Source organism: Scomber japonicus, chromosome 18 (genome assembly GCF_027409825.1).
Source record: "Scomber japonicus isolate fScoJap1 chromosome 18, fScoJap1.pri, whole genome shotgun sequence".
In the NCBI taxonomy this organism is placed as follows: Eukaryota; Metazoa; Chordata; class Actinopteri; order Scombriformes; family Scombridae; genus Scomber; species Scomber japonicus.
Window position 1 is genome coordinate 14,388,565 of NC_070595.1, and position 72,089 is coordinate 14,460,653.

The following is a 72,089-nucleotide window of genomic DNA, read 5'->3' on the forward strand; positions in this document are numbered from 1 at the left end:
CCCCTTGGATGAGAAGCAAGGTTTCTACAGTCAAGTCCAATTGCCCTCAATTTTCCCCTCCTTACCCTGGATAATCATACCCTGGATGACTAAGAATCTTAACAGACATTATACAAAAAATTGATTTATGTAATTGTGTAAGATCTTTGTACAATACAAAAAAACAGTCATGAAACTTATTTTAAAATGCGCTTCTCAAATCGCTTCTTTTTTTTTTTTTTACCTCAACTGCAAAATGATCCAGGTTTTTAATTTCAAATGGGCTTTTACTGGAAACAGTTGTTTTAATTTGCTGCCTATGTTGCTTGGTATTAATGCAAACTAAACCCTTCCTCTATGTTTACCTGTTGTCTTGATAAATTCAGTATAAAGTGTACTTCACAGCTCTAAGAGTCATCTGTGTGGATTGTACGGAACTTAACATATACACTAGCTTAACACCAAATTTTTAAAAAGCAGTGTAGAAATGACTGGAATAATTAACTGACTGACAGTATATCTGTTAAAGGAATAGTTTTAGACACTTATTAACTTTTAGACAACATAAACAGAAGTGTAAAAACAACAATGTAATGGTTATGCGCAAAACTAGTTCTTGGTTGGGACTAACTTCCTGGAGTCTAGACTGGTTGTCTGGAAGCCAAGAAACAGTCTGGCACATAACCCAACATAAAACAGCTAATTGTTGTTTTGCTATTTGGTTATTATATGGATGAACTAAAGACATATAATATATTAATTAGCAGGTTGTAGAGTTGCTGGTAGGAGGATTTTGCTACCAATTGACAGAGCCGGTCTAGTTTTTTTCCTGTTTGTAGTCTAAACTAAATTAAGCTAACCGGCTGCTGGCTAGCATGATAACTCAGAGAAATAAAGTGATGGAATTGGTTGTATGGAAGTGGACATTATGCTGAATTTACCATGTGAGCCATTATAGTACAGGTAATCTTTATGACCCCAGCTACTATTTAACACTCAGCATTGTTCTTTCTTTGATAATCTACAGTATTTAGATTGTGCTATAACTAGAGTGAACACTACTCTATTGGTCACTGTAAAACTGAAATAAATGTTTGTGATAGTTATAACAATTAGATTTATATTGTCTTACTAGTTTTTAAAGGCTTTTTGTGACATTCAATGTTACAAGGCTGTGAAAAATGTTGTAAAATAGCACAGTCAAAGTATTGTCCTGTAGTGGATTTATCAATGTTCTCTTACATTCCTGACACAATGAAGTGAAGTAGCATATCATTCACCAACCTCAGCAACATACCTTTGTATATCACCATTGAGCTGCTGGACTATGACCTTTGACATTTGGTACCAACATTGCAAGGTGCTGGACAACACTGTTGCAGGAGACATGGGATTTATGTGTGCTAGAAACACTGTGAATTTTAAAATAATGGGTAATTCTGAAGCCTTGAGTTCCCTGAAATACTTACAGATATAATGAACATGCTTGTCATTCATGCTAGCCAACATGTATATTAATAAATGATCAAGTCTGGTATTCATGTTCACCCTGCATTAATCCAATACAGTACATTGGAGGGTGGCTGAAATGTGCCTGTGTGTAACAAAGCTTTTTTTATGTGGACACCCATCCCATAAATGGACAATTGATGTTTATTGTCACTGTGATTTATCAATATTATGGCAGGTTTATGTCTCAGACTTAAGCACTTTATCGTTATATCCAGTCTAAAGAGAACAGTGGCAGCTTTATGCTTGAATGTTAATGTCTCAGAACATAAACCAATTTTGTTTTTGGTTTTATGAAGTTATAGTAGTTTTACTGTAAAAGTAACAGGAACAAGAAGGAGAAACACATTTTTTCCCAGGACAGGTTACTGGAACAGATCTGGATGTATAATGTTATATGGCTCCAGAACAAAGTCTTGCCACAAACAGAAAATTCACACGAAGATCCAAAAATTTGATGTCAGTTGCATTTAGGGAAGCAGTTCAACATTTCCCAGCTGAGTTTTTACTTGTTGTTGGTGGTGGTGATGAGTTTGTTTGTTTGTTTGTTTGCTTGTTCGTTTTGGTCATTCATTCTCTGGATTATGGATCAAGCAACCATTTCACTGTTACTTTAATAAATGCAACGGTATCAAAACACAGTGTGGAGTGCAAATTGTTTGAGATAGTCAAGTCTATGTTAATACAGTGTTGATCACTGTAATCTTTACTCCTCTCCATACTGGCTGTTAAGTGATGCTTTTCTAATGTATTTAAATAAAAAATATTGGACATCTTTTACTGACATCTAAAGTTTAACCAAAGCTAGTCTTCATGTGCTGAACAAGGATTTTTTAGATTGTGTGTCCATTTACATCACAGGAGTCAGATTAAAAAGGGGTCACTTCACAAAAGGTAAAGAGAGGAGAAATGATTACAGCATTGAATGATTCAGTGTTAATAAACATCCATCATCTCCTCCCCAGAAGGTTTTCCTCCTCTGCAGCTATTTTCTCCCTCTGTGCTTTCCTTCTGTCATTTCTCTATACTGCACTGCTCTACCATATACTGTACTTTCCTTATTAGCCCTTATTCATAATGTGTTTACTGACAACCTGCCTTTGTAGCTGGTTATGGGGGTAGAAAAACACTCTGAGTCTTATGCAGTTTTTGGTTACCTTGGTGTTTGTGGTTGTATTGCTTTTGTCCCATCTCAATGTCAAGGGAAAGTATCATCATTAAAGGTATATTACGCTGGATTTTCCCTAAACACAGCAAATAGACTCATCCAACGACAACGACTTATTTTCCCGCAACAAGAAATATTATTTTCTGATTGGCTGGTAGGTCACTAACTTGGGACAGCTATGAACAACTAGCTGTTCATTTCTGTATAATTAATGTAATATATTAATTTCTGTGCGGTGGGATCTATCACTTCTCAGGGTGAGAAATGACAGGTGTGGTGTGTGAGCGAGTAAACAGCTTGAAATGCGTGTATCTCACGGTCAATGCGTCATGCAACTAATAATGTCTTCATTTTCACACCTGACAACAATATAAAGCAACAGATGTTCACTCTCACAGTCCAGCAGTAAGTTTTCTCTGCTGTTAAAAAACTAGCGCTCATTCTCTACTTCAATGTAAAAATACAACAAAAGGTTTGAGTTTTTCTTCTTCTCCTTCGCTTCACAATTACTTTTTCCTGACTCAACAGCATAACCTGGTGGTGGAAGCTATATAGTGCTTGACTCAAACACTGCATAAAATACAAAATAACAAATATTGTATCCTGGAAAACATTTTAGATCATAGACATAAGTATTTATGCAGTTGCACGTTAAATAAAATTAACTACACAACAAAATAAATTATGGGGGGGGGGGGGGGGGGGGGTGGTCTCTGAATTAACAGTAAGGAATGCCAGTGATAATAAACAAATGGTCTCTCATGGCATGGCTCCCATTAATAAGACATGAGCTCCCCTGAAAACAAGATTTTTGAAATTTTGGGGCATCTCTGAAATATTGACAATATGCAATTTTTCCCATGCATTTATATTTTTCTGCATCTTCGTCATCATGAATCATGCATAAAATTAGGCTATTACTAATGTATGATTCACTTTAACTCAAAGTCCAGAAAAAAAAAACTTTCTTAATCCCACTCAAATCAGCATTATTGATAAAAGTGCCAGTGGCCGCCTGTCAGCTGGCTCTCTTCCCTCGCCAGCGTCCGCACCTTTTTGGTTCCTTTGGCATTTCATTCATTTCTACTTCACAACACCCCATCTTACATGATCAATACACCCACATTTACATGACTGATGCCACTCACGTACACACCTCATACCTGCGTTACTTTAGTTTGTGTTACTTTATTTAAATAAATATATTTTACATATATATATATATATATATAATATTTTTTATATATATCTCCCATTTTGTCATCTCCTTCGGGCCGGGTCATGACAACTAAAAGAATAAACAAGCAAAACAAACTATCCCATGTACTGCACGTGCCAGCTGTACAGTGTTTTAAAAAAGTTTGCTTTTTAGACAACAGAGTGAGCAAATTTCACCTCACATGATCCCACATGAGTGAGTCACTCCATTAATTTCTGGCTACAGGAGCAACAGGAATGGCTCTGTGGATGGAATTGTCAGCCAGTTGGTGAAAATCTGGAAATACAGTACTGGATGTTCTGGTGTAAAATTTGGTACAAGCATTCATGGTCCCCCGAAGATAAAAACCCAGTAAACCATGGATACATAAAAACAGTACTCTAGTCCAGTTCTCAGTTCATAACAGGGCACCTCAACAACTAATGACAATCAGCCTCTCTTAATTAATGCTAACATAACATGCATATTAGCATGTTACCATGACAATATTTTCCTCCTGCACCACCCATACACCAAAATTCACCGTTTTTTGTTTAATCATCCACAGTGTTTTAAAATCAAACTTCAGTTATGGAGAGAAATCCTGGGCAAACAGGTTATTTATTCCTGGGAAGTTATTTCTTAAACCATTGGAAAACATCCTGCTCTACTCTAAACATCTATTGAAAGACGAGACCAACATCCTCATTAGTGGTACAACCATAACTCATGGGAGATGGACCAGATTGGCTCTCACTGATGCTGGCACATTTGGTGCTCTAGGCAAGAGTTTGTCCCCAGTGTCCTTCCACAACCCCTGATTTATTTTAACAGCGGTTTACTCAGACTCTGAATGGAATATCAATCCATATGAGGACAAGTGGAGAGGACAAGAGGTCAGCTTTTAAAGTTAAGCTCAGAGATAATATTTAACATTATGTAGAATGATTTTGCAGGAATTTTTTCATCCACAGTCAGTCCACTTCTATTTACACACAAATAAACAGTGTGCTCAAGGCAACACAATAGATTGAAAGGTTTCCTTAATGAGGATGAAAAGTCATCTGAATTATAGATGATGACTGGATTTATTTCCTGTCTTTTAGCACTAAACAATGTGTACTGCAGACCTGTGACCTCTCAGGTTTCAAGTGAAGATAAATAAACACTGTAAGCTTCCAAGCTTCCTAAAACTTCATCCCCAATCACAACACACTGTCCATTTTACATGATATGGTTAATTTGATGCATAATGTATCAATACTCATGTTAATACCCAACAAATTACATCCAACCAAATTTAGTCTTGTGAGTTAATAGTGGCACCAACATTTGGTTTCCATGATACTCATCCCTATAGCAGCAGTTTTGCCTTTCTGATGAGCCTATTGAAACTACTACATATACCGTATAATTTCTTCTTATAATAACCATTCAACACTGTAAAAGAAAATTCTACATGAGTGACTTATGACATATGATGCAGTGTTCTCATAAAAAGAGATAATGCTGGAAGTTCTAATATCTCTTATGTCTCCAGTGGTGTTTTGTTTTCTTTTGTTATGAGATAAGTTAACATTATATACAGTATTACTTTTCAATATCTTTTTTATGTGTCTCCACTGTGAAACTAGCACTTCAATTATCGTTATAGAGTGCGAGGAGTAAACAGTCAAAGAGGGATAGATGAATACAAGCAGCATGGTGATCATTTGAAAAAAATTCAGAACCTTATGAAGTTGCATTACTTTAAATATATAACAGTATGAAACTTTTATGAATACTGATTTTATGATGCAGGCAGCTTTCGTCAGGTGTTCATGTTCATGCAATGTGATTTTCAGGCTCTAAGCTCAGTATCATTTCCAGGAACTCAATTTAATTCATTTTAAGTGGAAGATAATATTGAGCGTGGGACACATCCTATCCTATCATCAATATTCCTGTGCTCTCTGTGAAGATAAATCATACACCATGAAACTAAACACACCTGGCTTTATGGACATGCACGTTGTGTTTGTTGATACAATTGAGTCATTGAGAGGACGAGGAGGAGGGTGAGCATTTTGCCTCATTAAATAAACAATATGTCACTCTATGTAGTGAGTGACAATGAAGTAAAAAGTGTAAGCACTTACTTTGGCAAGTTAAGAGAAACACCATATGTCATTGATATCTAAGAAGTACTACAAATTGTATTTCCTTATTCAAAAAATAAATAAAAACATTGTTGATTATTTGAGGCATATTTTGTGATGAGTTATTAAAAAGGAAAATAATTAGCATCCTTGCTTAATCCATGCAAAGCTGCTGGTTAATGTTGAACTATTCATTCTCAAATCCATACTGAGTACATTGGATGTTGTGATTGTCAGATATGTTGATCTCAGGTTTACAGTGATGCAAAAGCTTATCTTGCTGTGATCTCAACGTTTTTTTAAACATTAAACTTGACATGAATTCAAAACCTGTTTAATGGAAATTGTACGGTGGCCGAGACCCGCCATAGCTGCAAATAAAAGTAACGCTGCAAACAAAAAGAAACGCTGCTGCAAATAAAAAGAAACGCTGCTGCATATAAAAGAAACGCTGCAAATAAAAAGACACACCGCAACAAACAAAAAAACGCTGCAAATAAAAACAAACGTCGCTGCAAATAAAAGAAACACCGCAGCATATAATAAAAAAAACGATGCAAATAAAAAAAGACACAACGGAAGTGGATTACCGGGGACTGTTTTTGCCGAAACACCGGAAGAAGAAACAACAACAACAACAGGACAACGAATTGGAAAACGAACTTGAAAGAAAGTGAAAATGGTAGCGTTTAATGTCGCTACATGTACTTTTTAATGTGTTATTTGGTCAGGCGATGTAGCCCCAGGTTTGAAGTTGAACTGGAGAATGCCGGTGTATTGTTAGCTTCGGCTAACACGGAGAGACCACTAACGAGAGTGGAAACAACTGACGGCTACATAGTTCCGGCAGCTTATTACTGTCGTTGTTGTTGTTGCTTGTACGTGTAGGTCAGGAAAAGACGTAAAAGGGACCGTATATGGTGTGTTATTTGTTACGTGTTGGACTAAATACATGGACATATTGAGGAAAGTATTTCGATGTTATGGAAACGGATTTCATATTTCACAAGAATGGATACTTGGCGAGCTGTACAGAAAGTCCCGAGTCATAAGATGATCGTTGTGGATAAAGGGAAGACTTTGAAGGTATGTAGAGATTATAGCTGTTTTTACTTTAGCTGAGTGGCTGAATACTATTACGGCTGTGAGCAACCAATATAATTCGTGAGTGGTCTTGAATGAATCAGGGCAACCTATGCTTTCTAACAATGTACGGCATGAATGTATATGTTTAAGGGTTGGTGTTTAAAACATTCAGAAGGACTTGTGGCTACCTCCCAACCTACGACCCGTCCCGTAGGCGGAACAGCGTGTTTTAAGTGTCTGCAGTTCCGATCCTCATCCCCATGTTGGCTGAAACAGACAAGTCACCCTCAAACATTACCATTTTCACTTACTTTCTAGTTCGTTTTCCAATTCGTAGTCCTGTTGTTGTTGTTTCTTCTTCCGGTGTTTCGGCAAAAACAGTCCCCGGTAATCCACTTCCGTTATGTCTTTTTTTATTTGCATCGTTTTTTTTATATGCAGCAACGTTTCTTTTTATTTGCAGCAGCGTTTATTTTGTTTGCAGCGTTATTTTTATTTGCAGCTATGGCGGGTCTCGGCCACCGTAGGGTATTGAGGTGAGGAATCATAGCACATATAAAACCTTCAGGTGCTCATGAAATTAAACTAACCATCACAAACTGTTTATTATTAATATGTGATACCTTAATTTTCAAGACAACTAGGTTCTAATAATTTAGTCTCAACTACATGTACCTGAATTTTTATTTTTATTTTATGTGTTAGGAATGATGCAATTAAACATATTTCTAATTCAGAGCATGACACTGATGTACAGCTATTGCTAATTTTCAACTCTTGTCCCTAATTGGGCTTTACATGTACAGTGTAATTAAAAGATGTTAATATTAATATTATATTAATAAAGTTTTAATAATGATAAAAAAACAGTATTTTAAATGTATATTTTAAAGCAATTTATGTTTTGCAGCTCCTAATCATATGTCAATGAAGGCACAGCAATAACTTTCATGAAACTTTTACTAAAGTTTAGTAAAAACATTGCTCATTTTTGTGATAAACAGTTAATACTATTTCTCCTCACTCAGCCTGTGACTCAGACACTGTCTTCACATCAATTTGAGCTTTATTTCGAATCAAGAGGGTCCACAGCATATAAAAAACAAGACATACAAGATAAAACAAACAACAATTCATCATTGAATTTAAAAGACAGATTATATGTAGGCTCACCAGTGTTTTCTGAGCCTGGATGAGCCCAGAGAGCAGCTCTTCCTAGGGCTGGTTAAAGTCTCTATGATGCTGCTCTGACTCATCCAAGTGACACATAAAATTGTATATGAGATGTCTTAGAAGTGACTGACATGTAGGAAAACCAGAGAACAAAAACAGTTGACTGGCACTATGCCATCTGGGAAGCTGAAGCAGCAACCTCATAGCAACATTGTAAGCCACTATAAGCCTCCACATGCTATGTTATCCTTTGTGGAGGTTTTTAACATTCTTAATGGCTGTAAAGCTTCCAGAAATATATTTTTAATTAACTAATCAAGGACAAATGACTGAGCCAAACGTGCATGTGTGTTTGTGTGTGTCTAAATCATGGTTATTAGTACTAATTATACACATTTAGTGCTGAGGCATAAGCTACAGCATCATTACGGTTAATTAAAACACATTTTTAACAAATGGATGATAGAAGTTGTCTGGAGTGTGTTGCAACAAATCACATTTTCCCTTGAAATCCTCAGCTGCATTCCAAGAGACAACTAGTCCAAAAGACTCAGTTTTAACAAGGTGATTAATGGAAAAGTAAACATAGTAGATAGTAAAATACAGTGGAAAATGTCAAAATGTTTTATGATTTTAGAGGTTTTTTTTATGCCAGAATAAAGACTAATCATTAGGTGCAGAGATTTAGGGCTGAAATGCATTACAAATTCCAGTCATAGACCAACCTACCACAAAATGATAAATTGCTTTTGGCTTTCCAATAAATGTCAAGATGGGTGTATGTAAACTATATGCATCAGTTTGCAGTGTGTTTTCTGTAGCTGACTATCTGCATGCAGAAGAGTTGGGAGCATGGAGGGGATCAGAAGGAAGAGAAGGAGGAGTGGATTGCCCTATGTGGCTAATTAAAGCTGAGAGCTGTGCCCTTCTCCAACCCACGGTGTCTTCTTCTCCCCCTACCAGGGGAAGACGCAGAATGCCTTTTTCCATTTCAATAACGCTTAAGCAATAAACCAAGCTTAAGTATATGCATGCTGCCACTCAGTCACAACAAACTCAAATTTGCAGTCTCTATCACTGCACCACTCTCTCTGTTTCCATTTCTCTTTTTAAAGGAAATAGACAGAAGTCGAAATGAGTCAAACTTGATATAAAAATAGAGATATAGTGACCCAGAGACTTTGGACTGTGACTGTGAGAGTAATTATGGTGATGACAACAGTTTTATGACTTTAAACTATCATATTAACACACTGTAGCGTCAGTCCACATCCTAGCATGATGCACGCTTGAGCCTTGTAGACCAAGTGGCATTTTCCTCACACAGGTTTCTTTCTCACCTACGCCCATTTGATATTTGGGTGACTCTCTGTAAAACTGAATATGCCAAAGCAGGAGGAAAGGCACAGTAGGGAGTACTTCAGTGTGTCAGTTGCAATTAAACCAGGTTAAAAGTGTGTGGCAGAAAGCCTGTTTGTGCTTCTTCTATACTTTTAACAAATTATTTTCTATTGATATAGATTTTTCTGTTTTAATGTTATGCCTATCTATCTATTTTGCATGTACAAAACAGATGGATCCAGTTCAAGCATTTAGAATCTGTTTTTGTAAATGATGCATTGGATAATTTTGAGTTTGATATTGCTCCAACAGCTATCATCATTGAATCTACCCATGTCACTGTTGTTCGAGCGTTCATCCTGTGGCACGCAGAACAGTTGCATCCTCTACAGGTGTCAGGGATCGGTGGATAACTACAGACGTGCAGATGAGACTTAGTTTTATAATCCACATTTTTCAAGGTAAATAAATAAAATTCTAATTATAGTTTGCATCGAGGAACAGCTAAATGGAGCAGCCTGCTGCGGAGCTTTGACTATGATTTATTGTGCCCGAAAAACCTGAAGCAGCTCTACAAATAACCTACCTATGTAGAAAAGCAATTTGCAGATATCACTTATGCATAACATTTTCTTGGACGCGGTGTGTGTCTATGTTTGTTGACTCATGGAGCAATTTGGGTGAAGCTGTGACAGCTGTGACAAAGGCTAAACTTGGACCTCCCCCCTGGGTTTCTACCCTGATGACATCCACTGTCTTCTTCAATAAAAACACAGGGGCAACTGAGCCAAATACCCAGTGGGTGCTTTAAACAAGCCTTAAAATGTGTGTGGGTATGTGTATGTATGTAGGAGTAAGATGCTGACAGATGACTGACAAACCCATCCATTACCTACAACAGAAAAAGGTTGCAGTGTCAGCAAAAGCTCAGACTTACCCGTATGTTTTTCTTTACATTTTCAGGCATTCCTTACACTAAACTCCTATTCCACGTCTCAGAGCTGCCAAGCAATGAACCCCAGCTCCTCCACAAACTCCCTCTTCCCCAGAATAGATTCATTTGAAGAGTGCAGAATCTGTAAATGTCTATAGGAGAGTATGATGATTATGGTGCGCTCTACAGTACCTTTTCATAGCTTGTTTGCTCTCTCTTAGTATAAGAGCGAGAGTAAGAAATTGTGAGCTATTTACCACATAATAACGCCTTGGCAAACATGATTAATGTGTTGCTTGAAATAACTGACATTTGATTTATCTTTTCATCTATATGGAAGCTTGTGTAAATGTGTATGCACATGTGCAATCGATATAAACCTCTAAATGTCAGGCTGCCACATTTAAACTCCATTCATACACACAAACATATAGGCCAAAGCAACTTATACATTCTCAACAACTTTTTTTGCTTAATTCAGTCAAAAATATAGGATTTTTCATGAGTGGAAGAGGTTGTCAGCTAGTGTATATAAAATGGCTGTTGGCATGACTGAGAAAAATTCTTGCAAGACTGGAAAACATCTGTCAGAATGTTGGCAGGTCAGAAACTTGGGAAGAAGACACCATTTGGCAGGGAAATGTTTTTTGCTAAATTCAAGAGCAGGCAAGTCAAGTGTATTTACATAACACCCTGTCATACACAGAGGTCATTCAAAGTGCTTTACATGCAAAATGTAAAGATTTAAAAACTGAAACTATTAAACAAGATAAATAAAAGTGCAGACAAGGTGAGACAACTAAATAAAATAAATAAAAGTCTTCTAAAAATGTATAAAAGTATAAAAGCTATGGAGAACGGTCTTTAGCTTCGTTTTTTTTAAAACAGCAACAATTGGGGAGTAAAGGCCCATTTATGCTCAACGTACGTATGAAAATGTATACATCCTTTTCAAACGATGTTACCGCCACTGCTCCCATTTTCATGCGTCCTTTACGTTGGCATGGATGTTAACCAATACATCCACCAGGAGGCAGCACCGAGTCAAAAGTTTATGACAGCAACAAACTCAAAAACAAACATGGCGACTGTGGAGGAGATATTGATAATGTACCTCTTGCATAAAAGACAAAAACGATATGTTTAAAGTATCTAACTAATTTGTTATTTCTTCTTCGTGTATCACTAGAGCTACGTATCAGTAGTGACAGCAATACTGCCCCTACGGTTTCCAGTGGTACTGCTTAGTTTGGTCCGTATCCGTAAACTTTATGGAAGCGTGCAGAAATACAGATGAAATGAACACAGAGCTCCGTCCGTAACCGGATCCGTATTTCATGTTGAGCATAAATGGGCCTTTAGGGGAGCTGATTACAGTAGTGGGTAGCACAATTGCTAAAAACTGTTACACCGCATTTGGTTTGAACTCTAACCACTAACTGACCAGTCCCTGCAGATTTGAGAGACCTATCCACCTACTCAGCAAACAAATCTGTGATATATTTTGGGCCCAGACCATTGAGTGAGACCAAGTAAGGCCTCAACATCAATTCTATATTTAACTGGTAGGCAGTAAGGGGATCTAAGAATTGGAGGTTTTTTTTTTTTAATTGGAGATCTCTCTTCCTGGTGTTTCATAGTATTTTACCAATGGCATTTTGAATGATTTTCAACTGTCTAATGGTTTTACTGGGAGGCCAATAAGGTATGCATTACTGTTGTCCACCCGACAAGAAATAAAGGCATGAATGATCTTTTCTAAATATTGCTTCGACACCAGGTTTCTCATTTTAGCTATACTTTTAAGATGCCAGAATATTGATTTTGTTACAGCGTTGACACACAGCAGGAGATTGTTCATGTCAGACTATGAATACTCTTGTTTAGGTGAGAGGTGCAGAAAACAGTCCATGCAAAACGTATGCTGCAGTACCGTAACAAATTCTTGTGGGACTCCATACATCATTGTGGTCATTTCAGATTCATAATTGCTGATACTATGTATCCCCTGCCTTCTTATTACTTCAAGCACCTGAGGACCACTCCTGAAAGCCAAATCCAATTTTCCAGTTTATCTAGAGGTATTTTATGATCCGCAGTGTCAAGTGCTGCTCTGAGATCCAATAACACCAGGACTGTTAGACTCATCATTATTCAGGCGAATGCCATTTAAAATCTTTATGAGAGCAGTTTCAGTGCTATGATGTGGGTGGAAACCCAATTGAAAGCTGTCAAGGATGTTATTTATATGCAAGAAGTTACTGACTTAATTAGAATCCTTTTTCTCAATAATCATGTTTGAGGGAAGATTTAAAGCGATGGTTCAGCACCACTACGTCTATCTTAACACCGCCTCAGCCCTTCTTTTTAATTTGGTCGCAAATTGGTGGCAAAAGTGTATCTCGTAAATTCCCCCACTAATAATGCCTGGATTATTATCAAACTGCTACAGTAGTACAAATAGGGTCTTTACTCATAAATTGATGCATTGGAAAGTTTATAAGTACACCAGGAGTATATTAAAATAACACTTACCTGATGACTTTTACTCTGCTGCTACTGCTAAAGCTGTAAACATTATCGAAATCTCACGTGATCACTGAAATACCGTGTGGTCGCGCGAGATCCCACACAGAGCACAGATAGACGTAATGGTGCATATGACGCTAGGTCAAAATTACACCGAACCATCACTTTAACCCTCCTGTCGTCCTCCCGGGTCAAATTGACCCCGTCTGTTTTGACTGTTCCTTCTTTCCTTCCTTCCTTCCTTCCTTCTTTCTATCAGTCCTTCCTTCCCTCCTTCCTTCATTCCTTCCTTCCTTCCTTTCCTCCCTCCCTCCTTTCCTTTTTTCTTCCTGCCTTCCTTCATTCTTCCTCCCTCCCTTCCTTCTTCCTTCCTCCCTTCCTTCTGCCTTCCTCCCTTCCTTCTTTCCTGCCTTCCTTCCTTCTTCCTGCCTTCCTTCCTTATACCTCCCTTCCTTCTTTCTTCCTCCCTTCCTCCCTTCCTCCCTCCCTTGACTTGAGGACAACAGGAGGGTTAAGCAAGGCCTGTGGCTGTTTAGTATTGAAGCATCCAGGTTTCTCTTTTTACTGCAGTTTTTAGTAATGCTGGAAAGATGCCTCAGAACCGTGAGCCATTTACAATCTGCAACACTGCCAAAGAGCTAAAAACCCTGTTTAAAAGTTTGTATAGGCAGAATACCTCGTGAGCATATGGTTTAAGATGATGCACTATTTCAGATGCTGAAAATAATTCTGATATGAATTTCAGTGAATTAAGACATAAGGATCATTCTTTTTGCAGAGGGTGATAAGATCATAATGTCTCTGTTTGGCTGAGTGGAAAAATACAGAAAGTCAGGGGTTGACTGCAGTGGGGGATTTGTTAACCTATCAACAATGGCAAATCAAACATTATTGGTATTTCTCTTAATAATTCTAGAGTAATGGGACTGCCTCGTCCTGCATAACTCAAAGTTGTAGAGACTGAGTTTCTCTTTGTAGATGTCAATCTGAAGGTTTTCTCAATCTTTTTTCCTGCCTTCCTGCTTTCTCTGTTCTGACATTCTACTGTTGTAGCTATAGTTGTACCATAGAGAAATGTGGTTGAATTTTTCCATGGTGCTTTCTGTTTGTCAGAAATTATTTGAGTCTTAAACAGGTGCTATTGCATCAGTATTGCCAGAGTATGTTGTAATTAAAATGATCAAGAAAATCATCTACAGACCCTGCTTTTCAGATTGATGAATTTGATAGAGCTTTCATAAATGAAATTAAATAAAAGTCTAAATAACTGGAGAAACTAATGCATCAAAGAAAATGCAGTAGTGATCAGACAGAGTGAGATCCCTAACATTTAAAGCACAAATACTAACCATAATAACCAAATGTATAGTGTATGACCTGTAATTTGAGTCAGCCAGTTATGTGCTGTGGCAGCTGTATAGTATCAATTAGGCTTGTCATTGGGATTGTGCACAGTCGATAGTAGCTAATGAAATTATTGGTGGAGTGTGCACCACAAGACACATATATTCAAAGGAATTAAACTCACCAAATGAACCCTGGCCAACTCTAAAACAGTTAAAAAGTCAGCACTACACTGCAGGTATTATCCAACCATCTCTGTTAAAAGCATAAAATCTAGCATGTATAAAGTGATAAAAATCATTAATTAAAAAGTGTTTGATAGTCAAAGAACGGACATTTAGGACAGGCAACCTTTTAAAAAAGAAGCAGAATGACCTAAAACACCATGGGGTTCGTATGATACTGGGCAAAGGTTGGCCAAATTGACTTTGAAAGTTGTGTGCACCCTGTTCTTTCTGTTACAAGTGAAAACAGGAATAGGAAAGACACTGAGCCCCAGCCTGGCTTCAGAACAATCATGTGTAAGAATGCCATTAGTGCAGAGACCCTGCTAGACCCTTTGAGACCCTGCTGGTATCAATAAGTGCCGTTTATTGCACTATGACAGCTAATGTTGTTACCTGAATGTGATGATCTACTCTGTGCCACAAAGGGGGGTTATGATTGCTGTTGATGAAGTCGCTGTGTAAAGTGGGTGAAGTGGACTATTGTAATGTGCTACATGGAGAGAGAAGAAGGAGAATAACACATCTGTAGAGAAAAACATTACAACATCTATCTCTATGGCTATTGTTCATATCTTAACTTATAATTTCTAATTTGAGTTTTATTTTGAATTTCTGAGGTTTTAAGCTACTTATGTGATATAATCTATTGCATTCCCATGTGGTTTCAATATAAAATGTGTTAGAAATGCATCATGCCACTGATTTTATACCCACTGGTGGTTCATCTGGGGACCCACCTTTTTAAAAAAAAAAAGAAAGAAAGAAAAAAATGACCAACCGTGTCTGTCACATTTTCTTTGTCTGCTTGTTTGCTCATCAGGATACACTAACAGCAATCTAAAAATACAATAAACCTTCCAGCAGGAACAATAACAACATAAAGTACTGCTGCTGTCTTTGTGTTGTGCTCTGCTGAAATTGAATTCACTTAAGTGCCCAAATGGAAAAGATGATCCCTCGTAGGTTTGAGTGACGGGAAACTGATATATTAAATGGACTGATCATCAAGATTAGACTATCTATCAGTGAGTGGGCGTACGGGTAAAAAGATACTGACTGAGACCATACTCAAAAAAGACAAACAGTGATTTGCTTGTGTGTGTTTTCCGGAGGAGCTAAGAGAGGAAACGACTGTTCTGAATCAACATAGTCATAGCTGTGGACAGGAAGATCTGTATGATGACACAGTGGCAATAAACTGAGATTGTTTGTTTTTTTATTGCCTCAAGGTTGTGAGCTCTAACTGGATCCAACTGCAGTGATATTTGTGGTTTATCACCAATGAAGGGCTGAGGATCACTGTTACAAAAGTGCATGTATGATGCTCAGTAACAAACTGAATTTAATCACAAATATAGCTGGTATAAGTGCATTAATAATGAACCGCGTCAGTGCCATGGAGACCAGTCTTACTATTTAAACATGTTCATCTGAGCATCAAGGTAGAAAACAGCAAACACACAGTCCTGGAGAAAACATCAAGAGTAAACATAAATGATTAAAATAAAAGCCAGAAAGAAACAGAAAGAAATAACCATTTTCATTGTTCCTTAGTGGACGTAGTTAGAAACTACTAGTTAGATTCTTCAGTGGGAATAATATGATTATATTTCATTTTTGGTGATAAATATCTGGGGGGGGGGGGGGGGGGGTTGTAAATACTGTGTTATCAAACCCTGACACCATATAATAAATTCAAAAAGAAAATTACTTATATGAAAGTTTTCTTGTTTATTTTTAAATAAAATTATTAAAAACAAGTGTATTTAGATTCCTGAGTGTTCATCGCCTTCCAGTGGTCACTGTGAGGAACTGCAACAACACCATAAATGAATCACTCAGTCTGTACATACTGTATATCATTACTGGTCATTATTAATGCAATTATTTCAAACAACAACAGTAACATCAGTACTGCTAATAAATTGGTGAATATAGAGCTACTCATACTGTTAGTAGCTCCTAATGACAACAGTACAAACAAAATGAAGATGACTTCAGCCTGAACAGCATCATGTAATGCTTTCGAGTCCAGCAATAAATTCAGTCTCTGTGAATGTTCTGTTTATATTCATTTGAACACGTGTGACATCAAAGTCACAAGCGTCACTTGTGACATCAAAGTCAGAGTTGTCGCGGAAGAGTTCTACGTGAAGGTTGTTGATGGTTTAGTTTGGGCTTTTAGTGCATTGGAGCCAGATGGAGTGCACTATTCACATATCATGAGTATTTATTGCCCTCCCCTGGTCACAATAAGGAACTGTAAAAGTAGTAACAGCATTAAAGGGAAAATTGGCTTTGGCTGTGTCTGACACTGCTCCCTATTTACTACCCAGCACACTACATTTACCCTCCAACATCTTATGACTGTCCAAATGCTGAGTGTGCAAATATATCCACTAGTGCCTTCAAATACAATGGAACAAAAGAAAGTAGTGTCCATGGCATGTACACTACCTTCTACCAACAATCCCACAATGCAATGCTCCACATTTTAATAACGTGAAAACTACTCATGTGACTCTACAGCTGAATCCCTATTTATTCATCAATCATTTGCCAATCAATTCATCCAGTCACTCTCCCCTTTTAGTTATTATTAAATATTGTAAATGTTACAATATGGTATTAGATTATTATTACTGCACTAATGTAAAAAATAGTATTTTACTGTTGCGGGCTGACCGTTGGGACAAAGTTGCTGTTGTTTCATCCTAAAATAATCTCCCATCTTTTCATGGACCTCATGGTGGTGATGGAGAAGATGGGTTGCACATTAGTAGGCCTGAAACACATAGGATTGCAGAATTACAATGATATTTTTTAAAAACAGCACTAAGAGTCTGACTGGCCAGAAGAACAGTGCAACAAAGGTTGTTGTCAGCTGTGACATCTTACTTGAGAATGAAGGTATTTTGGAAAACATGATTAAGTAGAAGTGACACAAATACAACAGAAGGATATAGCAATGTTCACCTATTACATTTAAAGGCATGCTGGGATGATAGAGATCTTAATTAACTTAAGCCAATGCTTGATTTCAATAAGAAGAGATCTAGTAAATGTGAATAAACATGTTCAGTGTGATAAGCAACACCAAGATTTCAACACCGACCTTGCATCTTTTCACAGTGCCCAGTGGAGTGTGCTGGTGTGATTCTGCTCTCAGGCCTTTCTGACTGAGATAACTGCTGATTTTAGATGACAAAGAAAAAGGGAGGTGGTGGGTGATGGTGGTATTAAAGGTTATGGGTCAGCCTGCTTGTTTTCTGAATTAAAAAATATGAAGTTTCAGTATTTTGTAACTATTGTAAATACAGAGACTACCATTGTCCAAAGTGATACCCAACATAGGACTGCAGTATATATGCAGTTTTTTTAAATCAACAACGTATTTCTCATGTTTTGACTGTCACAAAATGTCATGTTTTGTTAAGATGAAAAAAAGACTCAGACATTATCTAAGCTGTTATCCTGCAGTCTTTTGGACCACAATATATGGAGGCATGGATATATATTATATGTTACATAAGTTATATTGAGTTATAAGTGTTATAATAGTTATATTGCATGTATTGTATGTTTTTCACATGTAACGCAGGTGGGAACAAAGTAGGAAAAAAACATGACCTGATGATACACAGGCTGCTCTTCATAATGGTTCTACAGTGTGGACACTTAAAAAGGTTCAATGAGTAATTCACAGACCCATTACTCTGAAGTATAGTCAGTTAGAGAAGGTAAAGAATAAGATATGAATAATAATTACCAAAGAACACAATTCAAGGAACACAAGAGTGAAGGAGGGAATAATGGGAATAATGAGGGGGACAAAGGAGGATGAGTGAAAATGAAATATGAATGAAGGAGACTTTTTTTTAAAACAATATGAGATCACAAACCGCAAACATGTTTAATTTATAAAATTGTATCAATTTCCACTGCTGCAAACACAAGTTATTGGTTCTTAATGAAATGATGCTGGAGACACAAAACGGATTAATATTCAAACTATGCAGGATTCGGTGTGCCACCTGCTGCTGATAGCATATGGATAAGAGCAGGTGTTCTGGCTGTGTGATTGCCTGTGATAAGCAGATACATTGCAGGTCACATAAATCACAAGCATTTCCTTTTCTTTGTGTTTGAAACCCAAAGAAAATAATCACAACTAACACTTGAGTCAAACTGTTAACCATGGAGTTGCATTATGGGTAATATTGGTAATGATGGGTGTAGTGTATGTGGTGTTCTCTTAATAGGTTTCATTCATGAGTGTCCACCATGCCCCCTCTTTTCCATCTCATCTGAATGTCTCACAACTTGATAGATGAAGGACACATGGATGTCTTCTTCTGAAGAGTTGAGTTCATGACAAAAACAGCTTGTGAGGACAGAGGGTGGGAAACTCTTGGACAGGGGTACATTTATTGTTTTTCAGTGTTTTCAAATGCACCTTAAATAATTAGTGTGCAGAAGTGTTAGGTAAGGTGGTAGGAGGCAGACTTGGGCTATAATTAGATCTACACAGAGCAACCAAAATTAGATGTGTATGATCACAAAGATAAAAAGAAAAAGAAACTAAAATAGACTTTGCTTACCTGTGGAAAAGTTCACTAACAAAACCTGCTCATGTAGACACATGTACACAGACATCACTTTCTCTCCCAAATGACAAATATCAGTTTAGTCAAAACCATATCTCTCTCAGGTGTAAAACAAGTAAATAGCAAAGTTACTTGTATCAGTTGGCATAATATCTGCACAAACATAACTTCAAATATTCTTCTCCAACTTGCCAAGATACCACAAATATACAAATCATAATCAACAAAACAATCAACCCACAACAATCCTCCCCATCTCCTCCTTCATACTTTGTTTAACCCATTGCATCACTGATGATGTCATCAAGCACATAAAAGCATGAAGTGTTTGATTGCCACTCCTGTTGAAACATGGTGAGTTTGGTAACTATACTTGACTGACTTGATTCAAGCAGGAAATGTAATGTGATGTAACTATTACAAAACAATGTTAAACACAAACAAACTCTTGATAGTATGCACTAGCAATGCTACAGATAAAGATTTTATTCTGGCTTAACATGAAGATTACATGCATCGTCAGAAATACATCAAATTGTAAATGAGGTCAATTATATGCCCTTTCTACCATGAAAACCATTCGATTCATCATTGGTTGCTTATGAAATTACTGACAACCTTATTGTCCTCGGCCAAAGGTAATGGCTGGGCCAGAGGGGGGAAAACACATTCTTCTCATGTTTTTACTGATAGAACATGGTGGAATTAATAAAATGAGAAGAGGCCTCTATGTACCACACAATGAAATGGATTGGATTCAGCTAACTTCACTGTATGTCTGAAGTTCAGAAAGAGACACTGGTCACAGAACCAAATTCTCAGTTTGTCTCAACACGTGGGGTTTGTCACCAAAGCTGCTTTCTGTCTCTCAAACATATAACCAAAATGCAACCATTTAACTCTCTGAGCTATGAAAAGAGATAAATACACACTTTAATATCCAGCAGGCTGGACTAATACTGTCTTGCCTGGTGTTCTCAAGAAAGTTAGAAATCAGTCATAATTAAGTCAGAACTCTGCTGCCCGGCTGCTGACTGGGACCAGAAGTAGAGAAAACATTCCTTTTTTTCAGTCCTTACATTGGTTACCTGTTCTGTATGATTGATTTAATTGTTTCACTTGTTTTTAAAGCTCTTCATGGTCTTGCACCAGCCCACTTGTCTGACATTCTCACAAAACCAGTACAGTCCCTCTTGTCCTGTGGCACAAGTCTTTTACTTGTTCCAAAGTGCATTACAAAAAGCTTTGGCTCTATTTCAATACATTTTAATAACACAGTTGTGTTGCTTGTAGATGCATCAGTAGGCTACGGGGCCTTGCTGGACATGTTTACCTCTGACAAGGTGTGCAGAGCACATAGAATTGCATTGTGCAGCAATGCTGGACTAGCTCCAGAAAATACATTTCAACACAATCAAAATGTCGATAAAATGATCAGAGACGTGAGTAACAGTTCAAAAAATAATCTTCTGCCGCACAGGGGCGGTGTTGCATTATGTTGAATCCTCTGGTGTCTGTCAGCTCCCTCAAAAGGAACAAACAGGTAACCGGGAGAGAAGGAGGTGGTGCTGTTGCGCACAAGGCACTGACCCTGCGCAGGCTACAGTATAACTGTATGCGTATTCTCCGACCGGTTGTTATAGATAAATATTGAGGGAGAGGTGAGCGCCTGGTAATCTATTCGACTTTAACAAGTCTGCACTAACATTAATGATGCTCTGTCGGAGGCTCTGAAGACTCTGCACGCTGCATCGCATCTGTTTTGGAGTGGCCAGCAGTGCGCTTCAGCTTCTGCAAGACACACGATCCGGTGGACTGGTCGCATTGTTTTCATAAAGTTTACCATCACCGTCTTTTTGCATGCATTTCCTACAGTGGGATTTCTGCTTTTCAAGTGCATTTGGATTTGTTTGACTTGTATTTTTCTGCTCCTCGGATATGGTATATGCGTATCGGGCAGATATGTTTTCTCTCCGTGGAAGTTTAGCCCTGCGCCTTCTCCCCTGAACTCCTATATTTGCATTTGAATTATTATACTTCAGCTGGACACTACAGAGGGTTTAAACTATAAGGGGAAATGGCCAGCGAGCGGAAACCACGGCTTTGTATCATGACAAAAGGGGACAACGGGTATGGATTTCACTTGCATGGAGAGAAAGGAAAGAGCGGACAATTAATCCGCAAAGTGGAGCAGGGCTCCCCTGCAGAAGCGTCAGGGCTGCAAGCCGGGGACCGTGTGATTGCAGTGAATGGTGTAAACGTGGAGAAAGAGACACACCACCAGGCAAGTAGTCCATTACTACTCATATAGTTTACAGGACTGACTGCAGGGGTACATCCATCAGTCCTGACACTGTGTGGGATGGTTTGTATAACTATCAGGCCTGCAACAACGGCAATCCCCTCTTGATGTGAATCAACAGTGTGCTGTGCAAGTTATTGCTGTGAAACAGTTGAAACTTCTTTGTCTGTTCTTTCCCTGACAGTTTGATCACATGCAGCCACCTGTGGCTTTTATTTCAAACCTATGTCCAGGTGCTCACTTCTCTAACTGGCATGTCTGGTGAAAATAAGCAAGCCACTGGTGAATGTTCACACATGAAGTACTTTAAAATGCTTACACATATCTAGGCTTAGTCAGTTGCTGTAAAATGCATTACTAAGTGTATTCACCTCTGTTTGCATGAAGTCTTGTTTCACTTCCAAGGACGCCTGTCTGAGATGCTCCATGTCTTGGCTCAAGTTTAGATTGAGACAGCAGGCTCAGATAATCATTTTCCCAAGCTCATAGACACAGAGGAACTTCAGCACCACCTACCTTTTGTTTACTTTGTGTACTAGGGTGCTCTGTAACCTTGCTGCAGCAGAGATTAAAACAAAACCTGTCTAATTGTGCTTAGCTGCTTGTGGTCAGAAAATGTCAGAATCTGTCCATCTATAGCTTAATTGTCAGGACGTCTTTCTTAAAGAAGTCTCTAGATGTTTCCAGAAAATTGTTAACATCATCTTGGATATACAGCCGGATATTTCTATCAGTGTTTCTAGACAATCACTGATGTGATGTCATGGTTTTATTATTTTCTTACTTTTCTAAGGAAATGACCACAAAATTACAACAAAGTGTCATTCTATCTTATCCCATCCCACAGGTGGTGCAGCGGATCAAGGCAGTGGACAATGAGACCAGGTTGCTGGTGGTGGACCCTGAGACACATGAAAGTCTACGCAGCCTGCGTCTCACAGCCACAGAGGAGATGGCTGTCATCAGTACTGGGCTTCCTTCCTCCTCTTCTCCCCAACCATCCCCCTCCCCTACCCCGCCTTCAATCCCATCCTCCCCCAGCAAGAAGCGGGAGAACGGCTCAGTGTCCAAGCAGCCGGTGACACTGAGCGGCCAGGTGCAGAAGCCCACCAGGAGGTCACCGTCAAAGGCTGCAAAGAAGGTAAACTGACCCTCCACCAAGGCAGGACATGTGGCATTAAGAATAATAAAATTTGTTTCCTATTTGCCACCATTATGTGCACTCTTGCACACTTCCAACAGTCTCACATTTGGTTCTCTGTAATGATTTTGTTGTTAGAAATTTGCACATAAAAGCATGTGATCCGATCCGAAGATGGATTCAACATGTGGATTTAAGCAATTGTTTGACATTTAGAGACTTACATATACTTTCACCCCAGACTTGTTTTCTTGCTGCTTTGTCAGTTTAAAGCCTTCCAGATGTTGTATTCGAGGTCAAAGACGACTAGAAAGGTCAGAGGGCAGGACCAGTAAGAAGTTAGAAATCTAGCAATGGACAACACAGTGACTCTTCTTCTGCAGAACAGGAAATCCACAGAAATCGTAAAAACAAATCTATGAATGAGGACTACAGGCTGTGACATTTTTTAAATGCCTTAGTCTCATAGATCATGTAGTGTGAAATGATATTCAGGAGGGAATGGTTTTACCGGCCATTCACATCTCATCTTCCTGTGTTTATTTATCCATATTGTAATAGCTGGGGCTCTGTGCTGAATTGCGTAACGCAAAATAGACATTTGATACATTTTTGTTAAATTTTTTTTAATTCACTGTTTGATTATTCTATGTTGACATGGAAAACAGGATGTGTTTCCGCTCTGTCTCTGTCTCCCCTGGAACCCAGAGATCGGATCATCTTTGGTTTCACATGGTCCCTATCAGTGAGACGAGGCCGCTAAACTTCTGCTTTCTGCATTTACACAACATGTGTTTTCACTTAGGGTCGCCCTGCCAATATGAGAGCGGCATTCAGGCACTATTTCTACAAGAGCAGTGACAAGGCCAATCAGTTAAATCTCAGGAGTGTGTGTGTATGTATGTGTGTGTGTGTGTGTGTGTGTGTGTGTGTGTGTGTGTGTGTGTGTGTGTGTGTGTGTGTGTGTGTATATGTGTGTGTGCGTGTGTGTGTGTGTGTGTGTGTGTGTTCAGATCTGGCTTTGTGACCTGTGGGGAGAACTCACAGTGGTTGGTGGGGTCGTATTGGCCCTAGCTTGGCTCAGGAAATGCTTGGAGGTTTCTTGTTTCTCTCTTTCTCGCAGACTTTAATGACTCTAATGAAAGAATGGAAAGAAAGGATGAGCCAAAAAGGCTTTAGCAGTACAAAATGAAAAGCAGGGGGGAAAAAATGGAGGAGAATGTGTGAGCTGCTGTTCTAGATGAGACAGACTTTTCAGTTCAGTTGCTCTCTGCTGATGGACACTTAACATAATAGAGTTGGTAGATTCATACTTTGTTCATCACCATAATCGCTGTGGAGGAAAGAGCGAACATTGCTTCTCCAATGGGGTCACAGCATTTAAAACCCTCCTCTGTTACTCGGTTAGTTGAATGGCGATGTGATTCTATTGCTTGACCTCCCTTTTTTTTAGTCTATAAATGATTGGAAGTTTCTCTTTCCTTTCCCATCTCAAAGGAAGCCGTTCCACCACAGATATGCAGAGTCAGTGTTGACATTGCGCACTGATACAGCATGTTATGCCTTGTGTGTAGTAGTCAGTAGTCCATGTGTTTGGCAAGGAGCTCTGGCAATCAACGCTGTGTAATTGCCACAACAAAAGCAGACTGAAAAACAGACTGATCAACAAACACTGAACAATTTGAGCTAAAACATATACTGATTAATTGCTTGTCTTTTACAGCTGTTGTAGTCGCCTTAGTAGGTTATGAGTTGTGTTGTTTTGTTCATTCTGATCAGCAGCAGAGTGAAACTGCTGACAGAGGCACATTTCTTTTCATATTGTAAAGCAGGAGAAAAAGAAGGAGGGAAAGAGAGCGAGCAGCAGTTGCAATGAGGGAACCCAAAACTGAGCAGCCAATAATAAACTAGTAGATTTGTTGGAAGGGGTTTCAGGAAGTGGGCCCCCCTCAGTGGGGCTAAGGAGGGGGTGGGGTGGGGGGGGGGGGGGGGGAAGCTATGGATGATACAAGGCTTGACGCTGCCTGTATATGCCAGTACATTAGTTACGGTGGGTGTTTTATGTGCAAATGATTTTTTTTTACTGTATGTTTTCAGCACTAAAGATGCCAAAGATAATAGTCTGTAAACATTTTGACAACCAGGTTGACATGTAACTGAACAGAGTGGGCTGCATGGCACGTTTTATACTATTGTTATTTTGAGTGTTTTTGCTTCCATTTTATATCACTTTGAGCTGATTACATTTTAAGATTGAATATTAGTATAGTGGGAAGATGTTTTAAGTGTTTCAACAGTAGAAATATAGTACTGGATTCAAAAGCCTAAGCTCAACAACCACTGGAGTTCATTACTGTTCTTCTCTCCGCACCTCTCCTCTTTATATTTTGGTAACTGTAGTTGGTTAAAACTGTCAAAGCAACAGTATTATTTGCAGCTAAAGATGACCGTCTGATCCCTCCTAGGACACAAAACACAGAGTCTGCACTCATATACAGTATGCTCATGGTCACAGCAGAAACATGGATAACATAAACCTTTTCTGTAACTATAATCACTTGCACATTTACCCAGTAAATATCCCCACTAGGTTCTGTGTGTGTTTGTGTGTGTGTGTGTGTGTGTTCCCCAGGTTACATGACACTGCCTGTATTTTTCCTCTGTTTTATGGCCACTCATCCCCCAGGTTTCTTTTTTGTTGCATTCCTCTCATGTTTACTTTCCTCTTGATTTGTGACACAGCAGAGAGAGTCTGCTAAGGGACAGATTCTCAGAGTTGCTTCTGTTTGTCCATGCATGTGTCCATATATACAGTATACAGTATGTATAGATACATTGGTTGTGTATGTCCACCCTCCATTCTCAATCTCTGTCATACATTCTTAACTCAATATAATACACTATACTGTAAACCATGAACAAAAAAATCTATTTTTTATTTTCGCCCACAAACTCTATGGCTGCATGTATATTAACAATAGTCAGTTCATTATTTTTCCTTTTTTGACCTTATCAAAACCCAACTTGTAGGAAAGTGTTGAAGTGGTAACATTACTATTTGTAACAAACTAGGCTGGTTTGCACATTTGCTGAAGATGGTGTTACTTTGGGGACATTAGACTCAAGAGACATCTAACTCCCAGTCTGAGCTCTCATTAACAAGCTTCTAAAACTGTTATAAAAACTCCAATAACCGAAATCCAAATAAAGTTACTTATCACAGTACAGTCACAGATATAGAGCAAAGGAAAATCCATGGTACATGTGCATTACAACTTTTACAGCTGGTCGTCTCTCAGGTGCCAAACTAAAGTAATCTGCCATTTGCTGTAGAGTACTTCTAAAACATGTCAAATATAATCAAAGCCATGTTTATAAGTCATTCTCATCTCAATTTTTTTGAAGAATCAAGCTGAGAATCAAAGCATTTATAGACTCCCTGGATAGTGTGCCCCAGTAGCCTGCTGGTTAAAATGGACACATAGTTGCAACATCTGCAGCTGAATTGTAGTTGATAGTCCCCATCAAACCAAATGTATTATCCTTCAAAAATAAGTGTAAAAATACTATAAACAAATGACTTTCTGGAGGGTACAGCTTGTAAATCACTTTAAACTTGACAGTTATAACTGAGTGTAATATTAATTCTGTGTATTCTTACTTCAGAGTACATTGAAGATAAGTGCATCATTTTATAGTATATTTAAATGGTAAGCCAAGTACAGTGAACTGGGCCATATAAAACCCACCTGAACTGAGCCACAGAGTGTAAAACACACTTTAAAGACATCTCATCTTGCTCACACTCCATTTCATATCAGAGGAAATTGTATTAAATTTAGACATGAGATTAAATCAAGCACTTCTCCAAAACAATTTTCATTCTCTTTTTTCAATCATTCGCTCAAAGGCACAAAGGTGGCCAGCAGACTACATCAAACACATCTAACAGGACTGATGATTGACGCTAGAGTCTGCCCGTGCCAGTTTGAGGGAGAAAGGGAGAGACGCTTCAAAGACAAGAACGTTATTACTCTGGGTTGAGATGTATCATCTTACCTCAGCACACACCTGAGGTGTCAGTGCTCTTCCTCTGTGCTTGTCTTTCTCCCTTTTGCACACACGCATCAAGGTGTGTCATGGGGGTGTGTCATTGTCACTAAAGCCGTTGATAAAGTGTCAGGTGTCACTTTCTCACCAGGAGCTTTTTTTAGCATGCAAACACATAAACATGCAAAAACCTGCTTGGAAATGAAATTAGAGTCATGACTAGATATTCTATAAGCTTCCTACAGAATACTCTCTATTTTCAATGCGTGTTTGTATGAATTCATGTCTATGTTGGTAGTTTTGGTAGTTTTGGTGCACACATCCTCACACAAACTGAACTCTGTGCATCATTCATAAGCGGTACCATTATATGCATCTGAATCGGGCATCTTTTCTAAATGTGAAGAAGCAGAAGACACGATATAAATGAATGTGCAACATTTTCCAGAATTTGAACCACAGGCTTAATTGAAATTAGGAGTAAAAGAACAAATAATCCCCACTTTCCTCAAATAATCAAGCCACTTAGTCATACAGTAATTCTGATTCATCACTATGCCAACCAGACAGAGACATAAGTAGTCAGCATATATTTCTCCACAGAGAGTCAGACATGTTCCTGCCACAAAGGTGCTTTTTTTCAGGGGGGATGTTGTTTCTGGTGCACTCCTGCAGCTTTCCCACCTCTCCCTGGTCTGATTTTTCCCCTTTCAGTTTGTGGCGAGGCCTCCACCACACACAAACATATTGTGGCCTTCAGTTGTTGTTCTTTCCAGTCCTGTTGCACTCACATTGGTAACACCCGACTTGTTAGGACATACTCAGAAAGTCGTTGCTATGGTAATAATGGTCAGCATCTGAATTACTGCGCTGGAAAGATACTGTTGCATATTTTGGTTAAGAAATAAGGACTAATGAATAGAGTGAGAGGAAGAGATGGTGAGACAAAGAGAAATGGGAAGAGATGGAGTTTTCGAGAAACATGAATAGAAATCTCAGGGCACAACACAAACTGTCTTTTTCTCAAGGTTATTTTAAATTGTGTTGGTGCTTAGAAACTCAATCAGGCACAAATCAATATGAAACAGTTGTTGTTGTCCAGACTTGGGGGGTCAGATGATTGACCCAACTAATAGCATACAGACTTGTGAATGGCACCTTGTTGTAATAAACTTCATTGCAACATGTGTAGGGTTTGGAGAGGCTTACAGAGGCTCACTATAGAGCGTGCGCACACACACACACACACACACACATGCACACATATCTGGTTAAACAGTTAAAGAGGTGGAGTGTGTATGTGGTGGAGGCCTGTGCATGCATGTGCATCTATGCATGGTCAAAAGCTTTGTGTGACTTATGAAGATTCATAACATATTATGTTTTTTAGTTTAGTTTAGTTTAGTTTATGTTTAAGGATATGTGTGCATATTTGTGTATGTGTGTCACAGGTGGTGAAGCCTCTAACTTCCATCTAAACAGCAGCAAAGACCAAACAAGCCAAATATGGAGAAGCACACATGGGATTCCTAACAACATCCTCCTACAGAGAACTTCTATACATACTTAGACCTGTGCATCTCTGTGCATCTTTAGACTCCATTCATTTTATGGGATGTGACTGTGGTATCGCAGTGAAAGCGCGAGAAAAGCATGGACAGAGAGCACAGTGTTTGGGCACAGGGTCAGGGGTTGAGGTTATGGGGTCAGGATTGAATAAACACAAACAGTAACTTTTTTCTGACCTGTTTCTAGTTTCCCTCCATCTATTTGCAAATGTTGTAAAACTATCCTAACAAGAAAAATAACTCTCATTTATTGTGGGGCATATGATTCTTCAAATACTTTGCTTTGCTTTGTGGTCTAATATGCCCCTGCTACCAAAACAGGATCCTCTCTGGCCATTAGTTTATAACAGTACAAAATGAAAGCTCCAGCTCCCTGACTCAGGGCCACGTCTCTGTCCCATTTCCCTGGCTCAGTTTCTCATTTTACCCATAATAACAGGCAAAGAGATGTTGTCTGTCGGCTCTAATGTAACAGCACACAGCACAGAAGTTGTCTGGAGGTAGTCAGCACTTCAGCTCATGTGATCATCTCTGTACAATTTCTGAATGCCACCCAGATTTAAGAGGTGAACAAATGTGAGGTTGTTTCTTGTCGCGGGGCATTTGAGGTTGTGTATGATACTGTACTCGGAGGGCCGAACAGTAGCAGTGCAGTCAACATTGATGTGGGAGCATGGAAACAATGTTAGAAATCCTCCACAGTGTGCTCTTTCTGGCAAAGCAGATACATTTAATTTGTTTAAGCTTTATTTAACCTGGCATATCACACAATATTCACCCAATATTCACTTTAACAGCACATTAGAGTGGTTGAAGTGAATATTTAGGCTTTCTTTTTTTAAAAGAACAAAACAATCCTGTAAGACATCATATGAGTATACAGTATGAGTTTTCACACATATGAATTTTAAATGACACTACACACTGTTGAGAGCGAGTGAGTGTGTTAGTCTTTTTACTAACATCTGGAGCTGGTGTTCAAGACCCCCCGCCCCCCTCCTTTGAATACCAACTGTGTTACATCAAGATGCAAAGGTCTGGATTCTGTGTGTGTGTGTGTGTGTGTGTGTGTGTGTGTGTGTGTGTGTGTGTGTGTGTGTGTGTGTGTGTGCGTGTGTGTGTGTGTGTGTGTGTGTGTGTGTGTGTGTGTGTGAAACAAATTCCTGGAGTGAAAACATGGCCTTTAGGATGTGGAAGGGTCACTAGTGGGGAATGGGTGTGTGTATGTATAGGGAATTAAATAACAGAAAGGGTGGAATTTAGTAAGGTGGGTAACGCAGGAAAGACACACAACTGAGTGTATTGTATGAAATGTGTGTGGGTGTGAGAGTGTGAGAGTGAACACAGCTGTATGACTCTGTGTACTATATCTCCCCATGCAGAGCTGATAATAAAGTCAATAAAGATGCTTACCTTGTTAACTTAGAAAATGTCATGGATTAAGTTGCAACGCTTGAATAAATAGATGTAAAATAATAAAGACCTCTTTTTCTATGAGCTCAATTGCTCACCCACCCAAACCTTAATTTTATGGAATATAAAGCTGAACTCATCATATCCACAAATTGTATTTATAGCAATTGAGAAGCTTGACCCAAATCTTCAGCATTATTTATAGATTGCACTACTTTTGTACAGTCTTTACTGGGTCAGAACGTGGTAAAACAAGCCTGCCACCTCCTGCCGACTAATCTCTAAAGTACGTTTTTGAATCATGGACACTGGTATTTTGTCAGTTTCTCGAACTTTCTGATTTCTCAATAAATAATTTATCTTGCAGAAACATAGAGTTACTCTGCTTCTCTGTCTCCTGTTTCTTAATCTTCTCTTTTGACTATCAGTTGTTGGATGTGGGAATATCAGTGGAGCGTAGGTCGGCTGTGACCAGGCCGAGGATCGATCCGTGCGCTGCCCACACACAGCACTGCCAACAAAGAGAGAGAGAGAAACAAAGAGACACAAATATTGTAAAGACAGAGAACTCAGCAGGAGGGCAGTGATAAATTCTCCATTGCTCTGCCTCATTACTGCTGTATGAAAAGTCCAAAACAATGAAGAGAGCTTTGTACTGAATGTCTTGCTATTATTATCTGTGATCTATAATTTGGTGAACTGCAGCACACATACACTCCACATCAGCCTCGCTGTCAAAACTGTGGTTTTTTTACAGGTTTGTCCACAGTGGTGCTGGGATGTTATTCCAACCACGTTCACTCCCGTCACATATTCAGTTTGTATCTTCCCACCACTGCACACACAGCTGTGAGCCAGCAAATATTCCCACACATTGATCCACGCAGTCAGGCATTTGTTTTCTAATATCTCACTGGCCCTCCTTTTGGATTGGATTCTCTTCTCACAAAATGTCCCCTTGGATCCATTTTTTCTGCTCTGTTTGTGGGTGTCAATGCAATGTAAGAGAGGATTCGGAGGACTTATGGATAAACTGAGAACTCGATGAGTAACATTTGACAAACAAGAAGGGGAGGTTTAGTTTCTATGTGTGTATGAGGTGAATATGCCTTCAAGTATGAGTAAGGATGTGATGTAGCAGACAGGAATCTCCATGGATTGATTCATTATGCTTTGGAAAGTTGGCGAGTTGGCGACAGAAATCTTATCGTTTATCTATCTTGCTATTTTTATACATATCTCCTGTCTCTTGCAGACAAACACAAACGCACAGAGGACTACATTAATCTTTGGACTTGTGTCATCCACAGTATGAGGCACCCTCCCAGAGAATGTTTGTGTCTCTGTGCTGTCACATATATAGTGGGGCCCAGCCTGAGTAAATACACATAAGCTTGCAACTAATCATAATTATCAACTCATCTGCTGATTATTTTATGGATTAATGGGTTGATTATTCAGTCTACGCAATGTTAGCAACTGTCAAAACTCATTCCACAATGTAGTCTTCAAATATCTTGTTTTGTCAAACCAACAATCCAAAACCTTAATGTCCTCAATATATATATATAAACTGTTAACAATGTATCTGCATTATGCTCGTATATGCCAATTTATCAGTCTAGCTTTCATTTCTCAAACACACACTGACAAATATATACAGACACACACAACCACCACCTAATACTCTCCAGATTCTCTGCCTCTATTGCATTCCTCTCTGTCTCGCTGTCTTACGTCCAAACTAAGTGACGAGTAATATCTGTCACACACTGATAACAGGGGTGTGGACACATACACACACACACAGAGAGACACACACAGACACACACACAGACACATACATTACATCACCAAAATCAACTTTAGTCCCATTGCAAACATAAAAAACAAAGACAGAGAGAGAAACTGACAAGAATGATAAATAAATAATCTATATATCTAAAAATAGATTGAAACATCCAAAGACAAGATGAGAGGAGAAAATTATTCAATTCACCTTTAAATACAAACTCCTTTAATCCGTAACACACACACACAAACACACACATAGCAGCAGATAACTACTGAATATATCAGCATTGCCAGTAGCAGCCCACACAATTTAAATTGACATTTAAATGCAAATTGGCATAAATGTTAAATTGTGCAGCCACTTCACTCGAAGATAAGAGGGAGAGAAAGTATGAAAGAGTGCAGGGGTTAAGGAGTTTGGGCTCAGGAGGACATGAAATACCATGACGTGGAGGGTGGATGGGTGAAGCAGTAAAATAGGGGATTAAGGAAGAATGAAGTGTAGAAAGAGAGTAAGAGACAGATGGAGCAAATGCATGAGAGGTGATTACGCCACCTGTGGGTTTGCCTTCTTTTCTCTCTCAGTCTCCCTGTCTCTGTATACTTTCACTAACACACCGTTATCATACAGCAGGCTGAAATAATAGCTGATAAATTGTGGTGAGAGTCATTTTAGATATAGAGGAGGTGAATGATGTGGAAGCAGATATTGAGTATCGTTTTGGACAGCTTATTTGTCCTCATCAGTGCTTGTTGATGCATTTTCCAGAGGCTTCTGTAGCATGAAATAGGTTTGTGAAATTTGAATCAACTTCATACTTCAGGTTTTCATGGAAACTATAGCTCTCTCACTTAGTGGCTGTAGTTACATGACATGTAAGTACAGTTGTGTTGCATGTTTCTCAAGCACTCATAGACTAAAATGAGAATAAATAACCCATATGTTACATGTAAAGTAGCATATACTGTAATTCAAAGACAGGATCATACACAGACTGTAGATTCAGCTCAGTGGAAAAGAAGTTAACCATGAGTTACAATCTGAAAACGACCTTAATTAGTGTCCAATTTAGTGTTAGTTATAGTTCCTTCAGGTTTAAACTAATTACAAAAAGTCAGCTACAGCTAATGACAGGTTTTCTCATTTGCAGCCTGCAAAATCAGGCAAAAAATCACTGTTTGGTGCAAAATACCATGTTGAATAAACATGCCAATTTCCCCAAATGTGTGTGGTCTATAGAGAAGATTGGGCTCATTTGGTTGAGTCATTATGTTGTGCAGATCCCTTGATAATAATGCAACAGTGCCTTTTTTCTCTCTCACAATTTTCAAACATGTCCTGTTTGGAGCCACAGCTGACCTGCCAGAGCCCAGAGATGCGATTAATGCAGTGGTACCATTAAGGAATCACACCTCTTTGCACATATTATTTACATTACTCTTGTTCAAAGGAGAGCATTCAGTCCATGTAACTAATGGGATAATACAATGAAAAACACGAGTAGTGGGTGACGTCGTACTTTAGCTCTGCATGCATTGATTGGGGAAAATGTACAGTATGTTTTTACAAGTCTCAATGTGTTTTATTGGTGTTTTATCAAGTAATTCTTCAAAGGACAGTAGTTTCAATATCCATATTCCATCACTTTATCAGCTAGTCAGCAACCATATAGCAAGTGTGTGCTTGTGTCACTCAGTGGAGTTTGTGAGTTTTTTCTTATTTTGTATTATTATTTCAGCTGTAATGTTAATTTTTGAAACCCCAAGGGACACATAAGCAATGACATTTGGTTTGTGGAGTATGAGTGTTGCAATGTCTGTTGTGACATTCATAATCTTCTGAAAGGATAGAAACATAATAATTTGGGATCACCAAGGTTTATTGTTTTTAGCTCTCAATTGTTAAGCAACTGGGAGAAAAAATATTATTTCCTGTACAAGATAGACTATTTTTATTGCTAATTATTCACACAAAAAAGTCAAGCTGAGAGCCTTCATATCATATCCATCTCGCGCTCAGTGACAGTTAAGCCTCAAGCCACAACACCCTTTACAATATGTTTTCACTCACGCAGGAGTTTTGCAGCTAATTGCAGCTTCCGCCCATCAGCTTTTCAGACAGCTTGACAGTTGAGCTGCAGGCTTCTTCAGCAGGTGTTAAATGACAACAGAGATCAACATTCATTTCTGCTTCATCAGATATTTAGGACAGCATGACAGATGTGTCTCAACATCACAGCGTAATTACTGACTAATAAATGGCTTTTTGTTCTCATTAGCTGTGTTAATTTTTCACATAGTTAATGCAAGGAGGTGGATACAGTTTATTCTGTATGTAGCCTATTAACATAACATTTTGTTTTCCATCTATCTTCCGTCTTTGCACTTTCTAAGAAAAAAAGAATGCTGGTGCTGTCCATTTATAGTGCAATATCAGCAAATTGACGTTGCTCTTTAACCTGCATAGTTTCTGCCACCTGTTTGTTTTGACATTAAATTAAATCCTCTTAACTTGAGTTCAAGATGTAATCCTTACGATTTCAGTCCCAGTTGATTTGGTGACAAGCAAATGGAGGTGACAGGAAGTGCAGTTTAATATTACAGCAAACACTCTTTCAGTAGCTTCTCTGTCAGAGATACAACACTCGATGCATCTGTATACAGTACTGCCAAATAAACTCAAGTTCATGCTGAACATGCTGCAAGTACTTTTCCACACACAGTATAGTTGGTCACTTTGCTGAGGAGTTGGAGGTGTCCAGCCATTCTCCAGTAAACTCACTGTTGCTTGTTCTTGTTACTCACTTGCAAAAAATGTCTGTCTTGTTTTGTAGAGGTATTTTGGATGTCATAGCCAAACCCTATGAAAATGCATTATGTATCCTGTGACTGCTTCACACTTAAAAGCCACCCTGTGTTTCACTAGTTTAAACAGATATATTTAAATTGCATTAGCAGTAACTTAATACAGGACTGTTACAGCTGAGGGAGAATGAAAGTGAACTGTGAGACTGATATCAGTGAGGTAGCATCAGAAACAGTAACGCTGAATCAAATGATGCGTCATTTTCACTGAATCTCTTGTGTGAAGGCAACTTGAATCCAAGCCAGTAATGGCGGACTAATCTAAATACATTAAAAAGCTATTTCAGAAAACATAAAAACCATAAAATCTTGAACCTGCTATATCCATCAACCCGGAGTTCAATTAGCTGCCGTGTAGACTAGACTACATGGCAAGACTAGAGTCTTGTTAGCCAAGCACAGTATGACAACTTGATCCATGACTAATACAGTATATCAAACTGATCATATTGCTTCTCCGCCTGCCATCACCTGCTCTTTATGTCATCCTTTCATCCTATTTTTCCAGTAGGTGCATTAACTCGTGCTCTCACAGATTCCACCGTAACATTTCTCTTTCTCTTTTACTCGCTCCTGAGTTATGATCTCCAGCAACATTTAAACAGCAGGTACCACACGTACCACACGTGTACAAACTGGAGCAGAGCAGGGTCCTTTATAAACAGATCTCAGCAGGCCTGTCCTGATAGAGCAGCGTTGGACACACAAACACACACAGCCAGCCCTCGTATCCTGGAGCTGTTACGCAATATACCACAACACAACACCAGTGGGAAAAAACGTTGGTTAACGAGATCTTGGGCCAGTCCTCGTGGTCTCAAATTCTCTCTGTATCTCTGCTTTTCTTCCTGTCTTTCATGTGCTGTGCATCATCTCCTTCTCTGCCTACTCTATATTTGTCTTTACATTTCTTTGTACTTTGTACTCTCTTCTCTTACTCACTCCTGTCACTTTGTTTCTCTGATCCCCTTTCCTTCATTTTTTTTTTCAAGCTCCAGATCCCTCTCTGCTTCTCTCCAGTCGCCTGTCATTTCCTTTCTCTCTTGCTCCATTCCCACTCCTCTTGCTTTTGGGCCCACTGTGATCTGGCCAGATATTCTCTTTTCCTCTGTGATTGTGCAACACTTGAAGCAGCTGCATGTGGGCTGTCAGAACATCTGAGACATGGGATTCTTAATTTGGTAAAGAACTTATGAGGGATTTTTTGAAAAGTACTTTTGAAAGGCTATAAAGTCTGTGCATCCTGTTGTCACGCAGGCAGTGAACCATGTGCCAGTACACACAGAAGTCTACAAAAATTTTAATCTGCATGAAATCAATGGTATGCATGTGGGCTATGTGTTTTTCTCACCTAGTTCTGAAAACTCTGAAAAGTTACCCCACATGTTTAAGCTATGACTCCTCCATATAAGCTGGCTCTGACAGATGGATCTAGCTAGACTGGTTCCACTGTTGTCTCCATGGTAACTGTTGTCAACCATGGCATCAGCAGTAGTCCCATGTGCTTGCTGTTGTTTGTCAACAACATTTCCATTCATTGCTCAGTTTTTAATTAGATTTTGTAGATATCATAGATAAACTCTGGCTTCGGTTAACAGCCAGCAGACATTGCTGCTGCTTCCAGGAAATGTTCACTTGTGGGCATTACAGTCATCTCATCATGCAGAGATCTATTGTACTCATTTATTTTCCTTTTTTTCCTTGCAGCCTGAACAGCATCTCAAGGCACTGCCATGTCTGATGTAGCCCTTGATTCAAAAAGAAACATCGACAATTCAATATTAACATAAAAGTTTTGATGCATCATATCAGATGACATTGCAAACGTTAGAAACACAGTACTTGTTTCACTTTACAGAAATACACCAGAATGTGTCCTCTACATTTAATTTGACACTTTTATTGCATTAGAAGTCATTTCTATATAGCAAACCCAGCTGGAAACCTGGCTGCTGATTGCACTAAAAATTTTCCAAGCTGAGAAACAACATTAACAAACAGGGATACAGTTTTTAAGTCATGGAAGAACTCTGACTGAGTCATAAAAAGTCATAAAAAATATACATCTGGGCCATGGAACAAAAACAGATGAATACACTTTTACTTAACTCCAGATTGAATTTTACCTCAGCTGCATGAGAGAAAATCAAAATAGTTTGACACAATGCTTTTTGTTTGTTTAACTAACGTAGATTGTTATTTTTTCTTTCAATAAGTCAACATGCTTGTTATCAGGTTTTCTTTTACTTTACCCATTGCTTGACTTTAGTAGATGCACACAGAATTGTAGTGATTATGGTTGAGTTCATAAGATATTATGCGCTGGCACTCAGAGCAAACCAAACTCACCAGGAAAGACTGCATACCATTGACTCAGGACTCAAAGGAAACTTGATCTCTTGTTTTATTAAAATGGGGATATTAAGTTTGCGGTAATCCCCAATGAGAAGCATGCAAGCGAGAGCATCGTTGACAAAATGCTTTATATGCACACAGATATGCATATACACTGGATTTTAAGGATAACTCTATCTGCATTTTTTTCTGGGTTGTTCAAATGGAAACGCCCACACAGCTGTTCGCAAAAAGCAGTGGTGTGGATTAGAGTGCTGAACCCGCCCCTGATACTCATTGTATAGAGAGCACAAAAAATTGTCCAGATATAGTATGCACAATGTCGCAGGGCTGAGTCTGTGTGTGATATTAATGCACCAGGCGGAGCATATGACAGCGGTTGAGTGCTGGGAGCTCTGGAGGAAAAGACCAGGAGCAGAGCCGGAGATTCAGGATGAATAACACCCACGAGTCACACTGGATTCTGTGCTGATCCGGAGCAGTTTACTGGCTGGAGGAGAGCCCAGAGATTTTGTTTTTGGGCTTAGGAAAATGGCATTTTGATGCCAATACATACATACTTGGACTTGATATTTTGATTAGAATACATACATGGAATATTACCGAGAAGTTACAGAATTATATTAAAAAATTAAAAAATAATGGGTCCACCCATTAAAGTTTCTTTTTAGCAACTCAGGGACAAAGCATTTCAGCTCACATGCACACACTCATATGACTGCATGCCCAAACACACATATTGTGTCATGGGCCAACAGTGACCCAGTGATCCTTGGTTGTGAAAGGGTTAACAGCGGTCATGATCCATCCATCACAGTAGGCCATCATTCAATTATTCAACAAGCTGCGATCCAGTTTCATCAACTGCCAATGCAACTGCTAGCGATGGCATTCAGAGGAAATATACACATGTGTCTATATGCACAGACATACTACACACAAATTAAACATGCAAATGGGTATGGCCTCATTCTTAGTCATTCACCACATAAACCTCAGACTGGTCCTATTAAAACTTAGATACAGTCACAAACATGCAGACACACTGACAATGCTCGATGTACTTTATGGTGAAAAAGAGCTGAACTGAACTCAGCTCAGCTCATTTTATTTTCTACATTAATGGGTGCCTGATGACAAATCAGTTTCACACATCAGAGAAAAAACATTAAGTGTCTCCTGAACTGTGTCATCCCTCCACATGGACCGTATTTATAGTGCCGACCACTTAAAGCACTTTACACGTCACATTCACCCATTCACACAAACAGTCATACACTTATGGTCAGAGGCTGCCATACAAGGTGCCAAGGTGGAGTTTCTAATCATTCGCAAACATATTGAGCACAGGAGCAGTTTGGAGATCAGTATCTTGTTAAAGGAAGGAAGGCGGGCTGGACAACCCAGGGATCGAACCACTGTTCTTTCAGCTAGTGGATGACCCACTCTACCTCCTGAGCTGCAGTCGGCCCACTAAACTAGCAAATGATTATGCAGTTAGTCACTAAAGCCAAATATTTAGTGCTAAAATTTGGAGACCACCATAGACAGTAGACTTGATCCACTGGGCTCTATGTGTCACAATTTCATGGCAAGCTATCCAATCGTTATTTAAATAATTCAGTTTGGACCAAAGAGGCAGACTGACTGACCAACCTTAAGACTGACATTGCCATCCCAAGTCACAACTTCTGCACCTGTAAAAAAGCTAATGTCATAATATATTAAGCAACAAAAAAAAGAAAAACATTGCAGTTTTGAATGTAATCAAAATTGCATAATCCATGCACAGAGTCAAACACAAGTATTGTATGTATACAGTGCTCCCCCCCACAGACTAACAGAAACAAAGGCCGATTGTGACTGGAAGCTAAAGGAATTCATGGGAGGCACTTTGTCAGTACATCCTCTCAGTGTGCCACAGTCAAAACGCCCATTCAGTACATGCATGTGTGTTTGTATGTGTTGAACTCTATAATGTTCTGCAGTGGGCGTGAAATATTCCATATTGTTTTCCTGATTTTGATTGAATTTTCCATGTGAACTTGTTTTGAGCTGCGCTGCAGTTACATTCATCCGACTGGAACAAAACATAGTTTCCATGTTTTCCCAGCAGTTCCAACTGCTTCTCCTCCCATGTGAAGTTTGCGCTTTGAAATGAAAAATTTCCAATGCTGATAACCAACTGATTTCCTGATAACAAGCTAGTCTGTCTACAAAGTAGGAAAACATTACACCCTATTTTTCGCTCTCCCATCAAAATATTGTTCACAAAAACCAAGTTTTCAACACCCACAGTTCAAACAAACATGGTGGCCGCATTTCAATCTGTGGTTTGGAGAGTTTGTGTGGTAACTTTGGTTCTCTTTGGCTAACAAACCTGGAGTCTCTGCTTTTTACAGTTTAACCCACCAACACACAAATCACACATCTGCATCAATCCACCACCAGTAAAGATGAATTTTCTTTGACACTGCTCAGAGAACACATGCAGAGACATGTTATCACCCCCCATCACTAACCTTGTAGAGATCATCACAAACAGACCAAATCAAAATTCAGCCTATGTCCTAAATGCATACTAACGTCAGCGACACAGAGTTTAAAAGATGGTACATGCCCCAGGGGGTGATTAGTGGGGTGCGGACAGGCATTGAAAGGCAGTCAGAGGTTAGATTGGCAGACACTTGCGTCTCCCCCACATAATGACTCCCAGCTGTGCTGTTCACACTGTTTATCTTAGAGGAGTTCCACTGCAAACTCTTTTCCTCCCCGTTGTCTTTGTCTTTGAAAGTTCTGTAGTCTTAATTTTCTGTCTCTCTATTTATCTGCTTATCAGTCTTCTGTATTCCTCCGGTTTCTGTATCCTCTTCAGTTGCTCTGTGCTGTTTCTTGAACTCTTTCTCACTCCTCTCACTGCATCTAATTTTCTATCCTTCCCACGCACTCTCTCTCCTTGCTTATTCCCTTGGTCCTCTCCCAGTTTTCTGCCATTTTTCTTCTTTGCCCAGATCCCAGGATGCTAATACAGTTGATTTTATATTCATATGTTTTCCCTCCCTTGGAAGATCCACCCCTGCTGCCCAACCCAGACACTTCCTCCCCAGTCAGGAAATCAGAGAATCTGGAGGGATTCGTGTCAGTTGGACTAGTTTTAATTATTATTTTATTCCAGGTCAGGTCACCCCCACCCCCTCTCTTTCTCTCTTTTCCTCCCTCTCATGGAAACCTGCCCAGGTCACTGCTACCCTAAAGAATTTGGTGCCTGAAATTAAATTATACGTTGCCATCTCTGTTATGTTTTTGCGATGGGTAGAATGGTAGGCATTCATAATTTCAAAGTTGTATTTGCAGTATGTTCGCACAGGAATTTGAAGGGGAAATAGAGTTCAGAGAAAGAAATGATACGTTTAAATAAAGTCCTCTTTTTTCTGTCAGAAAAAATCATCTCTATATTACCTTTCTCGCTTTCTCTCTGTCTGTCTGTCTCTCTCTCTCTCTCTCTCTCTCACCCTGCCCACATACTCAATATGTATTTTTAGCAGGCACAAACTGGACCATGATGACAGCTTCACATATGCAGTGGAAACAATAGACTTCTCTAGTTACGTAATATATTTTGCAGATCAGTCCTATACGTATGCTATCTACATGTGTGCTGTATATGGACTCAGTCGGTCACCCAACACCTACTATACCTGTCTGTTACCTCACAGCTAATATCAGCTGAGGTTACAGAGCTGACCAGCAGCTATCATCCCTCTCACTGCACATTGTTTTCTTGGGTGTGTAGGTGGTAAATCAGGATGATCACATTGTAGCGCTCGAAGCACAATTATACAGATTCTATAAATGTCTTCACACATGCTGTTAGCGCCGTTAGTGATATGCTGCAAATGGCCTGTTACACTCCAAAATGAAACACATTCCATAATGAAATGTGACGCCTGTTCCTCGACTGAATGACAGCACAAAATCAAAACATAGAAAGGAGAGTAAAGCAACAAAAGAATGATTTACAAGTACTCTTTCCAGAACTATTCATCACAGTCATGGTGGAATATTTCAAGTCTTATACTCCACCCACAAGGTTTTGTATACAATATTCACCCGCTGGCTTGAAAAGTGGTTGCTATAATTGATCAAATGACTCAACTATGTGTTTTAGTCACCTGTCTCTTGAAATAGTCACATGCCTTGCAGAAAATAACATGTAATTTTGATTTGTCCCTGCTTTCCACACATGGTACACCATTTAAAACCTCTTATATGGCCTTTTAAGCAATTTAAACACTGTATCTTAGCGTATCTTCTCTGTGAACCAAGCCTCTCATCTCTACAGTTTCATCAGTTTGGTTAAAGAATATTTTAGTCTACATTTTTAATAATGTTCCCTTTAATTACGTAAGTTTAGCATCTGTTTTTTTTCTCTTTGGCACTTATTAAAAGAAAAAAACATACTTCTCTCACTCTCTTCCAGGAGGCTCTTGCCCAGGCTGAAGATCAGGCCCAATCCCAGTCACGGCCCCATGTTGACCCATCCGAGCTCGTTCCACGTCTGTGCCACCTGGTGCGCACTGACATGGGCTATGGCTTCAACCTCCACAGTGATCGGTCTCGGCCTGGACAGTACATCCGCTCCTTGGATCCAGGATCACCTGCAGACCATGCTGGGCTCCGCCCACAAGACAGGCTCATTGAGGTAAGGAAGGCAGAGTGAGTTTGAAGTTTCTGGATGGTGTACAGGGGATGAACACCTGACAATATAATGTAATCCAATACAGAAGTACTGCAGTAACTTACTGTAAAGCTCAATTACCAGTTTTTATTGAAACTATGTGTGAGGTGTTAAGTCAAGTGGTGCTGGGTGAGCAGAGCAGTGAGCATTTTAATTAGATGTTAAAGTGGTCATGGAGAGCCTCCACAGCAGCAGTGATAAGCTGGAGGAGCTGTCAAACATAAAATACCAAGCCAGTATTGAGTAAGTGTTTCCATGCGTATGTATACTCGGATGGCACAGCAGAGTGGAAACAGGAATGAAGAGATCACAGAAAATGTGCACACACTAATGAGGTGATCACAGATAAATGAGTTAGTGAGAGTCGAGCTGTCTGAAAGAGAGAAAAGGCATGATTGACTGGTTGTGAAAAAATTCCTCAAGAGGACTTTAAGTCTTGTGACCATCCATCTTGCCCCTTTGGAAAAATGTTTGTATGTTACTCCAGAGTTGTGGATTTTTCTGCATCTTTATAGATGCATATGCATGTCACTGTGTGCCTACACACCTGATTTTGCACATGTGCCCACATTTCCAAACATTAATCCAAATCTATTCACTCCAAATAAATCCATCTGTACTCATAGACGTGCTTCTCTTGAGCATTTAATCCACTGCACACCAACACATAGTGCCGCCTCCCCCTTTTCCAGGGAAAGCAGCTGCTGGCCGCTCACAGCATCACAAAGAGTCGACAGATTTCTGTGTTCAGAACTTTTGTTTTCATTTAATTGATTTGATCATGTTTATGTATAACCAAAACAAGCATGTGAGGTAGAGGGAGACCACCTGAATGTGTTGTAATTACTGCTGTCATTAGAAAAGCAGGAGTCACACCTGCATCTGTTTGGGTCCCTGTTTCTAAGAATAACAGGAACTGAGGCCGGGACTCAATCTTCACTGTGTGTCAGACTGCAGAGATAGACGAGGTCGGTCACAGGGGAGAGAAGAATCAATCTGACTGACAGGGGGATAGACAAGGGGGAGGAGGGAAGGAGGTGTTTGTGTACATGTATGTCTCTTCTTATAAAACATTTACAGTTAGAGAGACAGACATGTGTGCAGTGGATGTAAGATGAAGACAGTAGCAGAGAGTGAATATGCAAGACATCAAGGAAGAGAGCATTCTCAACAAAAATAGCAACAGTAGATTGTAAACTTTAGAATTCAGATACACAGCACCGCATAAATTTAAGTGTCACTCACATAAAAGTTGAAGGTCATTCAATTCTTCAAAATGGTAAAGGAAATTAGTAGTGAAAGCATATAATGTCAGGTCATCTCTCTGATGTGAACGTTTGTAATGTGTGCTGAAACAGAGAATGGGGGTTCAGTCAACTTTCCCCTCCCATCGTCATCATTTTTCTTTCATTCTTTCATTTAAATTTACTCACACAGAATTCAACCCTTCCTTCCCATGACCCTCGCCCTCACTGGCTGTACATCAGGGTCCAGACCAGACTCCAGAGTAGGCCTAACAGTACTCAAGTCGGGTCCTATTATAAAGGTTAAACAAAGTTCATTTAGAAGGTCATGTGCATGTTTTAGACTTCTTCCCAATGAGCTTTTGATTGCTCTCATAATTTCCAGGCAGCTATTGGTTCATGACAAAATATCAGCAGGGCCTGTTTTGAAAATACCTCTTTATTAGTCCTTATTAACTGACTAACTGACCTGTTAACATATAATTATTTACAAGGTGTTTTTGATTAAAGAGAGGACTGTTCAGTAGGCAGACTCTCAGCTCTTTTCTGTTGGAGTCTCCAGAGACGAGGAGAAATTACAAAAGAAACTATATCACTATAGTGGATTATCTTAATGGTTAAAGGCTGCATTTAAACATACTCAATCACTGATTGCAGGAATGTACTGACATTTGGAAAGAAGGAGCTGGGTATAATTTCCAGTCTTCGCACTATGGTTTTCATAGTGAACTGAAAGGAAGCCAGTATTGGCTTGGATGGTAGAAAATATGTCTAAACTTTGGAAAAAAGTTTGCAGTAATATAAACTCTGCATGATGTGTAGTCAATGGACCATAATATGGAAAAGCATCAGTATGTTTTGAAGTGAAAGTCTGTAAGAGGTAAAATGTTGTTAATCACACTACAGTGACAGACTTGGCATCAGAAGCAACTGATGTACTGATGCTTCACTGCAACATTAGATGGCTGGTGAGAGTGTGTGGGAACATCCTGCAGCAGGTCACTGTTGGCAATAAAAGTCTGTTACCTCCCTTCATCGCTCCATGGAGAGATAAAATGATGAATACACACACCCATATATACATGTGCACACACAAGTTAAGTTGGAAGGTGCTCCAGGCAGTGTCAGGCTAAGTTCAGTTCAAATAAAGGAGCTTTATTGGTATAATGAACATGTACACAAACTACCAAAGCAAATATCTGAATATAAATTACATATACATTAATAAAATATAATAAGATATTAGTTTGTTTAATTGTTCCTAATGAATATGATGTGTATTTTACCATAATTATAATTAATTTCTTGTGAGATTTATCCTACATCGAAGATACTGTAATGTGTTCTTTATGCAACTCTGGTAAATCTGGTTGAATACCAACTTAATAACTTTATCTCAGTGTGTTCATTTTGTTCAGACCTTAAAAATCTGAGCCAGCGTTGTGTTCGTTGGCCGCTGTGCTCATGTGTGTATGCTGATAATTGCAACCGTCTCCGACCATGCGTCAGGACGCCACTTGTGTTATCTGTCAGCAGCTTGTAAGAGAGAGGTGAACAACCATGACATATCTCCCTCTCTCTGTCTCTCACTGTCTTCTTCTCTCACCACGCCCCATTACACTGGAGGTGTATCAGCAGCTAGCGCTGTAAAAGGCTATGATGAGAGCTCAGCTTTCTGCCAATGTTTGGCAGAAGCACTGACACCGGTGAATGCCTCATCAGCTTCTGTGTTCTGCCTGAGCTCAACCATGCGTACTCTCATAAACAAGACGTGTGACAGACTCACTCTGCTTTTGAAAGAAGATCATACAAATGCACTGGTACTTATATCATGATAGCCTACATCACAGGATCACAGTGATTTGACACCAACATGATGATGGGTCGAGACTCTCACTCTCCCACATGCATCACAAAACACACATTTAATCCTGCGCTGTTGTTTAACACAAACTTGCTATGCTCTATATTTCAGGGGCCAAAACACTGGAGACAGTCTTACAAAGGCAACCCAGAAATTTGGTTTCTCTAATGGTGTTAAGGCAAGGCTCAAGGCTTTAAATAAGACATTTATTTAAAGCCACTGTCAATGAACAAATATCAAAATTATTTTTCAGCAGCTTATATCCTGTATCAACCATAATAGTTTGTTGCTGACACAAACTCTTTTCACGGGAACATCAAATTTCTTTTTTTAAATTCAAATTTCATTAGATTATCTACTAAAATTGGTTTCTGAACTGATTTAAGGCAACACATAGGCTATGTGGTTACAGAATCACATGTTATCTGTACCAACTTGTTTAAGACAGCCTGCTGGAGTTCAGCAGGCTACAGTTCATTTCATCATGTACATGATGACGCCTCTCACAGTTTTCTGCGTAGCCAAGTTTCAAGCAACTGAAAACTGAGCATTTGAGACCTGTGCATTGCACATGTCATATTCACAAATGTACAGATGCATTTTAAAATAGTTTGTTTTGATGGCGTTTCCTACACACATATACTCACTCATATACAAACCACATCAAAATACACCAGTAGACACGGGTGACTGGACTCCTATGATTTTGATGACACCAACACACCAACACACACAAACACACACACACACACACACACACACACACACACACACTATTGAGAGGTTTCCTGAGGAAGAGTCCCATGAGAAACAGGCTTCTGTACTGTTCCTACAGCATGTAGTAATTGGCCCAGAGTGCAGAGAACAGAGTGTGGGATGGACTGTGAATGGCTGTGAAACATGACACAACACCTGTTGTGTGGACGAATACAAAGATGCTAAGGTGCCTGTTCTCGCTGAATCACACTGTCTGTCTCCCTGACTGACTGATGGTCTGTCTGTTTTTTCTGTCCGTCATGACTCATGGGAAGAACAGATAGATTTGAGATTTCTTCATGCAGAGAAGAAGAGTAGAGAGGGGAGGAGCTGTTCACTTTCCATGTGCTTATCCTACCCCATTTTTTTCTCCATCTCCTTTACAATGTTTTCTTCCTTCCACTTGATCTCTCTTTTGATATATTTTTCTCCTCCTTTCTTCCCTGAAATACCCATTAAGTCTATGTCAAAACACATATTTCGTATTTTCTACATTTATCTCTCCCGTCTTCTTATCCTTCTTGTCATAAGCAGTGAATTTTAAACAAAATCCCCTTAGGTCACTGACACCTGAAACCTGCACCATAGCCAGAGCCCAGAAGAGCCATCAATAATTGAATGTGTACCAACACTAACTTGGCTTGGTGCAAAGCTACCTGCCTCAAAGAGGCCAAGGTCTAGACAAAACAGACGCCTCCAAATGCACTCAACATCTAGATAAGAACAGGCAGCAACAAGCTATTGTGTTTTACTAGCTAGGTGTACGAAGCAGGGACAATTGTCACGTAGATGTCAGTCACATGCTCACTTATGTCATTATGTCCGTCTGTTTTGCTGTTTCTGGCCCTGTGAATGATGTCTGATTGTTGCATATGCTTTCCTACATCACTGATACAAGGATTCGTAAGTCATGACAAAAGTTTGAGCAACTTTGAATAGACTGATACAAATGTTGAACATGTCAAATCAGTATGTTGTCCTGTGGCTCCCCCTCCTGGATGAATAAAATAGAATAGGCTTTCAGCATCACTTATATTAGGATTAGGGTTAGGTCAAATTTGAAAGAAAAAGAGTGATGAGGAAGAAGGTTCATTCAGGCACTGTATTAAAAATACAAGTGAATATAAATCAACAATTAAATAACTTAGAAAACCTGATTATTCTATTATTATTCCTAAACAGAAATCCAAATGAACCAATATTCTTTCAAGAAGGATAGTATCACATATTATGGTATTACCCACACATTCAGCCTTTTTTTTGAGATAGCAGGACATTCAAGAATACTGTGTCGTAGTATAGCTGTTTTGTGTCTTTCTTTGTATTTGGAAGATATGCCCAAAGATTTGTGGAAAAATGTAACCTACTGACTGCTACTATGGGCATCTGCATGGACACTAGTTACACTTCATAAAAAAGATTCAAGATTCAAGAACTTTATTTGCCATTTGTGCATACACACATAGGAACTCTTGTGCGGTCGTTCAAAGAGTCAAGTTAAGAAGACACAAGAAAGACACATAATATGTATCAAATGGTTACAGTTTGCAGATTAGCTGATGTTAACGTTGGCTATACACTGAGCTACACACTTACACACATGAGGAAGGTCATATATCTAAATCTGGTGTCAACTAATATAAAATGACCTGAAAGCCAGTATCAGTGTGTGTGGAGTACTGATGGAGCAGCAATTACACTGAAGGTTGTCAAGAGAAGCCTCTTCCCTTTCCTACCAAAAACCTTTCTGTTTGTCTCTGTCTTCTTCAGGTAAATGGCATGAACATCGAGGGCATGCGGCACGCAGAGGTGGTGGCCTTCATAAAGAAAGGGGGCGATGAGACTTGGCTGCTGGTGGTGGACCCTGACACAGACGATCACTTTAAGAGGAACGGCGTTGTCCCTTCAGTCAGCCATATCAAAAGTAGGACTGCTCCACCCGCAAAGTAGTGTGCTCTGCGATTTCGAATTTTCACAGGCAAGTCATGCATTGACCGATTGTTTTTTTTCACAGACTATGATGGTCCATCCATATCCAACGGGTCTCCGAGCCCTCATATCAATGGCAGCTCCACCACACAGTCCATCAGGTCCACACACTCCGACCTCAGCAGCCAGGGCAACAGCACACAGGTGGGTGTGAGCACTGATATATGCTACTGTGTTTGGTCTTTGATACTCCACAGGCTTCCCTCAACCTGTCTTTGTCTTACATATCTTCTGTCCAGCTGGCGGACGATGAAGCCGCCCGGCTGTTGGACCCATTTGCTGAGATGGGCCTGAGTCTGAGCGCTACGGCAGCAGAGGAAAAGATGAAGGTCCATTCCAAAGAAAAGAAGAAAGCACCACAGATGGATTGGATCAAGAAATATGAGCTCTTCAGCAATTTCTGAGGCATCCTCTTCCAATGACACTTCAAACACCAAAGGACAGAGATAAGAGCTCTCTGCGTAGACAAGGTTGCGCTGCGGGAGAATGCCCCTTTTACTACACAGCAGGTTTTTTCTTAAAGAAAGAAAAGATGAAGATTTGTTCCTGGAATTTAATGTGACGAAAGGATACATTTGTGGATTTTACATTTTAAACCACTTAAAAGACTATTTAATAGCTTATTTTCCCGTTTCCTTGTCAAAGTACAACTGACTGGCTGCAAAAAGAAGTGTTCACTTTGCTAAAATCACATTGTTAAGAAGGAAGGTCATCTTAAAAGCTTTAAATACACATGCTTGTATAAGATGGGGGTATTGCAATGTTTTTCACATATTTGCCTAGATCCTCATCACTTTTACTCTACATTAGTTATCTCTTTCACCCTGCTACTGGAGACTTCTTTCAAAACTGTTTCAAACACATTGGGGAGAGTTATTTTTATATTTAAAATGTATAAACAAGTATATAAAAAAACAGTATCCCATCAACTTGGACTGCATTTTCAAAGAGTTTTATGGACACTGTGACATTAATGATTGTTGACATTGTGGGAGTTTTGGCCCAACAGTCAGAGGAAGCTCAAAGTTGGCAGAAGATCACTGTGAAAGAGTTGAAACCCTCCATGCAGATGTTTGAGAGGAACCACTGCCCAAGAAGAGAAATTTCAAATCTTTAGAAGCTGATCAATTATTGTGTTAATCAGTGGTTATTTATCATGTATCCTGCATGTGCATCATCTTCAGACCATGTCACAAACATGATGATATTGCTTTATTCAAAAAGACTTTATCTCACTTAGCACTCTGCAGTCAGAATACAGGTATCCATACTAACTTATTTTCACCACTGTGCTCCAATGCAGACATGCATGACAAAGGGAAGCACCACTAACATTAAATGTATTAAAACAAATAATGGAAACTGGAGCCTATAGAGGAAAGGATGATGTAGTGTTCTCAGGGCAAACAGTATGGGGAGGTTTCTTTTTGACTTGATGTGTACAGCAGAGGGCAAACTTACACCACAAATAGAGGCCACTTGTAGCATTTAAACTTCACATATTGCATTGCATAAAAAGAAACAGAGTAGATGTTTATCCAGGCGTCAACTCTCAATAACCCTGAAACAAGAGTGAATTCAGGTGAAGCAGAGGAAGATTTATTCCCAGTTGTATGAGGTGGCTCTGAAGGCAAGAATTACTGAAAGGTAATTATTGAGGTATAATGTGATGTTATACAGTATTAACATGTATGACTTGAAAGCAGGTTGATGAATGGGAAGGAAGAACGTATTTTATGATTTAATAACCAGCTCTTAGTCAGTATTAATTATCATACCAATATATTAAGTTTATGGAAGCACGAATAAGATTAAGTCTAACTCTCCATCAGTGAATATCTAAAAAATGTAATAGATAAGGATATTTAAAGGTCAAGTCAGTAGTTTCAGTGGATAATCAAGCAAAAAGATAAAATAAGTAACATCTTTTTAATTAAATTCAGTCATTTATTAATTCCTAATTAGAAAGTTAATCTGCTACAACTGAACAAAATGGAGTTTGTAAAGGCCGGGAAAGAAAACGAGGTGAAGTCTCTGGATCTGACCGGCAATAGTATGAGTGGAGCGCGAGGTGGTTGCAGCTCGTGTCGGAGGGAGAGAAGAAGTAGTGCACACAGTGAGGTCAGAGATGCTGTGGAGGATCTAGTGAAAGAGACTGTGGGAGCCATGGAGCTTACTGAGGATTATTACACACACTAGGACAGCTGTCACACACATGCTCACACACACATTTAGAGCACAAAGTGTGTGTGTAGAGAATGTATACACTCTGCACTCGTTGATGTGACGCGTTGCAACAAGTGGGACTACAGGTTGGAGAAATGTCATCCATGTGGACAGTTGGGGTTTTTTTTGGACTCATTCGCACCCTTACACTTGCTCCACAGCACACACACACTAACAGGAGTGTCCTGATTCATCTCTGAACATCAGTTTTTGATCTAACATCCATATGTGTGCAGTAGGGCTCGCGCTATGTTCTGATACCAAAAGAGCAAAACTTCTCTTTTATCATGGCTGATGTATATACAGTAAACGCATACAGTATATATGGCAGGTTGCATTTTAAATAAAGTGTGACAATGGCGTTTTTGAATATATTAAATTGTTGTCATCTTGTTTCTTTTTCTGTGTCTTATCTCATCATATTGTTTTCCATCACTTTCACATCTCTAAGCACGTTGTTTTGACCCGTTTGTGAGACCCAATTTCTCTTTCTCTCGTATTACTCCCTTTTTATTGGACACACTGTTTCAACACAATCTCTCATTTGCTGCCGTTTCCTCTCTTTCCCTCTCGACCCGCGTCCTTTCTCTCTCCAGCCGAGGATTACGCTGGCATACAGTTTCAGTTTCAGCCTGTTCTCAGAAATCTTCACCGGCCAGCTGCTGTGAGCTTTCAGGCCACACAGAGGTTGAACAGAGGTCAAATGTGTGTGTGTTTTTGTGACTGTGTGCTTTTATGTGTGTTTCTCCATTGTCTGCCTTGAGGTATTCAGTATGTGACTGGGGTTTTTTGTTATGTTTTGTTTTGTTTTTTTACACAACTAATACAATTATGTAAAAATACTCCTTTACAAATACGTCCTGCATTTAAAATCAAACTTAAGTAAAAGTACCTATGTCCTATTATCAGAAAAATGTGCTTAAAGAATTGAAAGTGTTCATTTTTACAGTAAACTGATTATTCTTCTTCATTATTCTTCATGAAGTTATTAGATTGTTAATAGTGATGCATCATTTTTACTGTTGTACTTGGTAGAGATGGAACTAGTTTTATCTAATTTATATACAGTTAGGTAACGTAGTCCAGTGGTTCCCAACCTGGGCATCAGGCCCCTCCAAAGGGTCAAAAGATAAATCTGTAGTTTCATTGAGATGTTCGATGCAGTACGAATCAAGAAAAAACTTATGTTTGCGCTACACAAATGTATGAATATTATATTGGATCATTTAACATAATTGGAACTCAAATTATTATTTATTATTTATTATTTAACCCTAATACTACAGAGTGGGACGTCTGCAGACTCCCAGAAGTATACTTTTTTGGCATAGGTCACAGGTGCTTTATTCTATAATTCCAATTTTAATGACTTTAAATTTCTTTCTAATGACTTCATATCATTGTTTTAATTAGGATTTTTTTTTTGAAATACCAATGTATTTGGATCCATGGGGACCCAGGTCAAAAGCATCCAGTTCTTCCTACACAGTTTTAATTGATGGAACTTTTATTCAGTTCACGTTTGTCATGGTTCCTAATTTAGAGTATCGCATACTACCGGGCAGACAGAAATAGATTTCTTCATGTGCTGATTCATGTGTTGATTACCCTAAATTTTCATTTTCCAAAACAAGCAAATTAACTGTAACTTTCCTAAAATATATTTTTTTAAATCTCTTTTTTCAGATGACATTATCTAATAATGTTTTCAGGGGAAATACGTTTTGAAGTAATTTTTGCTAAGTCAGTTGTTTCCTACAGTAACTTATTCTTAAGGTCCCCAGGGACCCCAGTCATTAGTCCTTGTATGTTGAATATGTTGGCAGGATGAGGATCAAATCTTGCTATAAAGCATCACAAAGTACTGTCAGTCCACTAGGTGGCGCATCATCAGTATTCAACGTCCAGGAAGTAGGCCAAACCATGGTAGCGTGAGCCTGCGGGTACATCCAGTGCCCTACCTGATCTTTGTCGAAATGTAATGCCACACGTGGGCACATTATCAGGCTCCCTGGAGGTTATGGCAAGGCCGACCAGTGACGCCAGCACATCAAAGGACAGGCCCAGTTCAAAGCAGTCTGCAATTTCAGAGCAGTAAAAGCAAGAGAACAGAGACAGAGAATAGAGCCACAGGTGGGCACTTTCTGTTTAGCCTGTCTCAACCAATGCAGGCATTTCTACTTACTATTGATGATAGATGATTGCTTGTCTCACACCCTAGGTTTCTGTTCTCCTCCAGTCTCCCAGACTTTTAAGTTTTCCGTATAAACAAATGAAACCCAAAACACCTGTGGTTTTTGCAGTCTCACTTTTATTCTGTTTTTGTGTCTCTAGATCCTTTCGATCTTTCTCCGTATCCATACCCACATCCCCACCCCTGCCACCATCATCCCACCCAAGTTAAGACAGTGCCACCCATTTGACAGTGCCAGGGCTGCCCAGGATGCAGTGGTGCCCGCAAGGAGGGAGAAACCGGAGACTGACAGGGAGGGGAAAAAAGAGAGAGAGAGAGATGGGGGAGGGTGAGGGGAGTGAGAGTGTCCCCATGGCAACTGTGTGTTTTTGTTAGCGCTCGTGAGTCAGACAAGCAATGACTCACAGTCAGGAGGAAACACACACACACACACACACACACACACACAGTCACATTCATACTCACACTCCCACTCACTCAAAGGGAAGCCAAATAAGGACAGCTACACCAACATGCACGGAGAGGGAGAGCGAGAGGGCAGAAAAAAGAAAAGAGAGGGGAATGAGTTGGATGATTTGTACTAACCCAGAAAAAAAAAAGCACGAAAGAAACAAAAGCATAGGAAAAGTTGAAAGTTAGAGGGATGAAAATAGCAAGGAGCTGGGATAGAAGAGTGCAAGCCACAAAATGGAGGGAAGCCGGAGAGCCAGAGGGCACGAGTGTGGGCACATACCCTCTCCCAAGAGCACCCTTTGCATGGGTGGGGCTAGCGGAAACACACACACAGACACACCCAGCTTGTGCACACCTTGGCTTAACTTGCTAAACCACCCATTTATTGTCTGACGCCTAAACATGTAGTAAGGCCACCTGGTTTGGAACAAAAAAAACAATGCATTTATTTGATTTTGTACACCTTTTTTTGGGTGACAAACTGGAAAAAGCTGAAAATAGACGTGTAGATTTGTAGATTTAGCTGACGACAAACCTGGTAATTTTGTTGCTTTGTGAAAATAAATAGCTTTATTTTCCTTATGTTCGTCATCTCCGTCCCTACTGACCGGTGGGTTTATTTTCCCATGACTTGTTGAGTACTACGCTGACGAGTCCGCAGGTTTATGTGTGTGTACACTATGATTTACATACACTTACTGACTATGGCTCATCCCACTCGAAATGTGTGTTTTGGCCACTGTTGATCCTGACTGAGTGGCTCTTTGTGTGCGTGTTTGTGTGTGAGAGCAAGTTATATCACATAGCAGCAGAAAACAGACCACCAAGTGGACCATTTATTCTCCCTGCAAAGAATATGTGTGTTTTTACAGTATCATAAAAGTTGATATACTGCAAGTTCTCACTGCTCCACTTCACAAAGCTGACTACTCACTTCCACCCAGTGGCTTTATGACTCTCTCTTTCTCCATCTTTTTCCTGCCCTTTCCATTAAATTCCGTTTTAATGGCATGATATACTGCTGAAGCGTTAGTACTAATGCAGTAAATAATTATCAATTTAGTTGTACTGTAGATATTTGCAGTTCAAATTCAAAATGTAATACACAGTAATAATCAACAGTATCTAGATTATTAAATAAATTAAAATTCCATAATTTAGAACAAATCAAATTAAACCAATCAACTTTTGCCTACTTTATATTTATCTCGCTTTAAATCTCCAATGGCTGAAGTTCAATGCAATACAGTCAATCAGAGCCCGGTGTTGAGGATCCTTCATGTCAGGTTTATCACAGCAGAGATAACACGACAGAAATATCACCTGTCCTCCAACGGCTGTGGATGTTTTGTGGAGTTTCACAATGTAAGCGCGGGAAAGCCAAAGTACATGCTGTGACTTTGAATAAAGGTTCAGTTAAAAACAAGATTCCTTTCTTGATAAAAGGCTTGTTTATTTTGTTCTTCAGGCACGTTTCAAACCAGATCCTCTCCCATCTGGTTTCATCCCTCCATCTAACTTCCCCCATACAGCAGGTGAGCAGCAGGTGGAGAAAGCATGGTATGGTGGTTGTAAGTTTTATGAGGGAGAAAGAGGAAGGTCAAAAGTCAGTGCTAAATGGGCAGGCAGGTGAGAGAGAGAGTGTAAGAGGCCACTGCTGGAGCCGAGAAGGTAATGAGGCAGAGCTGTAAAGGGGTACAGGAATTGGGAAGAGTGTGTGCGCGTTAACACACAAGTGATTAATGAGATGGAGGAAGTCACCCGGCTGTGTGTCACTCCAGATGATGTCAGCGGTTAAGCAGAGGAACAGAAACACCATGTGGCTACAGATAGGCTTCCTCTCTCATTGACCACCACAAACAAACACAGAGAATGACTCTTCCGTGTACAGTACACTAGTTTTTAACAGTTCCTTAAACAAAAAAAGAAAAACATATACGTAATTCAGTTACACAATTATTTCATCTTCAAAATTATTCCTGATAATTCACTTTTTTTTTCTTCCTCTTTTTCAGGCACACAGCAACAGTTACCAGTACCAGTACCAGTCTTCACAATCAATTATTGTTATAGTCATCAAAGTTACTGTAACATAATGTGAGAGACTAACAATGTTATTCATTTCAGTGTTATTGCCATCATCATCATCATCAAAAACGTTTACTTTCAACCTCTATCCTCCTACTGACAGCGAGGGGTGATAGATGACACTATGAACTTTGGCGTATCTGTTTTTAATCTTCCTTGCTCTCTCCTTGATTTGCTCCCATGCTATGAGCTCACTGCAAGAAAATCCACCTCTGCTTCTTCTTCTTCTGTTTGTGTGTCCTGAGAACTCATCTGTTCACCGTGTTTCACCACCAGCCAGACCCTGATAGCTGCGTCGCTCTGGCCCGCCAGCCGGGTGGTCAGCTGGTTGGTCAACAGACTGTTTGGCTGCCTGTAAGGATAGAGGGATGGATGGATGGAGGGATGGATGGATGGATGGATCTCTGTGTCAGCAGAAACAGCAAGCAGCTTCAGGGAATTAAAAGGAGACGTCCCTATCAGAAAGGGGAGAGCTAGGAGGAGGTACATGGAAGTAGAAAAGGCTGTTAAGGTAGTAGGAAAAAACAAAAGAAAGGAGTCACATCACACAAATGAGTTAGAGAGGTTGGGATTGTGTAGGATCAAGAACTGGCGGTGAGTGCAAGAACAAGTGAGAGGGCCAGCAGGAGAGCGAATGAGGGGAATGCAGACAGAAAGAAAAGCTAGCAAGGAGGTGGGGTTGTAAAGGTGGTCTTGCCTGGGTATTTTTAGCATGTGCAGTGGGAGAGGGCGGTATCTTCTTAAAGGGTTTTTCCAGAGGAGTATATTTAGAGTTGGGATGTGTAAAAAAGACAGAGGGAGAACAGGAGGGATGTGCACTGTACACTATTGCCAGTCTGATGTAAGAGTCTGCAATAGGACCACACACATTCCTGTATTCTCTCCGTGGCGCTGCCCTCTTACTCATTCACCTGTTGACTCACTTAATCATATAAGAAGTGCCGATGTTTTCCTGCTCCCCCTTCAACTCACACTCACAAGCCGCTCACAAACAAGCACAGTCCAAAACATACAGTACACACACACACACACACATTCTTGACCCAGTTTTGAAACAGGGGAGTCGCTTTTCGGCAGTCAACGCCCTGTGTACAGGTCGAACGTTGAAAGGGTCGATGCCCAGCAGCTTTTCAGCACATCAGCTAACACCAGGCATTCCAGACACCGCAAATCAGACAGCGATTTTCCAAATACTAAAGCAGCTAATGTGGTATAAAGTTAAAGGGAGAAAGAGAGAGAGGGAGAGAAAGACACAGCTGAAAAAGCAATGCTAATAATAATGAGAGAAATGAGAGAGAACACAGAGAATAAGAGAGAGCGGTGTGGTCTCTATACAGCTTGCTAAGGATAATAGCATGCATGCTGGCTGGGGCAGACACAGAGAAAGAGAGAGAGGAGAGCGGAGCGCAGAGCCGCAGTGACGCCATTGTGGTTCAACAGTACTTCCTGTCTACCGCCACAGTGTTTGTATGTCTTGTCTCCAAGGTAACTGCCAACACATAAATACCAGAGAGAGAGAGAGAGAGAGAGAGAGAGGGAGAGAGAGAGAGAGAGAGAGAGAGTGAGAGAGAGAGAGCGTGCAAGCACAGGAAGGAGAAAATAAGGACAGAACAGTCAAAGTCAAGTGGATCCTTTTGGAGCCTCCTAGCTGGCTGGTTTGAGTTAGGACGTGCAGATCTTTTCATGGACTTTATGACTGAGTTCTGGACTGGTTTCTAGTGGTCCAGTGGTTCATGAAAAGTTATGACCTCAAATGTCCCAAGACTGGGTTAGGGGGTGGATGGGGGAAGAGGAGGCTGCAAATGGAGGGAGAGAGTGCCTGAGGCTGTTAATTCAGGGTGGAGCTGAGGATGAGGAGAGGGATGAAGGGTTGTCAGGTTGATTAAAGAGGCCACGTTCTAGCTGACAGGTTGCTGGATCAATCATTTTCAGCAACCCTACCCAATACTTGGAAGTCCCCCAAGCAAGAGGTCTATACATTACCTACCATTCTGCTCCACTGAGTCGAATGAAACATTAAATATCCCCTCCAGTTATGTTTTAAGATATAAAAAAATACCCTGCATGGTGTACTAAATTGTGCCTGAGATGGTTTTTCCACATCCTTTTAAAATACTTAAAATAAACTCCTTCACCCTTCAAATCATGTTCATTTCAAAAGTTCAAAACTTCTGGATAAAATATGTCTCTTACTTCACTGAAAAGTCGATTTTCAGCTTTAGTGCACTGCAGGCTTCGTGTTTCCACATCAAACTTATATAAGTTGAATACTGGACCACAAGCGACAAACCAGTTGTGATGTCACAAATCACATAACTTTCTGAGAGAACAGAAAAACTTTCCACCTTCAGCAGATGAGAAAATGAAAATGAAAACAGCCTTCAATTGTCAAACTCTGCACATACATCATTCTGCACAGAGAAGGTCAAACATCAAAGTGAAGGAAGAAGAATAAAAACATATGTTTGGGTGGAGGGGGATTTAGAAAATTAATATTCAATAAAAATAAATCAAATCTAGAAATAAATTACATTCTAATTTTACAGCCAAGATAGCAGCTCTGTGAAGCTGTACTTCAAGCAAAATACTAACACTAACAATAATAATCAGGTATAATGTTTATACCTGATGTTGCTGCCATCTTAGTTTCATCTATTAGCATTCTAGAATTTGCTAATTAGCACTAAACACAAAGTAGCTGACGTTGAGAGGAATATCGTTAGTTGTGCAGAAGTAGGAGGGTCACCAAAGTTACTATTCATCCAGAGATGGACATGAATATGTGTATCAAATTTTATGGAATTGCATCCAATAGCCATGGAGACTCTCCTTGCCCATAATAACTTGTCTAAATACCTTTGGGCAAGGCATTGGCAGAGCATATCAGTGACCAGGAGCAGAGGGGTAGCCTACTGTCAAACTTTTACGTGTGAGTGCATTTGCAGAAACTGTCGCTGTTAATCAAAATTTGCTCATCGCCAACATGTCTGGTTATGGGTAAAGCTGATACCTCACGGATCAGCTGGCACTAGCTCTTTCTCTCCTTCTCCTGGATTTCTTTCTCTCCCCAAAACCATTTTCCACTGCTTGTTGCATAATTTGATCTGACTCACCATGACAACCAAATGGAAGTTGATTTTTTTTTTCCCAGACCCTGTGGCCCAGATTAGAGTCACTTACTGTTGTCTGACTCACTGTCTAAGATGGTCGCTCAGCCAAATGTCCCATGTGACCAATTGACGCACACACATACATACACATGCATACTACACACTGCAATATAAATACATTTTTACTCATATACTGTATATAAATGCACTGAAATACATGCACATGTAAGCAAGTGCATTAACCTTTTTATCTGCATGCAGACATATATAGATGTATTATGTATACTATATATGTCTGCACTCTGACCTCTGAGCTAAGGCACAGGGAAAGAACACACTATGGAGTATATTTCTCAGTGAACCATTAAGTAAGGATGACCCAACTCCACAATGACACCAGTAAATTACCCACCAGACCTTTTGAAGTCAATGTTGCAATGTATGACTTCTTTATTACACACACGCACATGGGATACATACGGTAGAAACAACTGTTTATTCATTCAAATGCAAATACATACTCTGCTACACAGAGGTGGAAAGTAACTAAATACATTTACTCAGGTATTTAAGTACTTACAGTCAATTTTGAGGTAAAAGCAGTGTGTAGTCAGGGCCACATGTCAGATGTCAATGAAATATTAACAGCTCCATCAAATAGTGATTTTTCCCTCTAAACTCGTCACACAGTTTGATTTCAATAAATGTTCAAATGATCCAAAAGTTTACCAAAAATCATAGATTACAGAAAAAGTTTCAAAAAACAGAGTATTTTAGTGTATTAGAACTTTTTTTCTTTCTTTCCACTTCCATTCTCACAACCCCTCAGAATTACCTGGTGATTCTTTGGAAGAGCTCAGCCCTGGCGTTGGGAACCCCTGGACAAACTAACTGTAAAGTAGTTCAAAATAGTCCAGTAATGTCATATATAATAATATATCAGTTAGAGGGACCAGACCACTACATTTACTGCAAAACTTGAACTACATTTGCTGCTAATACTTCTGAACTTACTTAAGTAGAATTTTGTCATGCAGGACATTTACTTGTATTTGTACTTCTTCCACCACTGCTGCTACAGTTACACCTATAACTGTTATCTCTTGAAAACTGACTCATCATTGGGAACACAGACGTGCACAGACACACACACATACAGTGGGAACATTTACAACCTGACGTATCACTAGTTCTTACAAAGAGCTGATAATATTTCGTAGAACCATAAAGAACAGAGACCGTAGGTGAAGAAGAAGCACAGAGCTCTCTTTCAGCACCGTTTTCCAAATACCACTACCCTCCCTGCCAGCAGGAATGATTGCAGAACATTCCGCACCAAAGTTTGCTCTCAATAAACTGGCGTTGGTGGAAAAGTAGCAAGATATGGTCTACTTTTTACAGTTTCGTACCAGGCTTATTTGCATCATGGTTCAGCCGGGCTGAAAGAACTGACCATGAACTGTAATGAAAAGCTCCTCTCAAAAGCTTTTGAGAGCATCTTTGTATATGCATCGTCTCCGTCATTACAGCACTGGTGTTGCATGTGGCTACGCTAATTGTCATCTCTGTGAAGCAAAATAAGAGGGGAGTGTGCATGCCATTCACCGGGGTTTTGACCACAGAATGGAGATGGAAAATGTTCTCTCTTCTGTTTCATAAGTGATGAGTTTATGACATAGATGGCCCACTTATCTCTGTCTCTATCAGCTCATCTGAGTGTCTATATTGACCTTTTACATGTCATGTAAAGATGATCAGAGTTCATGCTGTAGTTAAAATATGCAAGACAGAGAGAGTGGGGAAAAGAGAAATACATCACTTCTCTACTCTCATATGCAACTAATCTTTGTAAACTAACAATCAAAAAGTTTCAGGCATTCGTCACATTTCATCATCTTCGGCTGTTATGCAAAGTTGTTAATCCCCTATGAAGACAACATGGAGACTGAAGTCTATAAACAAAACATTATCCCATCTGAAGATAAACCTTGTATCGTAGTCATGTGTCTTACTGGCATAGTCATTTCACTAAGCTTGAATGCATGTGTTGCTAAGATACGCATAAGTGTGTATGTGTGTGTGTACTTGTGTGGAATGTGTGACGTTCGCTCTCACAGGGGCGTGGTTGTCTGCGCAGGACTTCATCGCTCACACACACACCCAAAGGCTTCGGGGGAAGAAGGGGAAGTCGTAAAGCCTCTAATAGCACCTCTCAGAAGCTTTTGTTACTAAAGCCTCTGTGTGTGATAGTCTGTGTGTTGGGTAGTGGGAGGGTGGGAGGGGGGCAAGAGGCGTCCTATGTTTGGCAGGTGCAGATTGCAGATCAAACCGAGCTTGGACGCCTCATAAACACACACAAATACAATAACTTTTCAATAACTCACGTCTTTTTTTAAATGTTTTTTACATAACAGTACAGCTTTTCACACTGTGAGACATTCCTTGTTGCTCATAATATCCATGCAGCAGATGATATTAATTACCATGAGGAGACAACGTTCATACTACAGTCTTATCAATGTTACATAAATCTAGAAAACATCAAAGACCATGATATACATACTGCTGTTTTCTTTCAATAAGTAGTGAAACCATTTTTGCTCTCGGTTGATTTGAATCACTTTTAACATGTTATTGAGAATTTGTTTTTTTTCTATATCCATCAATAAAATACAGACAAGATGTCAGTGTTACCATACTTACTAAGATGTGATACCATAGAGCTTGCAAATTTAGACTTTTATACACACCTGTTCATTCACTCCCACTCTTATCATTTAGCTGAAAATGATTTCCATATCGAAACACTGTCTAGCTTTAACCGTTCTGCCTTTCAGTATGTTTGTTTTTTCTGCTTAGATTACTGTATCTCTTTCCCCAAGTAGAAATGTACTTTCTCAGTATAAAAAAGTTTAAAGGACAGGAGACATACACTTTAGCATAAACATTAACACAACTGAACTGATCAAATTAAGACTTTGGCAGACACTATGGATATATAGTTGCAATTGGAAATGGATATGTATTGATAGATATGAGTTATTTTGACAACATAAGTTGACTTAACATTGAAGTTCAAAAATGGTATTTCTGGGAATCCATGATGGCACAGTCAAGATTGCCTGTTGCTCCCTCAGAAAAACAGACCCACATCATTAATGATCCACCTCCATGCCTGGCTGTGGGGATAGTGTTCTTCTCGTCATAATTCTGGCCTTTTGCACACCGGACATGCCGCTGCTCCATGGGTCCTCCTCCACCTTCTCCTGGCATATTCTAGTTTTTGATGTTCCTTGTGGTCAAGAGTGGAGTGTGTCTTGGAGTGTGTTCATGAAGTACTTGTTTATTCAGTGCTTGTCTCATAGTTGCCAATGAAGCACTGTACCAGCCTTCATCAGTTGTCCTGACAAAGTTGCCCTTGAAATTTTTCTCCCATGGCCAGGCAGGTTTGCAGCTGTTCCATACATTTTAAATGTCCTTATAATGCTCCCAATGGTGATAAATAATCTCCTCTCTCAGCTTTTGGGGAAGCCCCTTTGTCTTACTTATGACTGCAACTCACCTTGAATACCTTCATGGGTGGGTTGAAGCAAAGTAAGGATCATTATAGAGTTCCCAAAGACTTAATCATGTTTCAACTTCCCCTTTAGGCCATAAAAACTAGCAGAAGGCTTTAAAACAACAATATTACATAGGGGTTGAATAACTGTGACATGGCTACCGTGTCAAAATACACTGTTAAACACAAATACTACATGATGCATTCTCTGTAATTCATGTATCACTTAACTCATAAAGAAGTCAGCCAAAGCAAAATCTTTGTTCAATATTTCTGATTGCAACTGTATGTATGTATGTATGTAGTGTAAAATAAGCTTTCTCCCTAGCTGCACCAAAAACTTCAACAACCGTTTATTATTGGCAATGTTACTATTTGCTTTTATAATTCCTACTCTTCTTTCTGCCCTCTGTGTTTTTAAAAGTTTTGCGATTCAAAATCATTAAATTATCCATATATATGCAACTATATGTATGCAAGTGTGTATCCCAACATCTTTTTTTATTTATTGTTATATTAAAAACTTATTCTGACATCTAAATAATAGCCATGAGTGATTTATTATAAATAGGATGTGTTCACTCAGACATAGAAATTATCATTATCTGACTCAAAACATGCAACTTCTAGCTAGTTTCACCTCTCTACAAAACATCTTCAACACACAAGGCACTGACAAAACCACCTCAGTATGTTTGTCCATTGAAACACTGCACATTTAGCTCTTCCTGCCTGGTATTGACTCAAACAGCCTTTGCTCGTTTATTAGCAGCTGTGTGGCCAATTATCTCCCTGCCCCCTTTCCTGTGTTAGAGCAGCCGCAGCCTCAGCCATGCACAAGGGAAGAGGAGGGAAGAGGGGGGAAGAGAGGGGAGGCAGAGGAGAGACAAGGAAGGGGAGGGCTCCTGTCCTCTGACATCGTCATAAAGGAATCCCCTGCACTGGGCAGGGTCCGCCCACTCGCTTACTCTCACCCTGTCTGGCTCCCAGACACACTTGCGTTCACACACACTCCTGTCTGCAAAGCCGAAGGAAAGAGACTGACAAGAAAGACAAAGAGTGAGAGACGCAGAGGAACAGCAAGAGAGAGAGAGAGAGACATAGAGAGGGGGGGGGGGGTGAGAGAGAGAGAGGGGCCGGCAACTGTGAAGTTCAACTTTGTGATACTGGAGCATGAGGAGAGTGAAAATGAGACAGAGGAAAGGAGTTTAAAAAAATGTTTTCTCTCAGGTAGGTGTAGCTTTCCTCTCAGAAGTTGATTGTTGCCTTTTTACTGTTTTATGACTTTATTACCCGACAAATCTGTACACTTTTCTTTGACTTTCTTTTTTTCTGTTGTTGTCTTGAACCACTGGTCTTCCGCAGAGAGGCACTTCACACTTACCTAACAGCAAATCCTGCAACCTGTTGATCAGGACTGACGTTCACATGGAGTGACAGCAATATGTGCCTGCTATTCAAATGTACTATAATATTGGTACTGGAAATATGCCCTGATCTGAGTATGAGGTATGCCACTGTGGACCAGCTCCATTACAAAGGTCAGATGTAAATAGTTGCTTTGAATGGGATGGCTTAATTTCTGTCTGTCTGCCTGTCTGTCTGTTTGATTTAGGCATTATATCACCACCTGTCCGAATGATTTACTGCATAATTACCTGTTTGTCTGCCTTCCTGTGTAACTGTCTGCATACATTCGCTATGTACGTCTGTCATCTTGTGTGTGTGGTCTATCTATCTACATGTCCATCATTCCGTGTGCCTCTCCGTGGGGTGTCGCTGGCAGCACAGAGCGGGAAAAGAGGTCATAAAAAGTTGTAGAAAAGCAGCCGAGAGACGTAATGGTAGTAGTGAAGCGAGGCCGGAGTCGCTCAAACATTCCTCTCATTGTTCAGAGGCCCTGTAAGTCTGTGAGCTCCCAAACCTCCATGAAAGGAAGGGAATCCAACAGCTACTGTAGCTGTAGCTCAGTTTCAGCTACAGTTCAGGCCCCGGCTGTCTCTGTCTTCTTGTCTACTGTCTGATTCCCCTGTGGGAGTGTTGATGTAGGCCAAATTGGGCAGTGGAAGGCAAAAATGGAACTGAAGGAGGTTAACATGAGGGTGAGGCACAGCTGAGAGACATGATAGAGTTAATTTAGGCCAACAAGGGGATGTGCTGCTTTGCTCCCTACGCAACTGACTGTGGCATTAGATAACCTCTTAGCCAAAAGACATGGGAGAGAGATAAGAGAGGTGGGAGACATTGTTATTGTGCCTTTAATACTGAGGAATAATTATACTGAAAATCCTACTAGGGAAGGCTAAAAGGGTGGATGAATGGATGGTTGTGGAAAAGGTGGAATAGAGGGAGCAGAAGGATGAGAAGAGGTTGGAATCCAGGACTCAAGTCTTGGCTTTGGTGGGGCGGCTTGTGCCCGGCAGCAATTCGTAGGAATGGGCCCAGGCTCAGGAAACCGTGGCGTAGTGGAATAAAAGTGGTTGTGTGTGTGTATGTGTGTGTGTGTGTATGTGTGTGCACAGCTTCTGCATCCATTTGTACATGTGTGGTTCAGTGGCAGCAGTGCGGCTGTGGACTAAGTACAGGGCTGGTGGTGGTAAGGGTGTTTGGCAACGAATCAGGCAGAGGATAGGGTTACACGCATTGGGCTACAGGGAGCAGACCACGAGCTTGGGCTGGGCTCTTCACTGCTGAGGCTAGCTTTACAGCCTGAAGAGCCTTAAAGCTTTTCTCTCTCTTTTTTTTTTTTTTTTTTTTAATGTGGAGCTGGAAAAACTTTTTTTATTCTCAGACTAATGTCCCACATGTGGCGCGTTCCACTGATTCCAGGTCAGCCATTGAGTTCCTCTTTGATTAAGGAAAAGTACAGGGAGGGACACAGAAGGCCCACACTGTAGTAGCGCACGAGTCCTTGTTTGAATGTCATTGAATGTCACAGCCTCAGCAATAATTACACCCTCACACGCAACTTGAAACAAATACAATCTTACTCATATGCACACACATACCCAGACACACACTCTGTCTGGTAGGCCGGCAGCTACAGGGTGTGGTACTGTGAAAGGTGTGTGGGTTCAAAGATCTAGGTTTAACTGGGTGGGATGTGTGTTACATTTTCACACATCTTCTCACACTATTCAAATGTTTACTATTCAAATGAGTGAAAGAAACTGAGGTAGTCGAATTAACATCCATTCAAGAAATTTTAGAAGGCCAAGTTAAGATGTCTGCTCTTCCACTTCTGAGTTGATACTCTAATTGGTCAGATTGAAGACTGAAAAACATTGCCCTGAAATGCCATCACAGTTCTTCTGCGTCAGTCACCATTCCTGTTCGCGCTTGCTCATGTCTTCACCTTTTTGAACTCAGGGAAAGGTTCAGGTGAGGTGCTAACAGTCACTTTTTTGTTCCTCTGCAAGCCATATTCTGCACTTATCTGGGCAAGTGTTTTTGAGAGGCGTAATGGATACGACAGCAATTATGAAAAGCAAACGTGGCGTATTTACACTTAAAGGAGGAAATTCAGACGTTATTGTAACCCTTGTGCAATGTTGATATAATGACTTGAACCATTAGACTTAGACATATTGATTTCACATGAAGCTGTGGTTGGAAACAAGCTGCTCACTGTGAAATTCTGTGATGCAATGGAAAGATATAAAAATGACATATGTTTCAGTTTGATTAATAATTATTAATGAAGTGTACAATAGCAGCGTACAGCCAGCCTGTGGGGTTGCCCTGCTCACTGTTTGCTCTGTTAAGCAGTTTGTAGCCTGGAGGTGCGAATGATGTCAGATTGGTATGTATTTGTACTATTCCTGGTTTATGAGACAGAGTGAGAACCGTGCTAACGCACATGCCATGTTTGCCCGGCAGTCCACTGACATAACTGTGTTTGTTTATTGATAGTGAGCATATTGTGTGCGAAGAGCCAGATTGCGCCTGGCCAGTGTGTGTGTGTGTGTGTGTGTGTGTGTGAGCATACAAGGGCATAGGCAGAGAGAAGATATGTGTTGAAACAACAAGGGGTTGAGATCCAGCTGTCTCAACAGAGGCTCTTCCACTTAACTGTTTGCCCTTGTGTAAACGGCAGTGTCAATTCTGAACTCAGGCTGAAGAGGAGAGACGGCCTGAGAAAACAGCCAGTGGCCACGTCTACACTTGGACCTCTGTACGTCGTGTGCACAAATATCAACATAGCAGAACACACACATAGCATAAAAATGGACACCCTAAAACCTGTATACCCTAAAAGGAGTTAAAAGCACACACACACACTGGCTTAAAACACCCACGCACAAGGCTGAAAGCCATGTACTTTACTAGGGTACATCTGCTGGCGATCGTCACTCAGTGATACTAATTTTCCTATTCCACGCCTCCGTCAGGATGCAACACGTTGGCACAATTATGAGCTGCCAATGAGTTGCAGCCCACATTGCAGAACCTTATGATTATTTCTCACCATAATAAACATCCAATTTAAGAAAAGTGTAACAACAGCATTGCTTGGCTCCAATGTAGGACTCCAAAAAACAAGACAGGCCAAACGCAGAAGTGAGACATGTTGAGATCTTCACAGCGAGTGTTTGAGGTGAGGTGTTGGACAGCGTGCGTCAACCAGAATGCCGTCATTACAGGGGAAGGGAAGGAATGAGCTCATAGACATTAACGGCTGCGGGTTCGACCAGGGGAACGCAAGGGGGAAGAGAGAAACCGATGGAAAAGATGAAAAGGCAGAGAAAATAACACACGAGATGAGCCACTGCCAGATGAAAGGATGGAGGGATAGAGGGTTTTAGGTTGATGGAGAGGAGTTAAAGAGGAGTTAGCGTGCTGTCTTTGATGGGTGCTGGGACCTTAAACGACCTTCTTTCTTAAGACGGCACCTCTGATTGTGACCATGTGGAGAAAGACTGTCCCATAAAACTAAACTGAATTTACAGACATATACAACTAAAATCCAACAAAAAAGTGTAAAAAATCACTTTCATGCACATATTTTAGTTTTCCAAGAACTGGGTGACTAAACAGTGGAGTGCTTTGTAAAACAGAGCTGCGCCACAACATGATAATAATATCTCAGATAACCTGGCCCTAAAATTATGCCCATCTCAAATCTAGCTTGGACCTCAAAAATGTTTCTTGTACTATAATCTATGAAAGAGTAAAAGATAGACATTTTCCAAGTATATAAAGAGAAGACAAAGAAAGAAACAACTTTTTTTCAAATGTCTTCTCAGTGGCACCAAAATTAGTGTGTTCTGAGCGATTTTATAATTTGGGGTTATTGGTTGATTGGAGCACAGACTGAGAAAAAGAACATTAGCCTGAAGGAAATTAGAAAACGGTCTGCTGAGTTTTATGTTCACTGCTTAGTACAAGTTGCTTAGATGAGTAGGATTTTAAAATAGTGAATTCTCTTAAAGAAACAGCAGGGCTTTTACTATTTTGGGAAGCTCTTTTCAAACTGTCAGACCTGGCTGCGGCAGACTTGTGACAACAATGATACAGCATTAATGATAGTGCCCTGGCTCACTGCAATCCTGGCAAAGCTCTGCAGCAGGCCCAAAGCGACAACAGACGGCTCAAACTTATTTAAAGTCTGGAGTTCCCCAAAAGCGTCCCACTGACTCATACCTTGTGCCTGGTGGAATATTCATGCTGCTGAAAATAAGGCGATGGCAAACCAGCATTCATTGTGGATTTGGAGCTCCAAACGACATTCAATTATTTAAATATGTCCTGTCCAGACATGTGAAATTCAACAAAAAGGAATTCAAAGTAATATGTTCTGCTCCAGGGTTGATGAGTGTATCTGCGTGTTCTTTTGCTTTTGAAGGATCAGGTATCATTTGAGAGACAGTTAATAAACAATAACCAAAAAAAAAAAAAACTATCAGTTCCTTTACACAACATGAAAATTCCTGATAATTTCTTGAGACATTTAGCAGCAGAGGAAACAGGGCCCAGCGCTCTCCGGCTTTTTCCCCCTCACACAAGGGGCACAGATAAAGGGGCAGAAGCCGAATAGAGCGGAGCAAACGTCTTTTAAAGGGAGTGCCACTTGACTGGCCACTTCCTTCTAGCCTAATTCTCCATTCTGTCATTGAAAAGCTATTTTTATAAGAGGCCACGGGAAGTCTGGGAGTTGACGAGGAACATGCACATACAGCACACCCAGCACTGAGAGCGCGCAACGGCTATGACCTGTGAATGACAAAGATGAAGCGGATCAGGCCACAGTGATGATTCCCTCTAGATTTGCAATACAGCTAATTAGGCAGATCATTTTAAAGATAATGATGCTGGAGGTCAGTTTTTTATTAGTGTTTTTACATGCTTTGACATCTTCTCACCACAAATTGGCTAGTTGTCTCTGTTGGCCAGGGGAATTCCTGGCAGAGTGATTTTTGAGACTACAGGACTGAATCACATTGCCAGGGATTTCCAATGGCTGACATGAATAAAAGCGACTCTATCTTGCTCACACATTCACTCACTAATTCGTGAACTCGCACGCAGTCACACCCAGGTTTTCCAATTTGCATACTCGCACACAAACACCCCCATCTTGCTCTGTGTCAGGAACAGATGCTCACCGCCTGGCTGTGCGGCAGCAGGACTTAACCCACATGTGAACAGTGAGTGTCTGCCATGTTCACAGTGGTTAAGTTCTGCCGCCACAGGGCTGCAGCCTGCAGGGGGAGAGTAAAGGTCAGGGAGGGGCTGCGCTGCATCAAACCACCGCCCTTCACATCAACTCCAGACGTCAAATGAGCAAAGGCCTAAATGTGCACCTCTGTAGAAATTGTGTAGGTGTGATAACAATGTCACTGAACTGATGAATTCATGTATTTATTTTCAAAGCGTTCTTCGACTTTTTACGGGCCTTTCAAACCTAATTAATTCTGCTGTGCCAGCATCTGTTGAAGGTCGACAGCATCCGTGGTTCACAGATGAATGATGCACTATAATTGTGATGTGAGATTGTCAGGTTGATGCAGTGTAGTCAAAAAGGGGTTCATATGAGCAGGTTCTACTATCCGTGAGCTCCTTCTTATAACTAGTAATCTGTTGAATTAGTTGAAATTGTGCGGATTCAGTGTGTCAGTGTCTGCTAAATGTCAGCTGTCTCATTAGTGTCGAAGACTGCTCCTGTTCCTGTAGGGCGAGCAATATGCTATCTCATGTCGTCATTTGTAAGTGGCTGCCAGGATATCTCAGGGGCGTGTGTGTGTGTGTGTGTGTGTGTGTGTAGATTTGTGTAACTTTATGTGTGCATTCATGTTTTGTTTATGCTTCCACCTGTTGATTTTTGCATGAGCATCAGTGTGTATTTGCGTGACTTGTTTGTAGGTTGGTCTGATTTCTGTGTGTGTGTGTATGTGAAAGATCACCTCTGTCTGCCCCTACTCCCCCTCACCCCCTGCTGGGTCAGTCTCCTGTGCCTGCTGTGCTGATAATCAGTGTGTGACGTCGGCTGGCTCAGTTCAGCAGGAACAGGGGACTGGTCTCATTTCCACACACACACACACACACACACACACACACACACACCAACACCGCTCACATCATAATAACTGTATTATATTGTCTGAAAGAAATCTAGCTTGAAATGACTTACAGATATGAAACTTTTATTTAAGTCGATGTTTGTGTTGAAGGGGATGTAAATGTTTATTAAAGTTTTGTCTCAATGACTCAGTTGTGAACATTGAAATTTTGTAATGAAACACTTAACTTGGGTTTATGCCTGCTCCTATTACATTTACAGACCATAACATCTACATTCTTTATGAAACCATATCAGTTCCTTTTAATCAAAAGCATTTATAGATTATGTAAAACTTGTAGTGTCGTTCTCAGAGTTTGTGGGTTTTTGCTCTTTTTTTTCATTTATAGTTAGACTTACTTTGTGTTCCTTTGTATCATATTTACATGATTATTTATTTTCTTTGTTGAAAGAAGGGTTGTGTTGCAATTTATTCACCTGTGTTGATTTGTCTAAACATGTACAAATTAAATGTGATTTCATCAACATTAAAATAAATTACAATTATATTCAAAAGCAGCACGTGTGTCCTGTGTTTTGTCAATTGTATCTTCTGTTAAAGAATAAGTCTTCCATCACAAACGCAATATATTAAAATATCAATTTCATTCAATATCAATATCATTCACTTCACTTTCTCTCCATTACTTTGTTTGTCCATTTTTCTTTGTTGAGGTCAGGAACATGAATTTTCCTGGTCTTCAGTCCAAACATAAATCAGAAGATTTCACTGAATAACAGTAGTTCTTTCCCTCACTTGTGATCACTAGTAAATAAAGCTGACATTTGTCTTTGTCTGAAAGGAATGTCATGGCATTTGGTTGTCTATTCCTGACCTATTTTGATGGTAAAACGTTTTCACAGCATGTTTCCATTATTGGTTCATGTTAAAAATTAGACTGATCCAAAGTTGTCTTCAGAAAGAGCTTGGTGTGCAGTTCCGCAACATTAACCCTATACCTCTTGTGAGACCTGCACAGTGTGACACTTTTCCTGTGTACACACATATCTGAAAATCTTAAAAAGCCATTGCGCACAGAGAGAAAAAAATAAAGAAAGCAAAGAGGCTTAAGTTTTGTGGTACCATGTTACTGTCGATACAAACACTCTGATCCTTGTGAGCTGCTGACTAGCCACATACATGACTCAAATGTATTACTTTTCCACTTATGAAGATAATCAAACCTTCGTCAGGATGGAAACATCAATCACTTGACTGACATTTATACTAACTAGTATAGAGGCCAGTGCAAGGCCTAACATATGTTCACATTATCAAGAGAAGAAGCACAGACCTGAAACTGGAGAAAAGTCAAAACAAAAACTCCTAATCATCATAATCTTCAAATTAGAGAACAAAATCACAAATTATGAATTTAGATTTACATACATGTTTCAGTTAAATATTAAAAGGTCAAATGAAGGAAGTGATGTGAAGTTTTTTCTGTTTAGTCATGTTTGCTTCATTTTTGATATTGTAAATGTATTTCTCACACAATGACTTTTAGTTGAACTGTATCATAGTAATGATTGTGCAGCTTTTAATTCTCTTTTCTTAACCATCTTGTTGCCATGGTTTCTCTTATTCCCTCAAGTCGTGCAGGAAATGTTAAACCATAATCTTAAAGTTACACATAAATTCTGTGTAATCTAACTAAATTATTTTAGATCAGTGACATCCAAATGCATTTGCTTTAGAGAAAGCTTACAAGAAACACACTTCTTGTGCATAGGAACCAGGACCTCAGAAAGGTGAAAGGGAAACTTGTCACCACATCCTCTTACTATCATTTTAATAAAACAAATTTGATTTTTTTTTTTTTTTTTTTTTTTAAATGGTGTCACAGCAGTAAGCAGTCCTCAGGATGTTTGTCCTTGCTTCATGGTTACTACAGCAACGGTGACACATGGCCGTCATCAGCTGCGTCAGGAGAGGAGACAGCGGTTCAACTGACAACTTCCTGTTTCTGAGAAAGCAACATGAGGTCTCTACAACACCGTCTTGCTCAGCGTTTGCTTGTCCTGCTTTCAATTATCTTCATTTATTGCTCTACTGTCGTCCTTCTGTATCTCAATGTTTATCTGTCTGTCTCGTTCCACGCTCTGTAAAATTTCTTTCATGCTTCCTCCCACGCACCTGCACTCTCTCACCTGCTGCTACCTCTTAAGGTTGGCCAATAGGCTTTTCAAGGTGGGAGTTCCTATGGTAACATAACAGGTAAACAGAGGTGGAGATAAGGACCAACAGGACAGAGCACTCACCCAGACACACAAACCTAATCAGAAACCGATATAAATATGCAAATGCACAAGTCTATCCTCTGTGTATTTCCTTTCTTTTCCCTCTCTCTCCACTACTCACAGATCTACCCCACCCTGCAGCTGTGCAGCAGGTCAGCCCCCCTTTTCCCTCCTGTGTTTTCCTTCTTCTTTCTCCCTTCGTGTCTGGCTTTTTGCTTCTCACCATAAAAAAGCTGCCAATCTGGCCCTGGAGAAGACATAATTGCCATTATTACTGCTGTGGCCCTGCACATCACACAGTGTACTGATTGTTCCGCAGAGGAGGAGGGGGCAAACACTGTCTGCTCTGTGCAGACGCCACACAATATTATCATAGCGTGACTACAGCTCATCCACACACACATGCACGAGTCTCTATCTCAGTCTTTTCAGCCCTCTCCGTCTCCCTGTAATCTTTCCATTAAGCACAGAACAAACATAAGTTTCTATAGGCAGAAAATCCATACACCGCTGCCTTTGAAAAAAATATATTTTAATTGTCAAGCCCTGGGTAAACACACATGGTGCCACCGCCAATAGGAAATGATAGAAGGTCTGAATGGAAAAGTAGTTTGTACCAAGACAGGAACGCCCAATTCGTATGTGTGTATGTGTTTGTGTGTGTGTGTGTATGTGAGACACATGGGGCTGAGGTTTTGGGAAACTTAACCTTATCCCAGTTCCAATTCCACTTCTCCATCTCTGTTTCCAAAAATGAAAAGGTCAATATTCCCACTAGAAAAGACACTTTAAACAACTCCAGAAAAAAAAATACAAATCAGGGTTCAGTGAACGTATTAAACACAGATTTCCATTTTAAAGGCTGCAAATAAAACTGGGATGTGAATAGAACACTAGCTAAGCTTAAGGATATGGGAACAGTGATTAGTCACAGGAAATCTCCATTCCCACAACAGCAGACTGATGCATTGTGATAGGAAGTGCTTTTTTATCAATGTTATGAGATTATATGTTGATTCTGCTGACAACAGAAAGGGAAGGAGCTGAGAGTTCCACCTATAACTTGTCTGTCTGCATATGAGCAATCAGTAACCACACATACACACATACACGCATTTGTTGAGATGCTCGGGTATATATTTTGAGGGGAGGATCTCACAAACAGCATTAAGGTGACTGGAGGTGCTTACCAGACATTTCAATGCTAAACTCCAGGTGCAGAATCAGACTTCCCTATGCTTTTATTTAATCTTTTTATTAAAAACAGACATTTCAAAGGTTAGAAGCTGAATCGAGAGTTTACAGAAAGATATCTGAGTGTCTCAATTACAAGAAAAAGGAACACTGG

General features: G+C 39.9%; 2 protein-coding genes across 2 annotated transcripts in view; one reads left to right on the forward strand and one right to left on the reverse strand.

The window, feature by feature from the left end:
* Positions 1–20,843: 20,843 nt before the first annotated feature.
* On the forward strand, positions 20,844–47,981 carry LOC128378686 (Na(+)/H(+) exchange regulatory cofactor NHE-RF2). The gene is made up of 6 exons (XM_053338254.1): positions 20,844–21,517; positions 22,383–22,676; positions 41,202–41,423; positions 47,094–47,247; positions 47,338–47,456; positions 47,552–47,981. The coding sequence occupies exons 1-6, from the start codon at positions 21,311–21,313 to the stop codon at positions 47,714–47,716; spliced, it is 1,161 nt and encodes a 386-aa protein (XP_053194229.1). The 5' UTR covers positions 20,844–21,310; the 3' UTR covers positions 47,717–47,981.
* Positions 47,982–71,986: 24,005 nt separating this feature from the next.
* The window catches only part of dhps (deoxyhypusine synthase), a 6,791-nt gene continuing 6,688 nt past the window's right edge, over positions 71,987–72,089 (reverse strand). Inside the window, exon 10 of the mRNA XM_053338096.1 lies at positions 71,987–72,089. This exon is cut by the window's right edge and continues 874 nt beyond it. The gene's annotated coding sequence lies outside the window, so the exon portion shown is untranslated.

What these genes read in the sequence shown, in the direction of transcription:
- LOC128378686 (XM_053338254.1), top strand. Translation starts at nt 21,311, where the DNA reads ATGGCCAGCGAGCGGAAACCACGGCTTTGTATCATGACAAAAGGGGAC. An exon ending in AGAAAGAGACACACCACCAG is followed by an intron (nt 21,518 to 22,382) that starts GCAAGTAGTCCA and finishes CCCATCCCACAG; the next exon opens with GTGGTGCAGCGGATCAAGGC. An exon ending in TTCAGTCAGCCATATCAAAA is followed by an intron (nt 47,248 to 47,337) that starts GTAGGACTGCTC and finishes TTTTTTTCACAG; the next exon opens with ACTATGATGGTCCATCCATA.